At 41.5% G+C, this 72,089-nt stretch overlaps 3 protein-coding genes across 4 annotated transcripts; 2 read left to right on the top strand and 1 right to left on the bottom strand.

Annotated features, from left to right (window-relative positions):
- Positions 1-16,859: 16,859 nt before the first annotated feature.
- LOC137072094 (cathepsin Z-like) lies at positions 16,860-28,107 on the top strand. 2 transcript variants are annotated; one of them, XM_067440311.1, is made up of 7 exons: positions 16,860-16,978; positions 18,453-18,461; positions 18,627-18,790; positions 27,224-27,403; positions 27,508-27,658; positions 27,735-27,900; positions 27,982-28,107. In XM_067440311.1, the coding sequence occupies exons 1-7, from the start codon at positions 16,860-16,862 to the stop codon at positions 28,105-28,107; spliced, it is 915 nt and encodes a 304-aa protein (XP_067296412.1). The 2 variants fall into 2 exon arrangements, with proteins under 2 accessions (XP_067296412.1, XP_067296413.1); XM_067440312.1 differs by lacking the exon at positions 18,453-18,461.
- A 13,271-nt stretch (positions 28,108-41,378) lies between these two features.
- On the bottom strand, positions 41,379-42,730 carry LOC137071661 (uncharacterized protein C14orf93-like). The gene is made up of 5 exons (XM_067439843.1): positions 42,412-42,730; positions 42,206-42,267; positions 42,016-42,113; positions 41,810-41,928; positions 41,379-41,687 (listed from the first exon to the last, which is right to left on the bottom strand). The coding sequence occupies exons 1-5, from the start codon at positions 42,694-42,696 to the stop codon at positions 41,379-41,381; spliced, it is 873 nt and encodes a 290-aa protein (XP_067295944.1). The 5' UTR covers positions 42,697-42,730.
- A 518-nt stretch (positions 42,731-43,248) lies between these two features.
- LOC137071662 (uncharacterized) lies at positions 43,249-47,882 on the top strand. Its single transcript, XM_067439844.1, has 4 exons — positions 43,249-43,381; positions 43,580-43,671; positions 45,098-46,184; positions 46,366-47,882. The coding sequence occupies exons 1-4, from the start codon at positions 43,249-43,251 to the stop codon at positions 47,880-47,882; spliced, it is 2,829 nt and encodes a 942-aa protein (XP_067295945.1).
- The last annotated feature ends 24,207 nt before the right edge of the window (positions 47,883-72,089 follow it).

Below are 72,089 nucleotides of genomic sequence, written 5' to 3' on the forward strand. Positions count from 1 at the left end.
GACCGCGATGACTTCCCTCTGGAGCAGTCTCAAGACGAGACCCTAAAACATGCTTTCCAGCAGGTCCGCACTATCGACGGTCAGTCCCTTCAACCCGCATTGCCCGTCACGTATCCTTATTTTGCCATAATTAAGGACAGGTTGTATCGAGTGACCCAAGACGCTCAGACAAAAGTGGATACAACCCAGTTGTTAGTACCAAAGAGCCGCCGGGAAATGCTTTTCCAGGCGGCTCACTCTAACCCAATGGCGGGCCACCTGGGACAGGCGGCCACGCTGAATCGTTTAATGACCCGATTTTTTTGGCCAGGCATTCACGACAATGTGCGCAGGTGGTGCGCGTCTTGTCCTGAATGTCAGTTGGTGAATCCACTGGCCGCCCCAAAAGCGCCATTGCGCCCCCTTCCATTAATGCAGGTCCCCTTCGAGAGAATTGCGATGGACCTCATCGGGCCATTAGAACGATCCGCACGCGGACATCGTTTTGCGCTAGTTATCGTGGACTACGCAACACGATATCCGGAAGCAGTGGCTCTCCGCAACATCTCGGCGAAGAGTGTTGCGGACGCACTGTTTCGTTTAATCTCCCGAGTGGGGATTCCGAAAGAAATCCTCACTGATCAAGGCACGGCGTTTATGTCACGCACGTTAAGCGAATTATACGGATTATTGGGCATCAAATCTATTCGGACAAGCGTCTATCACCCACAAACAGACGGCTTGGTCGAACGATTTAATCGCACTCTTAAATCCATGATCCGTAAATTCGTACAGGAAGACGCCAAAAATTGGGATCGGTGGTTAGAACCCCTCTTATTCGCTGTGCGAGAGGTCCCGCAAGCCTCCACGGGGTTTTCCCCCTTCGAGCTTCTCTACGGACGGCAGCCCCGGGGGGTGCTGGACGTCCTACGAGAAACTTGGGAGGAGGGGCCTTCTTTGGCCAAGAACGAAATTCAATATGTGCTGGACTTGCGAACAAAACTCCACACCTTGGGGCGGCTATCTAGGGAGAATTTGTTGCAAGCCCAGGACCGCCAAAGCCGGTCGTATAACAGGGGTACAAGACTACGCAAATTTACACCGGGAGAGAAAGTGCTCGTATTACTCCCTACATCGAGCTCTAAATTAATGTCGAAGTGGCAGGGGCCGTTTGAGGTCGCACGACAGGTTGGAGACCTCGATTATGAAGTGATACGGTCCGATAGGAACGGGGCACGTCAAATATACCACCTCAATCTCCTTAAGAAATGGAATGAGGTGGAATCAGTGTTGTTGGCGACGGTGATCGGGGGAGAGGATGATCTCGGGCCAGAGGCGAGCATCAAAGCACAATCGGTCGCGCTGGCCCCTGGGGGAGATCACCTCTCACTGTCCCAAATCACTGATCTCTCTAAACTACAGGCGGAATTCGCCGACGTGTTTTCGCCCCTACCGGGACGTACCAACTTAATTCAGCACCATATCGAGACCGAGTCGGGCGTGGTAGTTCGCAGCCGGCCGTATCGCTTACCTGAACACAAGAAAAAAGTAGTTCAGGAAGAATTAGGGGCAATGCTCGATATGGGAGTAATAGAGGAGTCCAACAGTGACTGGGCGAGCCCGATCGTTTTGGTTCCTAAAACTGACGGCTCGGTCAGGTTCTGTGTGGACTACCGCAAGGTGAACGCAGTGTCGAAATTCGACGCGTATCCAATGCCGCGGGTTGACGAGTTGCTTGATCGGCTGGGCACGGCTCGATTTTATTCGACATTGGACTTAACGAAGGGCTATTGGCAGATCCCCTTGTCTCCATTGTCCAAAGAAAAGACAGCCTTCACCACGCCGTTCGGATTGCACCAATTCGTCACGCTTCCCTTCGGCTTGTTCGGGGCACCCGCTACCTTTCAGCGCCTCATGGACAGGATTTTGCGTCCCCATGCCGCATATGCTGCTGCCTACCTGGACGATAGCGTGATTTACAGTCACGATTGGCAGCAGAATGTCCGGGCGGTCTTGAGGTCGTTGAGGGGAGCGGGGCTCACGGCCAATCTGAAGAAGTGTGCAATTGGGCGGGTGGAGGTAAGGTATCTGGGCTTCCACTTGGGTCATGGGCAGGTGCGTCCCCAAATTGATAAGACCGCCGCAATTGCAACCTGTCCGAGACCCAAGACCAAAAAGGAGGTAAGGCAGTTCTTGGGGCTGGCGGGATATTATAGACGGTTTATACCAAATTATTCGGACCTCACCAGCCCTCTGACTGACCTTACTAAAAAGGGGCTACCAGACGGAGCCGTGCCAGCAGGCCTTCACCCGAGTTAAGGCTGCTCTATGTGGCGGGCCGCTTTTACACTCCCCTGACTTTTCTCTCCCTTTTCTGTTGCAGACTGACGCGTCGGACAGGGGGCTGGGCGCAGTCCTGGCCCAGGAGGTGGAGGGGGGAGAGCGGCCGGTGCTGTACATTAGCCGTAAGCTCTCGAAGAGAGAGGCTAAGTACAGCACCATCGAAAAGGAGTGCCTTGCCATCAGGTGGGCCGTTCTCACCCTCCGCTACTACCTTCTGGGGCGGGAGTTCACCCTCTGTTTATTCATTTCATTTCATTTCATTTATTTATTTATAAAGCACAAATAAACACAACAAAAGTTGACCACTGTGCTGTACAAAGAACAGTAATAAAAATAAGAATAATAAATAATAATATAAACACAACAATAAAAGAGAAATTAAAAAAAATAATAATAATAATAATTTAAAAAAAAAATAATAATAATAACAATACATCACTAAATTTAAGCTTAAAAGGAAACCATGAGTTATAATGAATGGAATGCTTGATTTAAAAAGTAAGACTGTAACTTCGATTTAAATTCATATATCGACGATGCAGACCTCAGAGATAATGGAAGACTGTTCCATAACCTAGGACCAGCCACTGAAAACGCACGGTCACCTCGCAACTTCAATCTTGTTCTAGGATATGCCAATGTAATACTGTCTGAGGATCGCAAACATCTAACTGACTTATTTACGATCAAAATATCTGACAGATATGCAGGTGCCAAACCATTTAACGACTTATAAACAAACAACAAAATTTTAAATTCAACTCTATAATGCACTGGCAACCAATTAAGAGACGCTAATACTGGAGTAATGTGTTCGCGTTTACGAACCTTAGTTAAAAACCTAGCCGCGGCATTTTGGACCATCTGAAGCCTTGCAATCGAAGATTGAGGTAATCCGATATACAAAGAGTTACAATAGTCCAAGCGAGATAAAACAAAGGCATGTATAACTCTTTCGAGGTCTTTTAAAGATAAAAAAGATCTGACTTTAGACAGTAGTTTAAGATGGAAAAAACATGATTTTACAACCGAATTTATATGTTTGTCAAATTTAAGGGACAGATCAAGAACAACTCCCAAATTTTTAACCGTTGGTTTGATATAAGAGTTTAGTTTACCACAGTTAAGATTTAGATTTCCTTTTTTAACTGAAGGCCCAAAGACAATTGCTTCAGTCTTGCACTCATTTAGATGCAAAAAATTCAAAGACATCCAAGATTGTACATCCGCTAAGCATGCAAGCAATGTTTCTAAGCCATGCTTGTCATTATGTTTTAGGGGTAAATAGATTTGGGTGTCGTCTGCATACAAATGAAAAGACACTCCATGCTTCCTAAAAATTGAACCTAGTGGAAGCATGTAAAGGGAAAATAAAAAGGGAGCCAAAATAGACCCTTGAGGAACACCACAGGTAAGAGATGCTACAGATGAAGTAGCATGACCAATACCTACTGAAAAGGTTCGATTACTAAGATAAGATCTGAACCAGCTCAGGGCAGTTCCTTGGATTCCCACACACTTTTCAAGGCGTGATAAAAGAATGCTATGGTCCACTGTATCGAAAGCTGCACTCAAATCTAAGAGTACTAAAATTACTGAGTTCCCAGAATCAACTAGTAATAAAATATCATTCAGTACTCTTAGAAGTGCAGACTCAGTACTATGATTTTTCATAAAACCAGACTGGAATTTTTCTAGAATACTGTTAGTGGCCAAAAAACTATTTAATTGCAAAAACACAGCTTTCTCTAAAATTTTTGCAATAAACGGTAAGTTAGAAATTGGCCTAAAATGTGATAGGATAGTTGTGTCCAGGTTTGGCTTTTTCAACAGAGGTTTAACCAAAGCATGTTTACAAAAAGCAGGAACAGACCCAGAAAGAAGGCTCTTATTTATAATTTCTAGAATCCAGACCCCAACACTATCAAATACCTGTTTAAAAAATTGGGTAGGAACAATATCGAGAGCAGAGGTAGAAGGCCACGAAGGCCACAGAGGTGTTCGGACCACGCTCCTCTCCAATGGCTCCACCGCATGAAGGATACCAACGCGCGGATCACCCGTTGGTATCTAGCTCTTCAGCCTTTTAAGTTCCAGGTGGTCCACAGGCCGGGTGCTCAGATGGCTGTGGCCGACTTCCTCTCCAGAAATGGGGGGGGGGGGGGGGGGGGGGGGGCTGCAGGCCGGACGGCCCCCGGCCTGAGTCGGGCGGTGGGGGTATGTGGCAAGGGGGGCGTGGTTCAGCGAGGTCTGCAGCGGGAGAGAGAGCCGCGGGACAAGCGGTAAGTGAGTGGGTTGGAAGCAGATTAATAACACCTGTCTCTCGTTCTAGTAATGAGCGCGGAGAGGGTATAAAACATCGGTGGAACCGGAGATCGAGGAGAGAGAGAGATCGGACGGTTGATGCCAAACCCCCACAGAGACTGAGTAACCGGAAGCCGGAAGTGCCGACCCGGAAGTGATCGTGTGATCGTGTTTATGTGAATCCACACCTGAGTGTGTGTTTATGAGTTATAGAGAAAATAAAGAGACAAGCATCAACCGTCCAGCCGACCCCGTGTCCTCTTCCTTCCTCATTATATCGAACTTTGTTACAGATACATTACAACTTACTAAAATGTATCACATTGTGTAATCGTTCAGTGTTTCAACAGCAGAAAGATGTCGATAAAACACGAGAGAGATGAACTCTTTCACTAAATGTATGCATTATATTAGCCTATATATTCATCATATTCTACTTAACCTGAAAACCTGAAAAAAATCTAACCTATAATTAGATTTATAAGTTAATGCATGAGAAGTTTACACGTTTGCATAAAATGCAAGTGCAAGTAAGGCCTCCCTATATAGTCTACACTATACAGCATTCTTTGTCGTTTGATTAAACAGAAACAACAAGGCAATTATATATTACATTCTGAATCAAATTATAATCTTTGTGTGCCCTTTGTTAGAGTTAAGCTTGGTAAAACGTCCTTCAAAAATGTCGCAGCCTCAGATTGGAATTTGCTCCAGACTGAGTTGAAGTTAAAAGATCTGGTGACATTTAGTCATTTTAAAATTTTACTACATAATTTTGAGAGTAAATTAATGGTGTGTAATTGGTTTTGACTGGTTGTATGTTTTATGTTTTTTATGTGACTTTTTATGTATAACTGTACATGCAAACACAGCTGCCTATCTTGGCCAGGACAGGACATTTTAATCTCAGTGAGTTTTTCTCCTGGTTCAATAAAGGTAATAATAATAATAATTAGTAGAGATATTTTTTATATTATATTTTTAATTCTTTAAGAAACCTTTAGTTTAGGACAATTACAATTTGTTCAGTAAACCAATAATTAAAAAAAGCATTTTTATATTTAGTGTTCCTCCCCGAACTGTCAGCTTTGTGTACTGTTACACCCCTATTATTAATGCAATCTTAAAATCAAAAGGTGTATATGTTAATTATTTAATGCATTGTTAACTTGCATGAACAATGACTATAAATTTAATTAACTAGCTTTGAACTATAATTTATTAAGCAAGGTCAACAACTATTAATAAACACTGTAAAATTTAATAAATTTAATAAATAAATTTAATAAAATAAATAAATAAAAAGAAATCACTTTTAGATCACAATTAGATCATGTTGGTCAATACATTAAATAACGTTAACAAATTAGATCTTATTGTAAAGTGTTACTGAACTTATAAGCTCTTAAACCTTTACTAGCACCAAAATTAGGACCAAAAGGTTTATTCTAAAATCTTATTCCAGCATTACAGTGAATGAAAAAAAACAAAAAACAAAAAAACTGAAGAACTCCAAAGGCACACAAAATTGTTTGTCACCAACTCTTTTCAAGTTGTTTGGAAAGTGCTGTTTATGTCAATGTCCCAGAAGCTCTCCAACAGTAGGAAACTGGCGCACCATCTCTCCACAGTAGATGTGAATGGACATGTTCCAAAGAGGCAGGAAAGAAAAAAAGATATACCTTGAGGAAAGAAAAAGAAAACGCAAAGAAAAAACTTCTTTATAAAACAGATCTATCCATTATTATAATTGGCTCAATTAAATTAAAACGATAGATGTACAGTTTATATTCACACAGCAGTATCTGTATGAAAAAAAAATAAGAAAAAAAAGAAATAGCCATAAGAGGGATCATAAAAATGAGCATGTTGTCTCTTTTTTTATTTAGTACTGCCCTGATGAAGCAGTTTATTCTGCATGGTGTGTGTACGCTTTTGACCACAACTGCATCCCCTATGTGATGAATTACCTCAGTCGTCAGGGTAGAATGATTGGAGAGGTTCCTTCACGTATCCCACTGAGCACATCATCTTCACTGACACTGGACTTTAAAAATAGAGAACATTTTAATAATGGTTTTTATTCCTACTTTACAGGGAATTAAACATAACTTAAATATAGATAAATAACCCAAGACCAATGTAAATTGAGAAAAGTATTCTTGCATTTTTCCTCATCTTGCCTTGCAAGTTTCAGCTTACCTCGCACCATCTTCATGAAGGATGTTCCTGTATTTACCACGCCTGGCACAGCAATGCTGCGGCTCCATTCCTTTGGGTGTGTGGCCTGTAAAATATATAATGATTAGGGGATCTGTAAATGCACAAGTGGGAATGTATTACTTACAAATGGACAAGATGCAAAGCATTTAAAAGCTAAAGACTTGATAGCAATGTTTTAGCTTGTGTCATGGCTGGGCATAAATTCATAATTAACATTAACTTGACCTCATCAAGATGGCTCTGTGATTCAACACAGCTTGCACTGGATCTCCAATAACACATCTGTATTGATCCTACAAAATAAAAAATAAAATAAAATAAAATAAAATAAGCACAAAATATTAAAAACACTTTAACATCTTACTCTCCAAATGCAAAAAGAAAAGAACATATTAAAATCATTATTTCATTACTGGTTGTTGTTATACGTTAAGTTAATATATGGAATAAATGTATATAACGTTAAATGTCTTCTGTCCATTTAAAAAGTAGGAGTTCGATTAAAATATTGTATTTACAGCAGACAAATTCATTGAACATGCCCACACCGGCGATCACATTCCGATTTAAGAAATTATTATAATGCAATCTTAGATACATGAATATGAATAATACAATAAATACATAGCAAACATGATTAATGTTAAGCACCTCCCGAGTCCATAGTGCGTCTATCCTATCTGCGATTAAACTAAATAACTAACGTTACACCGTAATAGAGAGCTACCATGTTACGGTGAAAATGTAAAATCAAGAGAGCTTATATCAAGATATACTTACTTGACTCGTTATTTGTAGCATATAACGTCTCATCTGTAATGATCCAAACGGTTCACTCCTCTGTTGTCTGTTCTCTTCAGCTTAATTTTCCTCACGCATCGCGATGACGCAATCATGGCGGACCGCGCATTTTTCAAAATCATGACGTAGTATTTTTGGCGCATGCGCATTGAAATATTAAGTATAAATATAAAATAAGATATTTCGTGCATTAAATGTTGATTATAAATCACTTATTAATTATCCATTTCTGTTCAGGTTGTTCTAACACACTGTGTAGTTGGACTGTATTTCAGAGAACTTGACTCATTCACCTAACTAAAAGTCAATCATGTTTAGAGTCTGATTAAAATGAAATGTAGCCTATTTTAACTGAATTTGAATGCAAATTAATTTGGTTTAGATTTGTTCAACTTTTTCTTGCAATTAATGCAATTAAATGTGTGTTCCCTTTCGGGGAACTCGAGCTGCGTCGAAACGCTGTGAGAACGCCTCTGCGTTAATGCGTCGTGAAGCGCCTGTAGAACCATTCCATCGGAAAAAAGATTGATCGTCGGCGTGATGACGTCATCGACCGGAAGCTATAAAGCGTCCGTGAAAACAAACAGGAACTAGCTTCTGAGCCTTCAGCAAGCGATCTGTGTGAACCTGTCTGTCTATTTGGTGTTTTTGTCTGTCTATTATCAGAGATTTTCCACCCTTTTTGTTAAATATTCCTATATTAACAAAGAAAAGAGAAAATAAATAGATAGAAATGGCGAGTGAAAGCAGCAATTTCAGGAAGTGTGTTCCTCCCTGCCCACGCTACATCACGGGTGGGGATACACACTCTCTCTGTGTTGCATGCTTGGGAGCGCAGCATGCCCAGGCAGCCCTCGAGGGGGCTGCTTGCGAGCATTGCGAAAGACTACCGCTGAGAACGCTGCGCTCCCGCCGGGCAATCTTCGAGGAGGGTGCCTCGGCTCGTATTCCCCGCGGCTCTGGTCCCGCTGCCGCCGAGGCGGAGCGGAGGCTGCAGTCGTGGGGATCACAATTGGACGTTGCAGAGGGGTTAGAGACGGGCACTGCCTTATCTCTGCCCTCACCTGCACCATCCAGCAGCAGCTGACATCAAGCAGCCCAAACCGAGTACGAGCGTCTCGCACAGGGCAAAATCACCCCCCGTAGGGAAACGGTGTTTACCCCTGCCAACGGTACCCGTTTCCCTGCGGCACCCTCTGGGGGCCGCGCTGCCAACCCCGCCGCAATGCCGGGGCGCAGTCGGTTGCTGGTTCGCCGCTTCAGGGCACTGTGCTTGTTGCTCAAAGTACACCAGAGGCCAGCCTCGAGAGGCTGGTTCCCTTAGTAGATTTTCTAGACGAGTGGAAACGTCTATCAAATATATCTCATTGGGTCCTGCAGATAACAGAAAAGGGGTACGCCATTCAATTCAAAAGTCGGCCACCTCCTTTCAGCGGTGTCCTACCTACAGAGGTGGGCCCGGAGCAGGCTCTGGTAATGGCACAGGAAGTAGAGACACTCCTGCAAAAAGGGGCTATAGAGAGGGTTCCCCCTCCCAGCAGGGAGTCTGGGTTTTACAGCCGTTACTTCATCGTGCCGAAGAAGGATGGGGGCTTACGCCCGATATTAGATCTGCGTCTACTAAATCGCTCGGTGGCCAAGCTCAAGTTCAAGATGCACACACTCAGACAGATTGTGTCGCAGATCAAACTAGAGGATTGGTTTGTCACCATAGACCTCAAAGATGAGTATTTTCATGTCTCCATCCTTCCACATCACAGGGAGTTTCTCAGGTTTGCCTTCGGGGGAGAGGCATACCAATATCGAGTACTTCCTTTCGGTCTAGCACTGTCCCCCCGCACATTCACCAAGTGTGTGGATGCAGCTCTGGCGCCGTTGCGTCTGCAGGGCATCCGCATACTGAATTATATCGACGACTGGCTGATTCTAGCGAATACAGAGCAGATGGCGGTTCAGCATCGAGATGCTGTTCTCGCACATATGTCAAAGTTGGGGTTGAGGCTGAACGCCAAGAAGAGTGTGCTTTCTCCGGCTCAGAGAACCACTTTTCTAGGTGTGAGCTGGGACACGGTAATAATGCGGGCGCAATTATCGCCAACACGCATAGCATCGATCCTGGCAGCAGTCAAAGAACAGAAGCTAGGCCGGGCCGTCACTGTGAAACAGTTCCAGAAACTGTTAGGTCTCATGGCAGCAGCGTCCAATGTTATACCTCTTGGCCTACTGTACATGAGGCCACTGCAGTGGTGGCTCAAGACAAAAGGATTCTCCCTGAGGGGAAATCCGCTCCGCACGATCACAGTAACGCGGCGATGCCTACGTGCTCTGGTCATGTGGAAAAACCCGGGGTTTTTATCTCAGGGTCCCGTGTTAGGGGCTCATGTTCGTCGCGTAACGCTAACGACAGATGCCTCTCTCACGGGCTGGGGGGCGACCATGAGTGGTCGCTCATCCCAGGGTCTATGGCAGGAACATCAGCGGCACTGGCACATAAATCGGCTAGAGATGCTCGCAGTGTTTCTTGCATTGAAACTGCCCGACCTCAGGGGCCACCATGTGCTAGTCAGGTCAGACAACACATCGGTGGTCGCCTATATAAATCATCAGGGGGGTCTGAGGTCCCGTCCATTGGACAAATTGGCACATCGGATCCTCCTGTGGGCCCAGGGGAAATTACTGTCGATCAGAGCAGTATATATCCCGGGGGTCCTGAATCAGGAAGCGGACAGCCTGTCGAGGCAGGGGCCGAGGCCCGGGGAATGGAGACTCCACCCAGAGGTGGTGGAGCTCCTATGGAATGTATATGGGAGAGCAGAAATAGACCTATTTGCTTCGGCGGAGAATTCTCACTGCCCGCAGTGGTTTTCTCTGACCCATCCAGCCCCGCTGGGGTTGGATGCCATGGTACAGGAGTGGCCGAGGCTACCTCTGTACGCCTTCCCCCCGATTGTCTTGCTTCCAGGAGTTCTGGAGAGGGTACGCCGGGACGGGGCCCAGGTACGTCTAGTGGCTCCGTACTGGCCGACCCGAGTATGGTTTTCGGACCTGATATCTCTCCTGGAAGGCTCTCCGATGGAGATTCCGACCAGGAGGGATCTACTCTCTCAGGCGGGCAGGAGATTCCTGCACCCACGCCCAGAGATGTGGAAACTGTGGGCCTGGCCTCTGAGGGGGCTAGGCTCATAGAGGAAGGTCTCTCGGCCGAGGTCGTGGAGACCATCCTCCACTCCAGAGCTCCGTCCACGAGGAAACTGTACGCTCTGAAATGGAAACTTTTCTCAGCATGGTGCAGAGAACGCCAGTGGGACCCAGTTAACTGCCCGGTTGGTACAGTGCTGGAGTTTCTGCAGGCAAGGTTCTCGGCAGGGTTGACCCCCTCCACAATAAAGGTGTACGTGGCGGCCTTGGGTGCCTTCCACGTCCCTTTGGGTGGAGTGTCTTTGGGAAGACACCCTCTGATTACACGTTTCCTCCGTGGCACTTTAAGGTTGAGGCCTGTTATGCACTCGAGGGTCCCAGCATGGGACTTAGCCATTGTTTTGCGGGGCTTGTCCGAGCCTCCGTTTGAACCCTTGGAGGAGGTTTCAGACAAGTTCCTCACGCTCAAGACTATATTCCTTTTGGCTATTTCATCTCTCAAAAGAATAGGAGATATTCAGTCCCTGTCTGTAGGCCCCTCATGTCTAGAGTTTGCGCCGGGGATGGTGAAAGCCTTTCTACATCCCAGGCCGGGTTATGTCCCCAAGGTTCCTACGAGCCCACGGGGCCCCATTACTCTTCAAGCGTTCTGTCCTCCTCCTTTCACGACGTCAGACCAGGAAAGATTAAATCTGCTGTGCCATGTTAGAGCACTAGATACTTATGTCCACAGAGCTGCCCTGTGGAGGAAAACCGATCAGCTGTTTGTCTGTTTCGGGCCCCCTAAGAAAGGGGCCCCAGTATCTAAGCAGAGGATGAGCAAGTGGGTGGTCGAGGCCATTTCACTTGCTTACGAGGCGGCCGGGCAGCCGTCTCCACTGGCTGTCCGGGCGCATTCTACCAGGGGTATGGCTGCTTCGAAAGCACTTTTGTCGGGGGCTTCCCTCCATGATATTTGCAACGCGGCCGGATGGTCGTCTCCATTAACCTTCGTCAGGTTCTACAAACTAGACCTGGCATCTACTGTTGGGGTGCAGGTACTCTCGTAACCGTGTGCGCTTCGGCTTCACACATACGAGACACTTGGGCCTATGGCGTTGTGGGTATAAGCGTTCTCACAGCCTTTCGACGCAGCTCGAGTTCCCCGAAAGGGAACGTCTCAGGTTACGTATGTAACCCTAGTTCCCTGAGGGAACGAGATGCTGCGTCGCTTTGCCATACTCCCGGCGTGTCCGTGATCACTTACTTCAGGCTTTATCAGAAGTTAGTTCCTGTTTGTTTTCACGGACGCTTTATAGCTTCCGGTCGATGACGTCATCACGCCGACGATCGATCTTTTTTCCGATGGAATGGTTCTACAGGCGCTTCACGACGCATTAACGCAGAGGCGTTCTCACAGCGTTTCGACGCAGCGTCTCGTTCCCTCAGGGAACTAGGGTTACATACGTAACCTGAGACGTTTAATCGCCATACAACAACATAATATTGAAAGTAGGTTATTCTGTACACAGATGTAAAGTAGCCTACAGTACATTAGGCAACTCCTCTCAAAGATTGACAATGTCAAATTATGTAGAAAACTGACACTTGTAGTTGAGTTCATAGGAGCTAGTTATAACATTTCAACAGTATGTTGTACTGGAGTGTAAGCGAGTGAAATTTTGAAGAAAAATACATTAATCAATGTAAATTTGGACAACTAATAAAAAAAAAAAATCATTTATTTTCCATGTGCTTTGTCATTAGTAAAATAAGTGTACTTTATGAAACAAACTCATAATTAAAATGGTTTAAGTAAATTTAGGTGTAGACATTATTACAAGGTGCATTTTTAAAAAGCGCACTTAAGTGTGTTTATAAATATTGTCATACAAGTGTACTTTAAGTGAAAATTAACTAGATATTATTACAAAGCGCACTTATTAAAAGTGCACTAAAGTGGGTTTATAAATATTGTCATGAAAGTGTACTTTTTAAAAGTACAAATTAATTATATATTATTACAAAGTGCACTTATTATAAGTGTACTAAAGTGTGTTTATAAATATTGTCATGAAAGTGTACTTTTTTAAAGTACAAATTAATTATATATTATTACAAAGTACACTTATTATAAGTGTACTAAAGTGTGTTTATAAATATTGTCATGAAAGTGTACTTTTTAAAAATACAAATTAATTAGATATTATCATAAAGTACACTAAAGTGTGTTTATAAATATCGTCATGAAAGTGTACTTTTTAAAGTACAAATTAATTAGATATTATTATAAAGTGCACTGATTAAAAGTGCACTAAAGTGTGTTTATAAATATCGTCATGAAAGTGTACTTTTTTAAAGTACAAATTAATTATATATTATTACAAAGTACACTTATTATAAGTGTACTAAAGTGTGTTTATAAATATTGTCATGAAAGTGTACTTTTTAAAAATACAAATTAATTAGATATTATTACAAAGTGAATTTTAAAAAAGTGTACTTAAGTGTGTTTAGAAATATTGTCATTAAAGTGTATTCTCTTTAAGTACACTTAAGTGGCACTTAATTTTAATTATATCATATTATCTACAAGTGCAGTTTTTAAAAAATATACTTTAAATATATTAAGTGCACAAAAAATACACTTTCAATAAAATTAAGCACACTACTTTTTCACAAGGGCACAGTTGCTGTGGTAAAAACATGGTAAGCTTTGTGGTCACCTGGCTTTTACTAACAGGATTGAGCAACAGTTAACGTTACTATGCACTGTAAAAAGTAATAAGTTGACTTTACTTGGAAAAGCTGTGGAAACTGATTGCCTCAAAATTTTCAAGCAAATTAGGTCATCATTTTTGACTTGATAATACTTACTACTACTTTGTAGAGTTATCTTGTGTATTTGTAGAGGTAACTCAATTTCAAAAGTTCAGCCAACTTACATATATAAGTTGGAGTTTGTAAGCAGAACTCAAACAAAATAGTTATTGTAACTAGTTCTTTTAATGTCTGCTTGTTCATTTTACTAGAAGAATGTGTGGAAACTGATTGCCTTAAAATTCTCAAGTAAGCTGAACTTAACACTCAGTTAAGTTAGCTTAATTGCATCAAGTTGATCTTACTTAAACCCTTCAAGTTGACATAATTCTATCTGTGAGCTGAGGAAGTGTACTCCCAGAATGCATTGCAGCATGAATAAATTAATCACAGGGCAATCGTAACTCCGTTTTATTATTTTTGGCTTTATTTTACCATTTTATTTGCTGTCTTTTGTCAGTATAACCCCAATAATGACAGCAAATGAACTTGTAATGGTCTTATTAAGTGTAAAAAAAAAAAAAAATGTTACCATTGTTGTGTTTTGCACGCTGAATGTTGAAGTCTGTGTGTGACTCAAGCATGGTAAATTGTTGGATATTGTTACAAATATAGAGTCATTATATCAACACAATTAAAAATTTGTCAGAAGTGTTAGCAATAAAATGTTAAAATATCATTAATTGGTATTACATTTATATATGTGTGTGTGTGTGTGTGTGTATATATATATATATATATATATATATATATATATATATACTTATTACTTCCCTTCCTTTGAAATCTGTGATTTCGTATTGCATTGCTGCATCAATAGGAAGAGATTTATAGTAATATAAATTAAGTTCCAAGTGCCCAACCAAAGGGAACACTTATCACCGTAATGGTGAGAAATTTTAGGAAATCAACATAAATTTATGAAGTCAGCTTATGTGATGCTTTCCCAAAGTATTTAGTTGTATTTTTAATAACATTCAAGATGACTGTAAAATGAGTGAATGCAACTAAGAAGAACGATGACTGCAGAAGTGGAGGAAATTAGTGAAAAGTCTATTAAGAATTGCCCCGCCTCAATCTTTTGCCCGCCCACCTGTTTTTTGTGTGTGTTTTTTTCCTTTGGCAAAATGGTACTCAAACCAGTCAAGTAATGTTTACTTGGATTTTCTAAGTAACAAAGGCATAGCATGCAAACAGTTCAGATTACTAAATAGTTTTAAGTAAATTCTAATTATTGTACATTAAGTAAGTTTACTAAAAAGTCTTAGTAAGAACAGCTGTTGGATTTAACAGTGTGAACATGCATTTAGTACAACACACTCAACATTCTTAAGTACAATGTACTAAACTTGCATAGTTTAGCTATCGCATCCACCTAAAAGTTCACAATACTCAGTGTATTCAAGTTAAATCAACAAATTTTCCAAAATCAGTTAATTTTACAAGTTTTTCTTTAGTAGATTCAACAATTACTTTTTACAGTGTGGTAAAATCGCGTTCGTTCGGTGGCATTTGCAACTGATTTGTAAACATCATATTGCACTTACACATGAATTGCAGACAATCAGAATGATAATTTAAAAAGAACAAAATAAAACCCACCTGGATTACAAAGTTCAGGGTGACTCCTTCCTGTCATCTCATTTTTTTTATTGACAACTACGGTCAAAGTTCATTTGAGGACGACACACCCGAAAAACGAGACTGTCATTATTAATCAGACAGCTAGAGGGCGCTTCATTTTTAAAACGTGACTATAGGTCGTAATACGCTGCATGCACAAACGACCTATATGGACCTATATCGTGTTTCGGAGGAGGACAGGCTGGACTATCTTTAAGGTGGACACCCAACTTAATATGATATATTAATCATCTGACTCATAACCATGTCATGTCAACAAATGTTAAAGTCAGTCAGCTGTTTATTATCATGCTAAATATGCCTTTTACCCCACCATACTTTTACATATTCTGTTATTGTAAATCTGTTGCATATGATTTACAAAAATCATAAACAAGACCTTTGTCTCAAAATATATTAAATAATTTTAGTGATTCTCATTTGCTACTTAAATCTCCAATAGAACAAAAAAAAAAAAGAAATCAAATTAGCACAGAATCAACTTTTTGGAAGCATAATTACATCAACATACACTGAATGAGCATTAAAGCCTAACAGTTGTATTTACAGTATTGGAAAAGGTTTGTTATTCATTCTCTATATTAAGTTTATACTCAACCCCCTTAGTGCCACTTTTTTTGGTTTTGGCCACTGCCCCTCAAAATGTCTGTGCACGGCCCTGACTGTAACTGTATATTTTATCCCCTTATGCTAACCGTACCGCTAAATCTACCCATCATAGAAAACGTGGCGAATTTTACTTCCGATTGAAATACATTAGATTAAAAATGTTGTCGTTAAATATTCCATCGTTACATTATCTGTTGAGTTGTCTTCTTTAGAAATCACCATTGACACAAGATAAGAATTTGACATAAAGAATGAAGAAAAACCAGCATGGACTGAATTTTGTTTCTAAAGAAATTTTAGAGTCAAAAGAGTAATTCATTCTTCATTGAAGTGTGTGACACTGGCACTATTCATGTGTTTAACCTTTAAATAATCAGTAAGGGTACGAACACACACACCACTCAAAAGAAAAAAACTGGAGCACAGCAACAATAAAATCATGGACATTTATTGTCACTAAATCAAAGTCATTTAATTCTCTCATTATTTATGGTGATGCATTTAGTATTTTTTTCCGCTTTGTATTATTTTAATTAGGTTTCAAAAACGCAATAAACTCTAAAGAGAACATAGAATGATGTATGTTTAAACACGTTATTTTAAGTTAACACATTACAATCAAACATTAATGTGGGTAATTTAGTGCATTTTGAAAGTATTTTATGGGCTTGAAAGTAACCGCCTCTCCATATTCAGTCCATGAGGAGATGTATTAAAATAAATGAGAATAGAAGCAAATTAAATGTAGCAAATGTGTGTGTGTGTGTGTGTGTGTGTGTGTGTGTGTGTGTGTGTGTGTGTGTGTGTGTGTGTGTGTGTGTGTGTGTGTGTGTGTGTGTGTGAGAGAGAGAGAGCATCTGACAAATATACAATATTTATAAACCTTTTTTTTTCGTTAGGAGATATCCAATAAAAGAGTTAGTTTCGATAATTTCTCCACCCCTCCTCCTGGCAGACCCGAAGGATCAAACCGCAGCTCAGATTCAGTGATGGTCATGATCGACCGCCTGAGATTCAACATGGGTCGCGTGCTGCTCTTTTCTCTGTTTACTCTGTCGGGTGTTTTCGCCGGACAGTATTTTAATGAGGATGACCCCTGCTACAGACCCCAGCCGCGGACAACCCTACAAGAAGTGAAGTATGACAGATCATCACCTTTCTAAACTTTATACGATTTAGGATGTGATTTATATTCCCGAGTAGCCTACTGCAAGAAATCTGAAACTCTGTCTCAAAATCCAGTGCGCTGCCTAACTAGAGTTTTAGGGATCGAGTCAGGCGACTTGCTATGCTGCTTTCACGTGAAATAATATCACAAATAAAATTTGACAAATAATTTACGATAATTCCGATAGCTCGTGAAGGCAGCAATAATGTTACTGAGATGTCTTTTAAAAAAGATTAAAAAAAAAAAAAAAAAATCTGTTCTGGGTCTGTAAGCAAAAAAAGAAACTTTCTCCGTAATCTCATGCTGTGAAAAATGCAAACATTTTTAATTATTTCCTGTGATTGTTTTTTCATGCTAATGTATTTTCCTGTTGTGCTTAACACGGTTAATTTGGGTTAGTTCACCCCAAAATGAAACTCCTGTCACCAATTTGCTCACCCGTGTGTTGTTCCAAATCTGTATGGGATTCTTTCTTCTGTTAAATATGTTGAAGAATATAGGTAACTGGAAACCAGTAGCCTATTTTTTTCTATTGAAGTCAATGGTTACGCTCAACTGTATTGTCAGCAACATTCTTCAAAATATCATCTTTTGTGCTCAGGAAAATAAAGAAAGAAATTCAAACAGGTTTGTGAGATCTTGAGGGTGAGTAAATCATGACAGAATAAAACCTTTTAATATTGTGCTCTGGCATCTGATAGATATTAGCCAAGCTGGGCGTTTGGTACATTATGATATTATTATTTTTTTAATCCTGGCTCAAATGGGCTAGCTATGTTCAGAAAAACTACTACTTTTACTATTTTTGTCGTATAAAATGTGTATCTTATAAGAATTTTCTGCTTGGAACAGATTTGTTAATACACTGTAAAAAAAATTGGTTGTTTTTTGTTGGTTTAACTTAAAAAAAGTAAGTAACCTGGTTGCCTTAAAATTGAGTTTATTGAAATTAAAAATTTGAGTTGATACAATGAAGGAAATTTGTTTAATAAATAGAAACTCAAAATATTATGGTATCTGAACCACATAAAAATTGATAAATCATGAAAATAACACTATTTGGCATGTTTCACTGCTTCATCAGAAATAAAACACACACAATTACCCAATATGCTTACAAAATCTTTTAATAATATTTTAATTAAGGTTGTCGAATCTCAAAAAATTGTCATTGTATTAACTCAATTTTAATTTCAATGAACTCAAAATTTTAAGGCAACCAGGTAACTTTTATTCTAAATATTTTGTTACAGTGTAGGTGCAGTATTAACCATAGCGCTGTATCCCACAATGCAATGCACTCAAATTTCCTTTTGATTTCCAGCGTAGTGCGTGAATCAGATTTCCCATTTTTTGATCAGCACTTTTTATGCCATGGCAATTCATCACATGAAATTATGATGAGAAAAACACAGCAAAGAGGCGAACAGGTAGCCATCATGAGAGGTTTAAGGTTCATTTCAGATTTTTGGTTGTGAACACAGAACAGATGGCCTGCATGAGGTTTTTTCCTGAATTTTCCTCCCTTGATACTATGTATGATGAATGTACTTTCGGTGGTTTTATGAAGAATCTACTGTATGTAGGTGACTGAACAACTTTTTCTTGTATTCTTAAGGACTGGACCACGTCCTTATGAATATATGAATCTAAAAGATCCCCCCAAAGAATGGGACTGGAGAAACATAGACGGCATCAACTACGTCAGCACCACACGCAACCAACACATACCCCAGTACTGCGGCTCGTGCTGGGCACATGGAAGTACTAGTGCTTTGGCAGGTGAGAGAAAATGTTGTTAAAATGTTAAAGGTGGGGTAAGTGTTATTTCAAAACCGTTTTAGAAAAAGGACTCGGGCTGAGTGGAATAACAAACTTGTAGCCAATCAGCAGATAAGGGGCGTGTCTACTTTTGATGGTGAGAAGAGAGGCTCAACGTCATTATTTAAAACACAAGACACACATAACGGACATTAGCTGAGAACTAATATATGCTGTTTTTTGCTTGAATATGATTGTGTGTCATGTTCACTTGTTTGTCCATTTGCGATCGTATTGTGGCTCACTTCAGCAATGATAAAGACCTGTTCATTTCCACACTGTATGGAGCATCTAACTATCTCCTCACTGTTTGTTTCAAGCGTCAGCTCACAAAGTACAAGTCACAATCCTACAAGTAAGATACTATGCTCCTAATATATGTTTGTTTCCTCTTTTCATAATCTATATAATCCTAATCCTGTCATAATTGTAATATGACGTTAGTTGGACTAGCTTGTGTACTATCGAGTTGTTCATGAGAACTAGTTTGTGTTTTTGTGATCGCTAACTCTAATCTGGTCATAATTGTAATATGTCGTTAGCTGGACTGTCGGCTCGTGTACTATCGAGTTGTTCATGAGAACAGTTTGTGTTTTTGTGATCGCTATAACTCTAATCTGGTCATAATTGTAATATGTCGTCAGTTGGACTGTCGAGGCTTGTGTACTATCGAGTTGTTCATGAGAACAAGTTTGTGTTTTTGTGATGGAAGGGGTAACTTTTTCATTGAATTTTCGACCTGGATTAGGGTGGAGCTATCAAAATAGGGGTGGGACCCTTTTTGGGGGTAGGGGCGTGTTTGTTTTGGTGATTTAAAATATAAACAATGGTTACCAGATAGCACTTACCCAAGGGCTGGGCGATATTTTGCTATATCTCAATATACGATATATATCTCTATCTTTACAGGAAAATAACCCCCTAAAAACTACAGCAAAAACAATATGACAAATATCATAAAGTCATAATATTTTTATTGAAGTGCAAAGAGGTAGTCAGTTAATATTGGAACAATGTGCTTTTGACATAAAAAAACTCCCTGATTACATAATAATAATAATTTAACTGTAAAATGAAAGTAATAATACATATAGCCTTAATTCTTTTCATTCATTTCATGCCTTCAAAACAAGAATCAAAGAATCCCTTTTTTACAGTTAAAGTAAACAGTAAGCATTTTGCAGAAAGATGGGGGCATGACTGAGATATAAATAAACTGATTTTGTCATAACACCACTTCCTGTTAAATTTGTATCAATATTCAAACAGTAGGCTAGATGTCGCGCTCTTTACTAAAGCGTGAGCGCCTCATAATGCGGATCATGTAGGCTACACGTGAAGCGAGCTTCCCTTATTTTCCAGTTACAGAACAAAATATGAACGTCAGAAGGTAGGCTATATGATACAGTACACCTTACAGAAGAGCACTGTACTGTGTCTCAGGACACCCGGGATGTCGCGTTTTTCCCTCTTGGTTAAAACATGCATAGACCTATTCATCATAATCCCGTGATAAAGCTGACAAAATAATAATAATTATGATATTGCAATAATTTTTAAATGTTTTTCAAATAATATGCAATCATTTTGACATTTTAACCGAAAACCATGCGATCAGTTAGACACAAATCATAAACTGACATGATTGCGACTGCGAGTGCGTCTCGCACCAATAGTGTCAATCACCTGACTGTGGGTGAAACTTGCAATTTGAACTATGATGAACATTAATATTTCTTTATGAATTTTAGCAAGCAGTTCTCTAATCGTGGTCTCTAAACTAAGTCTTAAACAACACACGCGCTTGTCAACATAATAACTAATCCTAACCTGGGGCCTGTACCATGATGGTAGCTTAACAAACTCAGGGTTACAGGATTAGTTTTGATTTGACAAAACCAAACCAATCTATTCAGGCTTTGTTGCTACCATGATGTAGCCTGGATGCCAGCCAAACTTAGCCCCGCCCACAATATTTTTAGGTCGGGCAGTTCGGTCTGGCATCGCTCCATAGAGGAGTAATTATCCCCGAACAGAAACGTTGAGTTATGCATATAACTACTGTTCCCAGAAGGAGGGAAACGAGGTACAACACATGACTATGGGATATCGCGCTCTAGCGCCATCTGCTGAAGACACCTTTATTCACGCCTGAAAGGCCAATGACGCATGACGACGTGGGCGGGGTCACCTGCCCACAGCATATAAATGCGGTCGTATGCGTCATCCCCTTTGTTCAGTTCAGCTCTTCACCGGGCCTCCGACTGCGCGGGGCCCAGAGGTGTTGTACCTCGTTTCCCTCCTTCTGGGAACAGTAGTTATATGCATAACTCAACGTTCCCATTCAGTCGGTTCACTCGGTACAACACATGACTATGGGACATATATACACGCCCCGCGAAGTCGCTGAACTAAACGTAAGGGACCAGCACCGCCACATATCCCATTTCCCAGGGAAAAAACGGCCTGCAGTTAACGCCGGGTAAACCGGACAAAACGTGCGCAGTAATGCCTAGCTGGCATACGCGCAAAATCTCAAACCAAGCCCCTAAAATGTTCATGTCCTCGTAGAGTGCTCACACCCTTCCAGGCAGAACCAACTCCATACATGCTATAGAAATAGCTTGTATAATCCCATGTGAAAGACATCGCTTAGATAGCGGCTCCCTATGTGCTGAGTTGGAAATCATGACAAAAAGGCTGGTCAGGCAAGTGCATAGCCTACAACTGCCCAATGCACCTGCGTACAACTTGCAAATGGCACAAGCACAAAGCAAGTCTCCTGTCTTCCTCTGAGTCAGAGATAGTGCATGAGGATCACCAAACGTGCTTCACTGATACCAGTACCAATGAAAAGGCAGCATCCTTATATTCAAAGATTTCTAAAGGCTCAAACAGAGGTTTACAACTAGCCTCCAGAGTCCAGACCAACCATCAGGTCATGACGGCACCATTACAGTTTGTAACGAGCCTAAAAATGCAGACCCAAGCTCCAGGTATACTTTGGATGTCTGCGTTCTGCGTACCATCCGCGTGACATAATTATTGTCAACAGGAGGGTCTACAGTGCGCATACCACAGCTTACGAGTGACTTGCACAAAGTTCACTTAGAAACACACAATCTGTACTCAAGCCGAAAACATCCGTCGACATGCAACCTTAGACGGACCCTGCGCATACCACAGCGCATGTGCAAGAACAACAGAGGTGACAGAAGAGTCACAAATATTATACTGCACGCGTATTGAACTCGGCCATCCGTGTTCATTCGATTGTGCCAGAGACACGTCTGGATGTGGAAAATGAATTATACCCGGGCCTTTATGGCCAAAAAAGTATATATTTGAAAAGCTCACACTCTCAAATGTGTGCGAGATGGAGTGGAATGCGAGAGCTCCTCGGCAGTCCATGAACTGTCTGTGTGAAGTAATTATCAACATCAGAAGAGGTGCACACACAACCACACACATGTGAGTGACATGAATTATGTAGCACGTTTCCCACGTACTACACTCAAAGCGCTTTACGCTTATTTCCGGGATCTCTCCTCAACCACCAGCAGTGTACAGCATCCTCGTGGATGATGCGACGGCAGCCACAGTACAATGGCGCCATTGTGTGCTCATCTCGCACCAGCTAGAGGTGGAGAGGAGGGCCAAAAGCATCTTTCCACTAATGTGGCCAATAAAGTATACTTTGAAAGCTCACGCTCTCGACTGTACTCGAAACAGAGTGAAATATGTAGTATGCCCGGAACCTTTTGAGGAACCAAATATGCACGCTTAAGCGCAGCACCATTAATGCCCTCGTGAACACTGAATCACCCAATAAACTTCCAGTATGGAATGGGGGTGATTTCTTTCGGAGAAGAAACCAGTAACCCCTCAATCAGGCACTGATACGGTGATACAGATCTTCACCTGCACCAAACTTCAAACAAGCACTAATTTGACATAACATGGTGTGCTTCAAAAAATGCAAGTGCCCTGTTTTGTCGCTATAATCAGATTCTCCTTCTCTCAACATGTAGGTCCTGGAGACCACAGTTCTTGTTAAAGGGTAAAGAATCTGCGTCCTGCCTGGGACAGCAGGTCCCTGCGTAGGGGAAGACACCATGGTGTCCAGCAGTGACATGGTACTCGCGTTTGTCGCGTACCCTGTCTTTGCCGGCCAGCGAGGGGCCACAATCAGTGCCAGACTCTCCTGAACCACTCTGTCTAGAGTAGGCTGTCGGTATGTCTTGGTTAGAACTGGAGCTTAATCAGCTCCAAGCTTGGAGAGACTGTGTATGGTAAATGGACTGCATTTAGCACTTTCAACAGACCCTATGGCCATCCAAAGCACTTTACATGTTGCCTCACATTCAACCATTCATACACCAACGGTGATGTCAGCCATGTAAGGTGCCATCCAGCCCGTCGGGAGCAGGGATTAGGTGTTTTGCTCATGGACACCTCGACACTTCGTCAGGTGGACCCAAGGATTAAACTGCCAACCTTCCGGTTTGTAGACAACCTACATGAACCACTGAGCCCCTGCTGCCCGAGAGAAACATGTACAGTATAGTCTTGGGCCATGCGACAGGGCATCCACCCCCAGGGGGTGCTCCTGTCTATTGAGAATAACAGCTCGCAACGCGTGTTATTCGTGGACGCAAACAAAAATCTACCTCGGCACTGCTGAACCGAGCCCAGATCTGTGCCACTATTCGAGGGTGCAGGCGCCACTCTCTGACTCGTGGTCCCCCTCTGGACATTAGGTCCGTTCCAATATTCATACGGCACGGGACCTACATTGCCCGGAGTCCCGTTAAATGCTCGCTGGGGCGAGTCCTCAACCCCTGCCTCGACGCTGCAGACATCCACCTCCTCGGAGGAAGACAGCTGCAGCATCGCGGCCGCTCCCCGGGCGGGAGAAAACCGCAGTGCGGGCTCCCAAACCCAGAGAAGCGGCACTGGATCTGACAGGTGAAGGCTGAGAAAGGGCTGGCCCGTCTCGCACCCCTCCATCAGATCCATATACGAACCCCGCGATCTGAGCTGCCGCTGTGCCTCAGCAGCAGCGGAGCCCGTGCCGCGGGGAACGCGAGCCGGTTTGCCCTCCTCAAAGATCGCCCGGCGGGATCGCAGCATCCGGAGAGGCAGAGCCTCACAATGCTCGCAGCCGGCTCCCTCGAGTGCCAACTGTGCGCCCATATCAGGAGCGGCCGTGTCAGTTGCAACAGAGGAAGAGAGCGAGTACCTCCCTGTCTTTTTTTTTTTTTTTTTTTATACGACATTACTGTCGTGTTGTCCATTCCGACAAACACATGTCTGCCTTTTAAGTGCTGAGCAAAGTGTTTTAGTGCCAGAAGAACCACCTGCAACATCATTTGTGTGACACTCTTTCCGGCTGCCGGCCACTCTCCTTACAGAGTTGCCCTGGCACAGAGCTCCCCATCCCTGTAGTGATGCATCCGTCATCACCACTATACGTGATGTAGCTCTCCCTAGAGGAACCCCATCTGCCGACAGACCCGGGGATGCCCAGGGGATCAGAGCTCGAACGCACAACGGGATTATTGTCGGTCTGTTCTAATGCCATGCGGCATTCAGACCAGTGCTCGGCGCCCATCTCTGGAACGCATGGATAAAGAGGAGACAAAGCCGGATGACTGCTATCATCAAGGCCATGAGCCCCAGCAGTCTCAACCTTGTACGAAAACACACTTGCATGCCCCACTGAAACCGATTCAGGCAGCTGTGAACATTTTCGACTTTTCGTACTGACAGCCTAGCTGTCTTCTGTACTTAATCCATCTCTAACCCGAGATATGAACTCCGTTGACACGGAACCAAGGGCTCTTTATTTGTTTATTTATTTTTATTTTTATTTTTTTTTGACATTTATTAAAAAACCCAGAGATCGTTGATGGAAAACAAGCTCCTGTGTTTGTAACAATGCTTGTTCCCTGCTGTCTGCGGCCAGGAACAGGTCGTCCAAAATAGGCGAACACTCATGCCCTGATGACACAGTGGAGCCAACGCCGCTTCTGTATGCGAGGTACAGGTCGAACGGCGAGTGATATACTGCAAGCACTTTTGAGCTTGACACAATAACCACTCTAAGTTGTGTACTCAACTGCTGCAGAGGTTTTTTTTTTTTTTTTCAATTAATTTTGAAATACCTCTTCCTCCATCTTTCCTTGTGGCAAAAACTGAAATAGCCATTTTGCTGAGGAAAGCACGGATTTCCCCTCAATAGTGGGGAAAAACCCTCTCGACCAACGAAGTTGCGATTGCTCCGCCGAAACAGAGGGGGCGCGAGAGAACCCGTGGAACTGCCCCACCTGTGGAACCCCGCTGCAAAATGCATGACCTTGCATTTTCCTCCTCTGTTAGTACAGAATATGAGGTTAGCTGCTTCAGTGCATTCTGATTGTTTTGACAAATCAACACATGAGGTTTTGTTATACACAACATGCTTAAAACTGAACCCGCTATTTTGCAGGGTTAACTTACTTCTACAAAAGATCGGCAGGCGAGTTTGCACCGCTGATTTTACTGGAGTCAAACAAGCTTCTCTTTATCATGGCAGGTTACTGCCGACAAACCTTGTTGTCGCTCTAATACAGGCCATGCAAGGACCATCACTTCGCTTCCACCCACTTTGGGGGGACCGCGATCTGCCCTGCTTGAATATTTATAGCGTCAGAGCATTTCTCGCCCGCATCCAGCGAGACCGAATCACCCTGTGAACACTACACTCGATCGCCGAAACCGGTGATCACCACCTGAAGACAGGAGCGGCCTTGTTTGGCCACTGCCCCGCTAAGCGGAACGATAGAGCTGCCGGTAGAGCGCTGCATGCACTGCGGTTGGCGAGCCCTAGCCGATCCGCCCAGCGCGGACAATTCCAAACACACTAGACAGTGTGATGTATACTTGAGTATACCCTAAACACCCACATGTCATAGTACAGGGGCGGGTATCCAGATATTTCTTCTGAAAAGGAGTATTAGCCATTTGTTAGTTGTACTAAACTCAAGCTAAACACTTGTATGCCTTTCCTTCAACAAGAATCACCACTGAGGGTTATCGTGTGAATGTGGCTTAAGTTTGAACGTTTTGTTTTGAGAAAAACTTATTAGCCTTAGTTAGCATAGCTAAACTTGTTGCTAAGAAGCTTTCTCTTAGACCTTCATTTCGACAAGAATCACCACTGTGGGCTTCCCTTGCGAAAATGTGGCGTGATGGTGTTCTAGCAGCACGGTGAAGAGCTGAAGAACAAAGGGGATGACGCATACGACCGCATTTATATGCTGTGGGCAGGTGACCCCGCCCACGTCGTCATGCGTCATTGGCCTTTCAGGCGTGAATAAAGGTGTCTTCAGCAGATGGCGCTAGAGCGCGATATCCCATAGTCATGTGTTGTACCGAGTGAACCGACTGAATGGGAACTGTTCTGACCAATGAAATCATCAGGGCGGGCTTTAGACGATGACGGACAGATGATTAACAGTAACGTAATCATCACGTCATCAAAGGGGGTTGGATTATATTTAATTGAATCCTAAACGGAGAGCTTGTTTGTATCGTCACTCACCTTCACAATTTCTCTCAAAGATGATGATCATGTTGGGTAAGTACTCTGTTTATCATTAAATTATTTTATTTTTTTACAACACCGGCAAAGATCGTTTTTTTCAGCGTGCGTGCAGACAGGGTTGCCAAGGGTAGCCCTAAACAATAGCTTCTCGGAGGGTTCTCCGGGGGAAAAATGGTGTTTGGGGGGTAAAATGTGTTATTTTTGCAAGGATGCCTGCTAAAATTCGCACTCATGGGTCTATATATCACATAATAGTTGCTTCAACCCCAGTTTCAGAATTGAGTATGACCACGTCAGGCTAACCATGATGCTGATCATCAGCTTTCTCTGTCAACTCAGGCTTTGATCCTGAGTTCAGACGTTTAGCTGTGACATCAGTAGTGAACAGCCAATCACAAGCTGTGGATCAGTATAACTGAGATTCACTTCTCACAAGAGAAGCAGTGAGAATAATTTCTCTCTTCTGCAGAGCATTACATGATTGAAAGATATCAATCATCATATTCCCCATAATAACCCATCAGAATATGTTCAATAAAAGCTGCCACCTTTTTTGTTCTTTCTACGCCAAGGCTTGCGTTCTTGTTCTTGCATAAAATCCTCTCAGGAACGCATTTGCTCATAGCTATTCAATGTCATTCCACTTATAAAGGCAACCTTTTTTCTCATTAGTAGCTAAAACCCTGTTTAAAATAGGGCTACTCCTTAATGTGTTATTAATTAATACTGTTGGTGTTGTGTCGGGTTGCGTCAGATCAATGAACAAGTCATAATTTCGAAGTCATTGATTTATTTCTCTATGTCAGATCGTATCAACATCAAGCGGAAAGCAGCATGGCCTCCTGCATATCTCTCTGTCCAGAACGTGATTGACTGTGGCGGTGCGGGTTCCTGCCATGGTGGAGATCATTCTGGAGTGTGGAAATATGCGAAGACTAACGGCATTCCTGATGAAACCTGCAACAACTACCAGGCCAAGGATCAGGGTAAAAAATGTTGTCTGGTTTAAGCATCTTGCTAGATTGGATATGCAATCAATATGATTGGCCTGCAGTAATAATTTAATGTGCTATTCTGTTTTTTCTTCCAGAATGTAAACCCTTTAATCAGTGTGGAACCTGCACAACCTTTGGCGTGTGCAAAAATATCACGAACTACACCCTCTGGAAAGTTGGAGACTATGGCAGAGTCAATGGGCTGGACCAGATGAAAGCTGAGATCTATTCTGGAGGACCCATCAGGTATACAGACTGGATTTGTATTATTAGGTCTTATATTTGAACCAACGTTTGGAGATTTTACATTTTGCCTTTGTAGTTGTGGTATTAGGGCAACAGAGAAGCTTGATGCGTACACTGGTGGCTTGTATTGGGAATACGTACAGGATCCCGAAATAAACCACATCGTATCTGTAGCTGGTTGGGGCGTTGATGAGAGTGGAGTGGAGTACTGGATTGTTCGTAACTCTTGGGGAGAGCCATGGGTACGCAAATCCTGAAAAGATATGGTGAATCGCTATACACAAATCAAGATGTTGAATCTATGTCCTGCTCTTGTTATTTAGGGAGAGAAAGGCTGGCTCAGAATAGTCACCAGTGCATTCGAGGGCGGTAGTGGGAGTCACTACAATCTCGCCATTGAAGAGGACTGCATGTACGGAGACCCCATCATACCCAAGAATTACCTGTAGATGTTGTTCATAGAGAAAGTGCAGTCTTCAAACTTGACAAATTCTAGAAGGCATTTATATCCAGGGCAAGAATGATTTTCTAATGCTGCCCAAGATCAGATGCAGAGGATTGGTTTTTAATGGTTTTTAATAGAGATCTCCGGAATGATTTTTGTTCTTTTTTAAAAAAATGCATCACTTAATGAACACAAAGGGAAAAGCAATCAATTGTTTTTATACTGGTGTATTTCACATTTTAGGATGTTTCAAATGGCCAATGATCCTCTAATGATTTGTGTGCCGATACATGCCTATAGGTTTTGGGGTTTTCTTTGGTGTAGTATAGAGTTTGATTTTATCCGTTTTCTTTTTTTATGGGGATTTTGCTTTAATATATCTGTCAAACCATGTCAACATGTGTAGCCATGGCTAGGTTTAATCACTGCACTGTTTTCAATTACACTCAGTAAAAGTCTTATCAGGTTTTATTTTATTGTTTCTTTAAATTAACTGAGTGGTGCATCAGGTCAAATTACTAACATCTAAACTGTGTCTATATTCATTGCTACAGCAGTCAAGTACCACAACTTTAATTTTAACAAATGGTTTGGACCTTTGATTCAAGATTGGGTAACACTTTATAATAATGTTCAGTTGTAAGTCATTTATAAGTTGCCCAAGTAGAGCTGAAGTGGTTTTTAAGATCAAGTTGTGTTTTTTTTAAGTGGTTTAATTAGGCCTATAGCCAACTTAAAAGTTTACGGTAGGCTACATATCCTAATGTCAAGGATGAATTAATGATATTAAGCAGAGGATTTATGACCTCTGCTCTGAATCGACAAGCTGCTCTTCGCTCCATTGTCCACATGAAATTTCTGACATTGCTGCAGTGCTGATGATCAAAGTCTGGCTGAAATAAACTGTATTTTCAGGCAGTCTGTCTCTCAGATTGATTCTGATCCTCTATTTATGCTGCCAGAATCACATGACGTGAGTCCTCACTGTTATTCCAGGTGATGTCATCAAAGGGGCACTATATGGATGAAGGAATGAATGAATGAATGGGCGGAGTTTCACTTTGGGGTTGCGTAATATTCAGTTACAGGGAAAACCTGTTCCAGTGGGGGTATTCATGAGAAGTCCTTTATTATGGGCATGTCCTTGAAGTTAAATATTAGTTTACGCTCCTCAAATCGCAACTTGTTTAATGGATTATTTACTAAATGTAATGAAGTTTCAAGTTTCCTTCCACCCTTTCCCGTTTTTTTCTTGGCAGGCTAGAAAAAACATTTTTAAAATGTCCTGTTTTTCTCCCACCGATTCTGTGTAATGATGTCATCCGTGTCGCCGTATAGGCCTACCCACTAGGAAAGGACAAGGATTTCCGTATACCCACTTAAAAAGTGTGAGGATATGTATCGTTTTGTGACAGAACTATCACGGACGTTACAGAAAATGCAGTGCGACTCGCAATTTTGACCAATCACCGCAACTTTTCTCCGCACTTTGATCAATTATTCACTGCGTCCTGATTTTTACACAAGCACATCTCTGCAGTCTGAGCGCGATGCACTGAAGCTCACTCGCTCATATCTGAGGTAAATCATTAACTAAAACCATAACCGCTTACATTACAGGTTTTATTGAACTAAATACATTGCAATCGGCCAAAACGAATACGCAGTTTACTTTTCTATACAAAAGCGCTTCAAGTCCGTGTTTCTCACACTGTTCGTGTGAATCGTGGCACAGTTCTGCACACACACAAAATACCGGCAGTTCAATAGACCTTTCTCACAAAAACCGGAAATACGTAACCGTTGTGGAAGCGGAGTTCCTGTCAAGCGTCAACAAAGTAATACATCACCCGGCAAAATCGGCAAAATGGACCAGAGACTAGTTTACACAACTGCACTAACTAACCTGCCAAATATAACATTTGCGGATGTTTCAAGACTCGTGGAGGAAAACTCCATCACCAAAAATAAAAAAATTAATAAAGGATACAAATTTTTCCACGAGGAATTTGTTCATAATTATCAAGGTAAGTAGAGAGCGATCTGGCTAACGTTAACTTTTACTGAGTGACAAATTATTTGCGTGTCCACTTAGACATTATGTATGTATAGTAGGACATAGACTATATTACTAAAACATTAAAGTCTGCTTTTAATTAGGCATTATGGTATCAATTTGTTCTGTCTATGGTTGTCCAAGTGAACGTCTTGTGTGTATGTTAGCGACAATAATGTTACCCGAATGGCATCATCATCAGTTAACATTTTTCTCTGACAATGTCTGTGTTTATGTCCGTGTGTTTGCGTGTCAGTATCAAATGTAGTAAACGGGCAGATTTTTGTGAGGGCTAGATGCTACCCATCACAGAGGAAAAACGAGGAGCCTCACAAACTAGGCTAGGAGGGAAATCTCCCTCAATTATGTGCAGGAGCTGTGACTGAACTATTTCTCTTCCATCTCATCTATAAGTTATAACTCTCTACTGCTATTTCAATTCTTTCCATAAAAAGTTATTTCCATTTACTCCTGACAGTGATGTACTGTCATGAACATTGATGTACACAATTCTTATTAGCATTTCCCTATGTGTGTGTGTGTGTGTGTGTGTGTGTGTGTGTGTGTGTGTGTGTGTGTGTGTGTGTGTGTGTGTGTGTGTGTGTGTGAGTAGATATCACTTGCTGCTGACAGTTGATGGCCTATTCCTGCAGCTGCGTAGCTGGAAAAGGTTTCTGCAACCACATTGTGGCCCTCCTATTTCAGACTGCACATTATTTGCAGCTTGGCGAGAAGACTGTTCCTCCACCTCTGGCCTGCACAAGTGATTTACAGCGATGGCATAGGCCGAGAACACAGGTGGGTTTAAGATAAGGTTGTTTATTTAGCCAACTCTTTTTCACATGACTTAAAGGGATAGTTCACCCAAAAATGAAAATTGTGTCATAATTTATTCACCCTCAAGTTGTTCCGAACCTTTATGAGTTTCTTTGTTCTGCTGAACACAAAATAAGATATTTGGAAGAATGTTTGTTACCAAGCAAATAGAACAACCATTCACTAACATAGTAGGGGAAAAATATTAATAAACAAAATAAAAATAATATATAATAATAAATAATGTTAGTCAATGGTTGCTCTATTTGCTTTGTTACAAACATTCTTCCAAATATATTTTTATGTTCAACAGAACAAAGAAACTCATACTATGGAGCCAGAATGGTGACTTTAAAATTTGGCATCACAAATTAAAATTGTCATTGAAAACAAAAGCAGAATTGAAAAAGGAAACATTGGCATTGAAACATTTGCATTGAAAACAGTTGTACTGGCATTGAAACAAGTATTGGCAATGAAAAAAATAAAATAATTAAAATCTTACAATCTTATTATTTTATTATATTGGGATTTATTTATTTTTAGCCTGCAAGTAAGTCTGTTTTTTTTTTTAAAATCTGCCAATAAACATGTAAATGGCAGATTAAAAAAACAGACTTACTTGCGGCTTGGAAGTTCCCGGTAAACTGGACATTTGTCATGCCAGAAGCTTCAGAGCTGACGACGGGTTCCAGTAAAGTGACGCTCGGCCTACTGCTTCAGTATACCTATATGCAAATGATATGCAAACTACGCTCTACTTACCCCTCCCCTCAGACCCCGCCCCTCTCCACGCCAAAACCGTGACAGAAAGTTGAAACTGAAAATCAGTGACATTGAAAAAAAACTGACATTGTAAAAAAAATCTGTCACTGAAAAAGAGTGACATGAAGAAAAAATCTGAAGATTGTCATTGAAAAATACAAATAAATCCCAATACAATAAAAGAATAAGATTGTAAGATTTTAATTATTTTATTTTTTCATTGCCAATACTTGTTTCAATGCCAATACAACTGTTTTCAATGCAAATGTTTCAATGCCAATGTTTCCTTTTTCAGTTCTGCTTTTGTTTTCAATGACAATTTTAATTTGTGATGCCAAATTTTAAAGTCACCATTCTGGCTCCATATTATACAGGTTTGGAACAACATGAGGGTGAGTAAATTATGACTATTTTCATTTTTGGGAGAACTATCCCTTTAAGGATGGATGATTGAAATACTGCTACACACACACACCTCTGCCTGGTCCTAATTAGACCCCTTCACTTCATTTCATTTGTGCATTTCATTCATAGTACTGAAGGAAAATAAAAATTAAGTGGAAGTACGTAGGCGGGTGGAGCCAGGCTACACACAGCAATCATATTTTATTCTGAATTTTAGGGAATCCATCTAGAACCTGTGAGTGATGTGGTGGTGCGAAAGCCAACAACAGTGGGCAAGAGTGGTCTTAGGTCCACATTGTACCAGGCATACTCAGGTCTCAGAAGACAACTTATGTCTATTTTAAATTGACTAGAAAATCAAAATGTTGAATTAAATGTTGACTTACTGTATCTTTTCTTTCTTTAGGACCATTTCCTAATCCTGAATTGATGTCTGCTGGAGCCAAAATGCATGATGTGCAACCCCAGCCTCTCATTGCTCTTGTGTTAGATGGCTTGTCTGAGATAGAGCTGACGCCATCCAAATTTGGCCCTGTTCCACGTGGATCCCCCCTATCATACCATTGTCCACCTACACTAGAAACATCCAGTGACCTTATCCTGCACCATTTGGCTCCTGAATTCCCGGCTCTTCCTTTAGATCAGCATCATTTCTATAACCTGGACTTTGTTCCAACATTGCACCAACAGCTGCACCTACAGTCATTGCAAGTGTCACCACAAATGGCAAGTGAAATTGAGAAGGGGACCAGGCAGCAGTCCAAATGTCCTGCGTGGGCGCAGTTACATCAACCACGGTTAACTGCCAGTCGTTTTCGAGAGGCCTGCTCTTCCTGGGAGGGAAATGCAGATCCAGATTTTTGTCATTCCCCCAGAAGCACCACATCTTGGGGCTAGTCCAGACGGTAGGGTCTATGACCCTTCAGAGTCACCGCCGTTTGGACTTGTAGAAGTGAAGAGCACTACAAAACATGATGCTTCACAGGTTGCGCACCTGTAACCCCCTAGAATTTAACACAGTTCTATGTAGTACCATAGTTTGCCTGAAGGGGTCGCTATATGAGTTGGTTGGCTTACACCCAGAGACTAAGAGAAGAAGACCGTTCTTTGCTGGTACGCACGAGGTGATCAAGCGCTGAATTTCAAATGTATAAATATAAAATCATTACTGCATAAATATTACGTTCTAATATGAGATCTTTGAACTTTCCATATAAATCGTTGCAGTGTGTTTGTGGTTCAAAAGGATTTCCGACTGATGTTAACTGAGAGACTTTATTTCTGCGAACTGGTGAGTTTCTGTGTTAAAGGAAATGTTACTGAATGCGCTGATTAATGTTCAGAAATTTGTATATGTCATGATAAATGAAAAAAACAGTCAGAGTTCAAAGATGATGTTCATTGAAAGAAATTTTGTTTTACAAATGGAGATTTATTGAGTCATTTCATGTAAAATTAATTTTGAGTATGTTTTTGTATATATATATGGAGAAAAAAAAACGATTTACACATGAAAGTGAGTTTTTGAAATGCAGATAGTTAAACAGTGTGTTGGACACACATTTATTGGTGAGTTTTGTATGCTCACGTGTATTGATGGTAATATGCTTAGCTGCACGTGTGAGTGAAGCATGTGAGTGATGCTTTTGCGACTTAAATTTACTCATAAGGAGTTTATTGTTGACGACACTGTGAACATTAAGAGATGTTAACCGAGTTGTTTTGTTCTGTGTAGACTGTTTTTTTTTTTGTTGCCCGATTCCATCCTGTGACAACTGTGTGAGTTATGCGATCTATGGCGAGCCAGACCCTGTGATTCGGTGAAGGACCTGCGGACATTCAACTCGGACCCGTTTCCATCGAGGGATTCATTTGATTTCAGCTAAGCTGTTACTTTATACACACACTACCCGGGTAGTAGGAAAAAAAAGGCCTTATAGATACATTTTTACACTACACACTGACTTTGAGAAGAACCCAGGAGAACTTTCGGACATTTTCTTTTAATCTTCTTATTTCTTCTATTTTGTTTCATTTGTTTCTTGGACCAGTTACGCACAACCCAGACTGAATAATGGAATTTTCCCATTTCTGATTATTGTACTGGGACTATACAACAAAGTATTATTCTGGTCACTGGCACTTGTTTTTTTTGTGTTTTCTGTGCAATAAATGTGCTGGCTGCTAGCTGTTCCACACCTTTTGGCCTAAAATTCATTTTTATCCTCCTGAGAGTCGAACCTAGCCCTATTCTAAAGCATATTCTGAGTATTGTAACACTTAATTTTGTGCTGACAACTGTTGCCGTGTTACATCAACCCTTTTTGTGGCGAGCCAGCCAGGAGGATAATTACAGCCTGAGCACAAGTTATTTGATTGAACAGAGTTTTATTTTATAATCATTTCCTGTACACATTTTGCAAAGTGTTTTGAAAGAAAAAAATTAGTTATTCGGATATTGAGAAATGCTACAATGTCAAAGCAGAATGTACCGTGTGTGTTTTAGGCATTACCGATACAGACACTGATGATGAAATTGCCGAAACTCTTGAAAAATATGGAGTTGTGGTGAAAGTAGTGAGAGTGGCCCCCAGTACAGTACAGTCAGGGCAGTCTACTGCAGTAGTAGAGTTCGATACACACACTCCTGTTGCACTCATGGAGCCTGATTTCCCTCTGGAGATTAAAAATGTGCGAGACCCCACAGTTATCTGGCATGTAGATAGTGTCAAAGTGTTAGCCCCACTTAAGCAGTCACATGCCCAAGCTGAACATCCTTCACTAGATGCAAGTGCGACCAGTAGTGATGAGAGTGGTTCAGATGCGACATCTTCTGACCAGAGCACATCCATCCTGCAAAGACACAAAACGAAATTGCAGTCTAAAAGATCAAATATGAAGGCTATCATGCCTAATTCAGAGAGAAAATCTGACCCAGTAGGGAGGAGAAAGACTCCAAAGTCTGCATTGAATTCACTTACTTCCGATGAATTAAACCCACCTGAGGTGCAACGCAAAGTCGTTGAACATGTCATTAAAAATGAGGCTTCTGCAGTACAAGCGCATTCAAAATGGCTGCGTTCCTTCTCTGGCAAAGTTCCCAAACCCCCAGGTGAAACCGATTTTGACACATGGTGCCTCCATGTTGACCTGTTGCTACAAGATTCTCTCCCTCCAGATGTTCAGCGGAGGAGGATCCTTGAAAGTCTCTTACCACCGGCCTCAGATGTGGTCAAGCAACTTGGTTCCACTGCCCCTCCACGTGATTATGTGAAACTTCTTGATTCTGCTTATGGGCTGGTGGAGGATGGCGATGAAATCTTTGCCAGGTTCTTAAACACTCACCAGGACACTGGTGAAAAGGCTTCTGACTACTTGCAGAGACTGCAGACCATCCTTAGCACTGCTGTCAGGCGGGAGGGAGTAAAACAGTCCTCCGCAAATCGCCACTTACTGAAACAATTCCAGCGTGGGTGTTGGGATCATTCCCTGATACTTACTCTTCAGCTTGAGTCTAAAACAAAGACACCACCTGACTTTGCTGAGTTGCTGTTATTGCTCAGAACTGAAGAAGACAGAAGAGCTGCAAAACTTGATAGGATCCAGCGACACATAGGTGGTTCAAAGCATAAGGTTATGAGTCATGCACAGTTTGCTACTGATGTCTCTGCTTATGGCGACCCTGGTGTGTTGCAAGCTTGCCTGTCTGAGACTGAGGCATTGAGAAAGCAAGTGGCCGACCTGCAAATGCAGTTGACATCCAAGTCTAAAAAGAAAGAAGGACGTGAGCCTAAGTTAGCAGAAAGCCCAAAAGTCATGCCAGCTAAAGGAGAGCTAAATGTCCAGCAAGTAACAAGTAAACCTCCAAAGCCATGGTTCTGCTTTAGATGTGGAGAAGATGGCCATGTAGCCAGACTATGTGAAGGCTCCATTAACAAAGCCCTAGTAGACCAAACTGGACAAAGAGAAACGGAATGCCGTTAAACCGAGTCGGGTTTCAGTAATGGGACATACTGGGGCCCTTTGCAGAAAGAATTGTCCCAATGGATTAACTGAAGAAAGAATCAAGAGTCAAGCCCATTCCCGTGTTTCATCAAATGACAATGATCTAAGTCCTAGTATTATAGGTCCCAGATGCACTGCTGAAATTGTCATTGAAGGGAACCCCTGCGTCTCCCTTCTCGATTCAGGGTCACAGGTGACAACTGTGTCCAAGTCATTCTATGATGCTCACTTGTCATCCCATTCAATTCTCTCCCTGGACAATCTCATTGAATTCGAAGGAGCTGGAGGTCAGACTGTGCCCTATTTGGGCTATATTGAAGTGAGCATGCGTTTCCCTGAATATATCACTGGAAAAGCTGAAGCGGTCACCACTCTAGCACTGGTCATTCCCGACTTCAAGTTCAATCTTGAAATCCCAGTACTTATTGGCACTAACACCCTAGATAGTTTGTTCAAGTCTTGTGTCACAAACAGTAATGGTCGTGCTTTTCTCAACAGTCGATGTCCACACTCACCTCTAGTCCAGAACCTGTTGCGCAGATACACCATTGAGCAACAAAATGGCAAAGTGGGCCAGGTCAAGTTGAAAGGGAAAAAGAATGTCAGAATACCTGCTGGTCAGAAGATAGTCCTGGATGGATATGTAAGAGGTGTGTCTACAGCTGGAAATTCTCCCCTTGTGGTGGAGCCATGCGCTCACTCCAGTCTTCCTGGTGGTTTGCTTCTTTGTAGTTATGTCCTCACAAGCCCCAGAAGAACATCATTCAAAGTTCCTATCCTTCTTCAGAATGGAACCGCTCATGAAATCACCCTTCCAAAGAAATGTTGCTTAGCTGAGCTTTACGTTCCATCTGCTCTGTCTTTGCTAAAGGATACCTCTATTGAGGAGAATGAGCCCCAAATGCTTCCTCCCTCCGCCGTAGTTCACTGCAACACCATGTGTTCTACCTGTCATGATAACAAGATCACTTTTGATTTCACCGGCTCACCTCTCTCTGAAGAATGGAGAGACAGAATTGCAAAAAAACTAAATTCCATTCCTGAAGTTTTTGCTATAAATGATCTCGATTACGGACATACCACGGCAGTTAAGCACAGAATTCGCCTCTCTGACCCAAGCCCTTTTAAACAAAGGGTAAGGCCTATCCACCCTTCTGATCATGAGGCTGTTAGACTTCACCTTCAGGAACTCAAGGATGCAAAGATCATTCGGGAGTCCGAAAGTCCATTCGCTTCACCCATAGTTGTTGTAAAAAAGAAGAATGGTTCCATTCGACTCTGCATAGATTACAGGAAGTTGAACAATCAAACAATAAAGGACGCCTATGCACTGCCCAACATTGAAGAGACGTTCTCCGCCTTAACAGGATCTAAATGGTTTTCTGTTATGGACTTGAAATCGGGGTACTATCAAGTTGAGGTTGAAGAGGAGGACAAATACAAAACAGCGTTTGTGACACCGATGGGATTCTGGGAGTTTAACAGGATGCCACAGGGGGTGACGAATGCACCTAGCACCTTCCAGCGTGTTATGGAGAAATGTGTGGGCAGCCTGCATCTAAAAGAAGTACTTGTTTTCCTTGATGACTTAATCGTCTTTTCAAGTAGTCTAGAGGAACACGAGGAACGCCTCATGAAGGTCTTAAACAGATTGAAAGAGTTTGGCCTAAAGTTGTCCCCAGACAAATGTCGGTTCTTCATGAAGTCCGTAAAGTACCTTGGACACATTGTTTCAGAGAATGGTGTGGAGACTGACCCCGATAAAATCTCGGCACTTACCACCTGGCCGAAACCCACCAACATCAGTGAGCTAAAATCCTTCCTAGGATTCACTGGGTATTATCGGAGGTTTGTCAGGGACTACTCGAAGATCGCAAAGCCCTTAAATGCCCTTACCGCTGGTTACTGTCCACCCCGGAAGAAGAAGGGGTTTAAACTTCTATCCAATGCTGACTTTAGGAAGCCTTTTGGCAGTAGATGGACACCCGAGTGTGATGTTTCCTTTCAGACATTAATTAAAAAACTCACCACAGCCCCAGTGTTGGGTTTTGCAAACCCAAAGTTGCAGTATATCCTCCACACAGATGCCAGCCTGCATGGCCTGGGTGCTGCCTTATACCAAGAGCAAGACGGCCATCTCAGGGTTATTGCATTTGCCAGCAAAGGGTTATCAAATTGTGAGAAACGTTATCCCACACACAAGCTGGAATTTTTAGCATTGAAGTGGGCGATAACAGATAAATTATATGACTATCTGTATGGAGCAGAGTTCGTCGTCATGACAGACAATAACCCGCTGACGTATATTTTAACATCCGCAAAGCTTGACGCTGCTGGACACCGTTGGCTAGCATCCTTATCAAATTTCAATTTCAGCCTTCAGTACCGGGCCGGGAAGAAAAATCAAGACGCCGATGCTCTGTCCCGGCGGCCGCACGCCCAACCAGACATGGATTTCAGTTCTAAAATGGAGGATGACCGTATCCATCAATTTATTTCCCAGTTCATGAAAGAAGGAAATGTAACCTCGTTTAATAATGAAGCAGTAAAAGCCATTTGCCAGAAGCATCAATTGTGTGAGCTTGAGGCAGGAGGAGATGAATTTTATTCACCTGCTGCTTTGGAATGTTTGGCCATGAATGCTGATGCCATTCCAGCAGAGTTCTTGCAGGCAGATTTAATTCCTGGGTCAAGCACTCTCCCCAGAATGTCACCGCAAGAGTGGATTGCAGAACAGTCCAGGGATCCCACAATAAGTAGAGATTGAACTCCTGAATACTGGTAAGCGACTCTCATACCGTGTCAGATGTCATGAGACCCGAGAAGTTCAGCTGATGCTCAGAGTGATGGACCAATTTATGTTCATAGATGGAGTACTATACAGAAAGCGTATGAACCAAGGGAATTTGTCCTATCAACTTGTGCTTCCTCAGAAGTTCCAGGAAGTTGCGCTGGAAGCCCTGCATGACTCAGTAGGTCACATGGGAGGGGAGCGGACTTTAGATCTGGTCCGCACACGCTTTTACTGGCCGAGGATGCTCTTAGATGTTGAACGCAAAGTCAATACTTGCGAGAGGTGCATCAGGAGGAAGGCTAAGGCCGAAAGAGCATTTCCTTTGGTCAATATAGAAACCAGCAGGCCTCTAGAATTAGTCTGTATGGACTATCTCTCTCTAGAACCAGATGGCAGAGGTACCAAGAACATCCTAGTTATCACGGACCATTTTACTAAATACGCAGTGGCAGTCCCTACAGCTGATCAGAGGGCAAAGACAGTTGCCAAAACTCTGTGGAATAGCTTCTTTGTGCATTACGGGATTCCAGAACGGTTACACAGCGACCAAGGTCGTGACTTTGAGTCTGCGGTGATTAAGGATCTTTGTCTCCTGCTAGGGATAAAGAAGACTCGAACAACTCCTTATCACCCGCGCGGGAATCCCGTAGAAAGATTTAACCGCACACTTCTTCAAATGCTTGGTACTCTCCAAGAAGAAGAGAAAGTGAGATGGCGTGACCATGTTCAACCTCTGGTACATGCCTACAACTGTACCAAAAATGATACAACTGGTTTCTCTCCTTATCAGTTAATGTTTGGAAGACAGCCAAGTCTTCCCATAGACGTGGCTTTTGGTATCAAACCAGAAGGAGGGAAGAAAGTCACTCACACGGAGTATGTCAAAAAGCTGCAAGAGTGTTTACAAGAGAGTTACCAAATTGCCGTTGAACACAGCAGGAAGACAGCTCTTCGTAACAAACAAAGGTATAATCTGAGGGTGAGAGAGTCTACCTTGCACGTTGGGGACCGTGTTCTTGTCAAAAACGTGGGAATAAGAGGTAAACATAAGATTGCTGATCGATGGAGCAACACGATTTATCAAGTGGTCAAACAGATAAACGAGTCTCCTGTTTTTGTAGTAAAACCTCTTACGACAAATGGTCCAGAAAAAACACTTCATCGAGATTTGCTTTTGCCCTGTGGATTCTTGACTTCCACCAATCCCACTGATGAAAGTGACAAAGAGGAGAGAGAGGAAATCTCTTGCCCAAAAGAAACATTGTTGGAGAATGAGTTTCATTATCCTAATGAAGAATCAGTCCAGGACCCTGATGCTGAGGTGGATTATTATTTCCCTCAAACCACACAAGACACATCATGTCCTACCATAACCATTATTCGAGAAGTACCTTACGACAAAGTCAGGAATGTGAAAGAATCCAAAATAATCAAAGATATTTTGATATTCCTCTTTGAACAAAGACATTTGTTTTACTGTGTTCCACCCCCCTCTCTCTTATCAGTGAGACTGTTTGGGATTCCTAAAGACAAAGAGATGTTGAGGGCCTGTAGGCCAAATGGTGCCACACCTGTAGTACAGTGGGGGAAGTCTGGTCTGACTGGTCAGTTTGAATGTCTCAGGGTTTCAGTCACATGGTCAAGGGATGTATAAAAGAAGATTGCAACTGTTGCTCGAGGTCTTTTCTCTGGGTCTTCTTGCTCTGACGGTCTTCTCTCTTTTTCTCTGGGGGTCTCTTTCCTCTCACTGCATGAAAAGTGGGATTTTCGTCCCCGTAAACGGCCGGAAATCTCCCTGATTAACGACAATTAACGACAATTTACAGCCTGTGAACGCCGCGTTCGTCTGTGCCACATATTGACGGAAACGAACCATGACGTATGTGGAGCTCGCGGAGGCAGCTGGCGCCGGCGCTAATGGCTCTAATTAGCATATGAATAGCAGCTCTGGGCGGCGCCTTGCCAGAATGGCTTGAATTTCCTCACTCAGTATTGGTTGAAACTACTACATTGAAACAAGAAAAATCACTCATGATTGGTTGGTAGATCAGTTACTATTGGTCAACCTGGGTCATCAATAAATTTAAACCCCAAAATTATAATAATTTTACATATATTATATATATAATTATTTGCATGTTTTATATTTAATTATATATATAAATAATTATTTGCATATTATTATTTAATTTTATATATTCATATTCATGTGATATGATATTATGTTGTGTAGTCTTGTCATTATCCTATGGACTACACTTATTACCACCAAGGACATTCATGTATTGAGGAAAGGAAAATTTGCCAGGGACATGCAGTTTATTCAAAGAAAGAGCTTTATTAGAACAAACAAACAAACACAAACACACAACCAAATACAAAACATGAGATCTGCCCACACAACAAATGGGAAGCTCACAAGAAGCCCAAAATCCTACAGCTCCGTGAAGTCTCTGTTTTCCGCTTCAGAGCTGTAGGCAAGTAGTGGCATTCTGTCTGAACTCAGTCCACTTTTCAGACGTCTGTGGTGCGTTGCCCTGTACTTAGGAATCGCCTCGAGTCTTGACTGCAGCGTGGCACAGAGCTCGGTGAGCTCCTGGCTGCGAAAGGATGGAGGTCGCACAATCCATCCAGACACCCCGCCAACGATGCCGTCTTCCTCATCCGACATCAGGTCTATGGTAGCGCACTTCCAAAGGCCCACCTCATCCTCAGCTAGCACGCTCTGTCTTGCTTCTAGCAGCTGTAAAAACAACCAATACAGACAATCAGCAATGCGCAATCACATATGGGCTCAACACATCTCTAATGTACCAGAAAAATAGTCACATTGATCAAAAACTGATCTAATCTAATAAATCTTACCCTTTTTCTTCTCGATCGACTCCGAGCTAAACTCTTCACAGCTTCTGCCTGCGATGCAAGATCTGCATGTTTGTACCTGAAGCTCCTTCGTACTGTCTCGTAATATGTCTTACATGCAGCTGGAAAACAAATGAGAGTGATATGAATTTAAAAAAATGTGTAAAAGAACTTAAACAATAAAGGAGAAAATAGTAAAAGTTACTTACACACAATGTCATCATTATCAGCATCATGTAAATCTGGACTTGCAGACATAGCGCCGAGCAAATATGAGGTCACGGCCTCGTTATGAGGCGAGGTTAGTCTGTGAAAACAAAGTGTACGGTTAAAATCGGTATCTTTTAACGGATCTATTTCCTTATGCGGGAGAATGAAAGCATATGATTTGAATCTTACCCTTGCTCCGGTTCGTAGCGCCTACAATTTGTCTCCGAGTTGTGAAGACGGCGTACTGCTTCCTGTAAATTACATGACCAAAAAAAGAAACAAAAAAAAACTGTTATAAAGCAACTTACAATTGGTCTTTTACAATGCTAATTTTAGCTTGTGCTACTTAAAAAGCTTTGGTTTTAGGCTACTTTTAGCTTAGATAGCAGTCTTACCGCAATCTTAGGATTGTGCACCCGTCTTCTCTTCTTAGAGTTAGTTTCTTCCGCACAGTTTTTCAAATCCAAAGCAAGCAACCTCTCTTCTATGGCCAGCAACCTGGAGTTTACTAAAGCGAACTGCTCGTTTACAACGGCAGCAAACTGCGTAAGCTGACGAGACATCCCACTGATAGCATTCAGCAGTTTCTTCTCGCTGGTCTGAGGACTGGATGAAAGGGGTTCATCGCGTCCATGCAGAGGAGTTGAAGGAGAGTTGAAGGGGAGACGCCGTCCAGCCATAGTAGATCACAAAGCAGCAAAAACACAGGAAATGGAGGAAAAGGTCTGAGCACGCGAGTAAAAACGTCTGTTTATACTTGCGAGTTATGCCCATGACCTCGCACGTGATTGGACGGGGGCTAGAAGGCACGTCGGGCTCCTCCAATCAAATGTGAGTTCTTTACCTCACATTTGAACTCACGTGTGATTGGAGGAGCCCGACGCGCCTTCTAGCCCTCGTCCAATCACGTGCGAGGTCATGGGCATGACGGAATAACTCGCGAGACGAGCTCGCATGTATGATATAAAGCACGCTGTGCAAGCTCTGTGATGTAAACAAAGTGTGCTGTCAGTTGAAAGATGGATGTCCCAAGATTGAAGAAAAGACCTCGGCGCCTCTGTGAGCATTGCGACACTGAACTCTCTCATACACAGTATTTTGACCACAGAAAGCGCTATTTCAAAAATGGAGTTTGGGAGAAAAAAATCAAAAGGGCTAACGCTAGACCAGATAACATTCAGCGACTGCTGCTATCCAGTCATGACCCAAACGGCGGGAGTTATGTACCGTCTATGTGTAAAGACCTCGAAGATAACTTGGCTGAAGTTGGAGAGATTGGTGAAAGTGAAATGCAGGTGGACCCAGAAAAAGAAGTGATGGAAGAATCTGAAGAAATGCACCCAGCGACTGAAAGTTCAGACAACGGTGAGCATCACAATTTAACTGTTATACCTGTACAACTGTTGGCTACAAATATTGTAACTGTACCTGGTTTCCCATTTAAATTGTATAGTTAAAATGTGGTTGTTTTTCACTGTTGTTGTTTTTGTAATAACAAATAATACTTAAATACATATGTTGCATTATAATGCATAACTGTCTTCTGCATGGGTTGTTTTCCAGACGAAACAGCAGATGACCAAAGCATTCATCTTTTCCTGGACTCCAGCGATTCAGAGTCAGTACAAGATGATGAAGACATCTCATGTTATATGGTAAGCATGGATTTACTTTTGAATATACAAGTATAAAGTTCCATGCATGCTAATCCAGAGCTCAAACGGGAAAAACCAACATGTTTCAACTACATTGTTGTTTTACATGCTTAGTACTACTACTGTAACACTCAGTGTGCATTTTAAATTTCTGTTCAGGAACTATGAAAGCAACAAAAATAAGTCATAATTTACTCACCCTCAAGTTTCTCCAAACCTTTATATGTTTCTTTGTTCTGCTTTACACAGAGGAAGATATTTAATATATTTGTGTAACCAAGCAGATCTCACCAGTCATTGACTACCATTGTAGGAAAAAATTACTATGATACTATGACAATGGCTGGTGAGATCTGCTTGGTTACAAACATTCTTCCAAATATCTTCCTCTGTGTACAGAAGAAAAAAGAAATGTATACAGGTTTGCAACAACTTGAGGTTCAATACATGATGACAGAATTTAAAATTTTGGGTGAAACTTTCCTTCTAGACTTCTAAACTTCGACAAACTCTCAAGTCTCAGTTAAGCTAAAGTGCACAGAAAGGCCATAAGTAAACAAATATCCTTCTATATTATATATCAATATCCTAATATTACATTTGCTCAAATACTTTACACCTCTGAATAAACAATTGAATTACAAACAATTTCAAAAATCCCCTGAATGAAGTTTTAACATAATACTTTTAACAGGTTCATTGCACTAAAGCTAGCTGTTTGAGAAGCACATGATCTTTTCAAACTACAGTTTTAAAATCTTTTCATACTTAAATGGCCATCTTAATGGTCTTTTCATACTCAGATGGCCATATTAATGATGTTCTTTTCATAGTCAAATTGCCATATATATGATGGTCTTTTCATACTCAGATGGCCATATGATGGTCTTTTCATACTCAAATGGTCATAATGATGGTCTTTTCATACTCAAATGGCCATAATGATGGTCTTTTCATACTCAAATTGCCATATTAATGGTGATATTTTCACTCTCACATGGCCATAATAATGATAATCTTTAAACCCTCAAATGGCCATATTAATGATATTTTTCACTCTCAAATGGCCATAATAATGATGGTCTTTTCACTCTTATACTCATGAGAGCTTTGAACTGTGGAAGCTTTTAAAAAACACCTTAAGACACATCTTTTTAGACAAGCATTTAATTAGCAATTATGGTTTTGTATGTTTGTGTGTATTTATGTATATTTGTATGTTATGTTTATGTGTATATCTTTTATGTGTATATTTTAATTTTGTAAAGCACTCTGTGACCTTTTGTCTGTGAAAAGTGCTATAGAAATAAAGCTTACTTACTTACTTCACTCTCAACTGGACATATTCATGCGCTAAGTATGGCCGTTTGAGCTGATGAGTATGGGCATTGCGTGAGTTTTAAATGTGTACTTTATATTTCCATAGGATGAGTATGTGACTGAAGAGGAGGAAAACCTTGCTGAGGAGCAGAGTGAAGCCTATCCTCACATACAAGATGGGGAGGGGCATGGAAGTGATCAGTCCAGAAGTGAAAAACCAGAAGACTTGTTGATAAAACTTCTGGCCATGATGCTTTTGTCATGGCAATCAACCTTCAAGATTTCTGACAATGCCATCACATCACTTCTTCTGTGCATCAAACAGTTCATGTGGATAATGGGGAATGTTCTCTGTGCTAATTCCCTCACTGCCTTTGCAAGCATTATTCCAAAGACTTTATTCTCCTTGAGGAAATTGACTGGTATCCTCCGTGACAACTTCTTACAGTATGTGGTTTGTCCAAAATGTATGGCAGTATACATGCTTACTGAAACCTACGAGATCAGACGGGATGGCACAAAGGTTTGCAAGACTTGTGGTCACATTCCATTCTACAATCACCCACAGCAGAGGTCTGCATTAAGGAAGAAATGTGGCTCTGCCTTGCTAAGAAAGGCAAAATATTCCAACGGTAAAGAGTATGTAGATCCAATACGCTCTTACTGTTACAAGAGTGTTGTGCAGTCTCTGGAAGAATTTGTTAAAAGACCTGGATTTGAAGAAAAATGTGAAGAATGGCGAAAGCGGAAAATACCTGAGGGTGTGTTAGGAGACGTATATGATGGACAAATATGGCAGGATTACCAGTATGTGAATGGAGAGCCTTTTTTAGCAGAGCCAAATAATTTTGCCTTGATGCTGAATGTGGACTGGTTCCAACCTTTCAAAGATGCACCTTATTCAGTTGGAGCCATCTACTTGGTCATTTTGAATCTACCTCGTGAAGACCGTTTTAAAGAAGAAAATATGATTCTCGTTGGGCTAATACCTGGACCAAAAGAGCCATCACTAAACATAAATGCTTTCTTAGATCCCTTAGTTGATGAGCTTCAAGAACTTTGGCATGGCATGATTCTGGAAGACAGCTCTTTCTTAGGACATCAGGTTTACAGAGCAGCTCTGCTTTGTCTTTCATCAGATATCCCCGCAACTCGAAAATGTGGAGGCTTTGTTGGACATGGAGCATACAGAGGTAATTGAAATATTCAAACGTTATTTACTATGTTTATTAATTATTGATATTGATCATTGAATCAGTAAAATCAATATGTAAATGTTTACAATGTTTATTTTTTTAATGGATAACAGTTGGTCTGTTTCATTGAATGCTCAAATATAAATGTGTGTGTAACACATTTAACTTACATTTGCAGGATGCCACAAGTGTTTGAAGACGTTCAGTAAGAAAGAATTTGTTGAAAAAATGGACTACTCAGGATTTGAGCGGTCTTCGTGGGAGCCACGCACATCAAAGGATCACACACACTATGCTGGATTATCCAAACGGGCAAAGACGAAGGCAGAACAGAAAAGAATTGAACGCAAGTATGGAGCTAGATGGTCAGAACTTTTCCGCTTGAGTTACTATGATGCCATCAGATTTGTCGTCATAGATCCAATGCACAACCTTCTCCTTGGTACGGCAAGACATGTATTCAGATTGTGGACAGAATTAGGAATTTTAACAACTAAAAGCCTTGATGAACTTCAAGCTAGAGTGGAAAACATCAAAGTACCTTATGAGGTTGGAAGAATTCCCTTACGTATTTCATCTGGCTTTACAGGATTTACAGCAGATCAGTGGAAAAACTGGACAACCATTTACTCACTGTTTTGTCTGAAGGGGCTTATCGACAACAGACACTATGACATGTGGTTTGACTTTGTGCAGGCTTGTATCATACTCTGCTCCAGAGTCATATCCATCAATAGATTGGAAGTAGCAGATGGATACCTGCAGACATTTCTCTCAAAATTTGTCGAACTGTTTGGCCCATTGCACTGCACCCCCAACATGCATCTACATCTTCATTTGAAACAGTGCATGTTGGATTACGGACCAGTTTATTCTTTTTGGTGTTTTTCATTTGAGCGTTTTAATGGAATACTGGGAAAGTTTAATAACAACAATAGGAGAATTGAAGTCCAGATTATGAGGCAATTTCAGCAGAGCCAACAGCTTCAAATGCCATGGACATGTGAATATGGTGCTGAATTTGCCAGTATTTTAGGAAGACAAATGGTTGGGACTTTGTCATGCAATGACACAGCTGATATGCTTTATGTGAAGCACAATATTTTGCTGTCCGCAGAAAGACTTCTCTTGGAAAACTGTACAGTGGTGCCTCTCTCTCCATTCCACCAGACAATATTGGATGAGCCTGACAGACATGCAATGTTAACAATGTATCATCAGATGTACCCTTGTGTCACTGACGTTGACTGTTTTGCCATGACATGCAAACGGGTAACATATCTGAATGTAACTTATTCAATTGATGGATCTAGAGCTGAAAGGTCAGCATATGTATATGCTAAGTGGTGTGGAAACACTAACAGTTTTGAGGAACCCATCCTTGACCCTCTAGCAGAACTACGACCAGCCATTATAAAGCAGTTTATAATTGTTAATGTTGTGTCAAAAGGTACTGCATTTAAACATGTTATTGCACAAGTTTCCTGGCTTCATCCCCATCCGGACAGACATTTTTATGGAAAGCCAATAGAAGTTTGGAGCTTGCAGGGAACAGACATGTCATACCCAGCATCATTTCTGCCTGTTGAGCGCATTGCTGGGAGATGTGTGGTTAATACATCCACTGTGCATTTAAGCAAGACCAAAGAAAAGGTCACTGTAGTCATGCCACTATGCACAGTGGTTGAGCTCTAGGAGTCTGTGATGTTGTTTGCATGGAATGTAAAAAAATTTACCTTTGTGGCAAAGCCTGATTAAAACTAATTACTTAAATAAATTGTTTTGTGTATCTTTTTTTACATAACATTGGCCATTGCTAATGACACACAATAAATAATCTAGCATACTTTCATCAAATATATAAATTCAAGCTAAAGTTTAAGATTTTATAATTAGGCTATACTGAGCCTGCTATTTATACCAGAGATTTTCTTAGAATGAAGTTAAAACCTTTAAGAAAAATGTCACATGGGTTAAAACTCCTGCTACCCTGATTTGCATTTGTATAGCCCACAGCATGTTCATTTACATGTTAAAGCCTCCCCTGGAGTTAAGGGAAGGGGGGTCATGGGGGGGACAACTGCCAAGCAAGGCCCACGTCAATTTCTGACAATTCACGGCAGTTTTCGGTGTTGCCTGCAAATTGCCGTCTGCAGTCGTAAACCTGAACTTCCACGACAATCTACAGTGCCGCTTACTGACGAAAATCCCACTTTTCATGCAGTGTCTGACGCTGTCTTTTGCTCTGACTGTCTCTTCTAGGGCCTTCTTTGGCTCTTCTCTTTGCTCTCTCTTTTTCTCTCTCTTTCTATCTTTCTATCTCTCTCTATCTCTCCCTATCTCTCAGGTAACATTCTATATATGCTGGGTACGATTAATGGTATAAGTTTTATCATCTCATTCATCTATTTTGTAACTATTTTAAGTGTAACCATAACCGGATTTTGTCATTAAATTCTTTCAATTATAAATGATTTGCTAACTAGTTTTGGTTTGGTATTGACTTTTGTATTGCAATACAATATAGTCACATTAAAGCAACGCTCTCCCACATATTTTGCTATTGTAACTGCGCTTATTTCCGTCGTTGGTATAAGTTGCAGTGGGTGGTTATAGACAAGAAATGTACAGTTTTCTACCATCACGCTGATAACATTTCTTTAGTCGTTCGGCAACCCTGCAGTCAGAAACACTGTAGGCGATCCACCCTTACAGATGGTGCCAAAACCCGGGATCCCTTGCAGTGAATTTTCTGAAATTCGTCAGAATGAGGACATTTTTCCACAATTGATCTTGTGTATGGATTAAAGCTGGCCTTCTGACTAAGGATTGGGTAAGTCTGTTTTCATTGTTTATGAATTGCATGAAACAGAACTTCATCCAAGAAGAAGGTTTTAAACAGCTTCAATAGTCTCATTACTGTACAATCCGAGAATATTCAGAATATCACCTCGGGATGGAAGGGAACATTTTTGATAAAAGTGAGATATTGTTTGCTTTATGGAGCGAAAAAGTTGAGCCTATCTTGTCCAAACTTAAGAAAGAGGATATTGGAATCAACAGTTCAGATGATAAAATGCTTAAATGGTGGGACATAATTGGCAAACACCAAAAGAAATCAAAACATGGTGAAATAATTGAGGCTTTAAACTTCATAAGTTGTAAAAGGCTACATAATGTTGTGACACCATTTCTACTATCAAGCCTAGAGGCTAAATGTAAAGCAATTGATTCTAAAAATGCTGAAGCAGAAAAGTCTGAGGCAAAGATTCAATATCTTCAAGCACAGCTAGATAAATTACTAGCTGATCAGTTAGCCCTGACTGAGAAGTGTAAAAATCACAAGGAGACCATTGCAGATCTCAAGGCTAAGCTAATAGCTAAAAAGTCCATGCATCCCAAAACGCTTAACAGCGATGGTACTAAAAAGCATGTTCACTTCTTAGATGAGGTGACTTGCTCTAATGAATCTGAAACATTTAGTTCAGAAAATGCATGTGCAACTCAAGGAAATGTGCCTATTTCAGTTCTTAAGGTGATGCAGCACCGCAATAGCGCAGAGTCATGTACCAGTACGCTTCGTGTTCAAGCATTAGAGAGTCATAAAAATCCTCCAACTCCAGGAGAACATAGCAGACAAACCTATGGCAAAGAGAACAGGTTTTGCAGTTCCTGTCAGAAAATAGGCCATTTAGAGGTAAAATGCTGGTCACTGGGCCAAGGTCGACCTCCACCTTATTTTCAGAAAGATAGGAAATTCCTTTCTAAGGGCAAAGATTATCGTTCATTTGCAGGTAAACTCTCAGTGAGTTAACTGCATTGTTCATGCAAGGCCTTCAACTATTAACCTCACTGGCTAGTGGGCTAGCAGCCTAACAGCAGTGAGTTTAATAGTTAAACATCCAAATTGCAATGATCCTGTTTGTATTTTCAAATTTGTAATTGTATTAACGCATTGTGCGCATTGAAAACACATTATAGTTGTTTGTGTTAATAAATACACATAGACTAGTTAAGTTTATTCTTTAAAACACATGATTGCTTTACTGTAAGTGTTGTATGAAACACTTAGGATAAAGGTTGTAGATGCTATGCATTCTAGACCATGTGTGGCATCATAAGAGGGCGTGTGGTAGAAGACAGATACATTGCTCTAAGATGGCTGGAGCAAGAGGGCGTCTTGTAAAAACTACCCTTCCCAGGGTACCCCACGTGGACACGAGGGGGCAAGATGGCGGCCTGTTAAGGACTACAAAACCCAGGCTGCCTGAGAGAACAGGTGCAGCTAATGAGATGAGGAACAGGATATAAGGGAGGGTGTGTGGCTGTGGAAGGAGAGGGATCGGGAGCCACAGAAGGATTAAGTTGTCTTGTCGTGAACAGATGTTGAACTTGACTTCTCTTTTTGTTTGATCATTAAAAAATTGCACGCCTGCATACTAAAGAAACTGTTGAAGTGGTGTTTGTCCAGGGAACCTGCACAATGCTAAGATCCTGAACCTCTCATGGTGCCACATATGGTGGAGAATGCGGGCACTTGGATGACTGCTGATGTTCCAGAGTGAAGTGGAGGACCTCACAGGCCTGTTTTCTAAGCTAAGTACCCAGTCAATTGATAGTAAAATGGAAGACTTACTGAAAGCAATGATAGAAAGTAGTAAAATCCAGCACCAAATCCAAGCAGCATTACTGGAAGAACAAAAGAGGGCTAATAACCTTAAAGTTCAAGAATTGAAACTAAAACAAACTCAAGATGGTAGCAAGATACGGGCTGGTGACTTTATTCCGAAAATGGGAGAGAATGATGATGTTGAAGCTTACCTGCACGCTTTTGAGAGTACTGCGGTCAGCGAAAAATGGCCAACAGAGCAATGGGCCAAGCTATTGGCACCATTTTTATCGGGAGAGGCACAGAAGGCATTCCTAGATCTAAACCCTACACTAGCCAATAGTTATGACTCCCTAAAGAAAGAAATACTAAGTCGTAGTGGCCTTACAGAGTTTGGGAGGGCCCAACGGTTCCATGCATGGTGCTTCAAGAAAGAACAGCCACCCCGTACCCAGATGCATGAGTTGATGCGCTTGGCTAAGAAGTGGTTAGAGCCCGATAGGCACTCAGCGACCGAGGTTATTGATTCCTTGGTGATGGACAGGTTTGTGAGAGCCCTACCCCTTGAAGCCAAACGATTTGTCTGTCAGAATAACCCAAGTTCCCCCCAAGACATGATAGAAGCCATTGAACGATTTCAAGCCAGTGCAGATATGCTGAACACACGGTTCCCATTCAGTGGACCGCCCCAACAAAAGTCCCCTAGAGCTCCTAACCCCAGGTGGGCTAGTCCACAGACGGGAAGGCCCAGCCAGCAAGAGTCTCCAGCTGAAAGCAACTTGTACAAACTAAGGACGTGTTACAAGTGTGGGGAAGTAGGACACATTTCGTGGCAGTGTAATCAGGCAGACGAGCCGATGCCTACAGCAGAGAGTTCAAGTGGCTTGAAGAATAACCTCTTTGCGGCTTTATTGGGGACCTCTGCATTCCAAGCCATGACATGCCCTGTAACAGTCAATAGCCAAGATGTAGAGGCCTTATTAGACTCTGGAAGCATGATTACCCTGATTCACAAATCGTTGGTCAACCCAAAGCAAGTCTCACAAGAAAACCCAGTTCCAGTTTCATGTGTACATGGGGACACCTGTAACTACCCCACATCTGCAGTAACACTTGTCACCACTAGAGGAATGTATGAAATTCAAGCTGGGGTGGTGGCTTCCCTGCCAGTACAGGTATTGATTGGTCGAGATTGCCCTGTGTTTCACATGTTATGGCAGGATGTACAAGCAAGGAGAACAAGAGAACCACAGCGGCTCCAGGGTAAAAGCAGAAAAAAGGTAAAAAATCATGTAAATCAAAATGATCAAAGTGTAATACACCATTGCCTTCCAGTGCAAACATGGACGGATGGGGGAGACAACCCGGAAGAGACAGAGTCTACCTCTGAACCAGCAGAGGAGCCAGGGTCAACCGAAGGAAGTGAGAGTGGTCCAGAAGTGCCAGGGGGTAAGAGGTTAACAGGCCAGTATGGAACCGCCCAATTAAATGACCCTACGTTCATTAACGCTTTAAAGAACGTGAGAGTAGTGGATGAGGTAGATATCAGTGGTGTCCCAATAGCCTACCCGTATTTTGCAATCAAGAAAGGATTGCTCTACCAAATAAAGAAAGAAGGGGAGGAGACGATCAGTGGCGCCACCAGGGGGTGGCCAGGGCTGGCCATGGCATAGGTTTGGGGGGGACGCTAGGTACTAGTCCCAATCAATATTTAGAATAAGCAAAATGACGCGTCCCGTATCAAACCAATACGGACGCGATGCACAAGATTGCGTTTTAGCGGCGCTTTGCTGCCATAGCGACGGAGTCTCGAGAACATGCGCTGGAAACTTGCGCGTTTTTTTAAAAACATGTCGAGCTCGCGTCCACAGTTTGAACGCAAGAGGATTTCCAGATATAAGGCTGAATAGAAAAAAAAGGTATCATGAGTGGGTCTGTCCAGTAACTTAAGATGAACCTAAGACAAACTGCACCCTTTGCAGAGAAGCATTTCAGTATCTCAGACTGTCGGACTGAAAGCATGCGATGACAGACACATCCGTGAACTAAAGGTAGGCCTATTGTTTTTTTAATGGATAATATAATATTTCATACATTATCAGAGCTTGGCAGACTTCTTTTTCTAGATATTAGAACGGTTAAATAATAGATTATAGCATATTAATGTTATCAATTTATCATTTAGCAGTTTGATATTTAAAAAATATTTAGATTAAAATGGGACAAATAATTACATAATAATATAGTCATAATAGTAAATTAATAAAGATGATTAAACATTTTTGAATTTCAGAATTGTCAGTAAAGTGGTTACTGGTTCAGAATGACTGCTTAAAGAGACAGTGCACCCAAAAATGAAAAATCTGTCATAATTTCCTCACCCTCAAGTTGTTCCAAACCTGTATACATTTCTTTATGTAGAATACATATGAAGACACATTCCTACCATGGAAGTCAATGTTGCCCCCAAAGTAAACATTTGGTCACAAACGTTCTTCAAAATATATTCTTTTATGTTCAACAGAACGAAGAAACTCATACAGGTTTGGAACATCATGAGGGAGAGTAAATGACAGAAATTTCATTTTTGGGTGAACTATCCCTTTAAAGTACACCAATACAGGCTACTAAAGAGATCTTTAGAAATAAATAAAATAATCAAAAGTAAAATACTTTAAAATGTGTTCTGTTGCAAGTTTACATACTTGATTCCATGTTTATTGTTGAGCTGCTGTCATTGTTTCATTGTCACTCTTATCACTCTTTAACTCTTTAACTAAGTTCATAAATTATTTTCAAAAACGGATTCAAAACTGATTTGGAAAAAAACATACACACAAAATAACTTATTTTCAATATAAAAAGTAATTGTGGACTGGATATTTTTTGACCTTTTATCACAGTCTTGGACATGTCAAAGATTAGTAACAACACTGGCTCTGATGCATTGTTAGTTGCAGCATCAGATTTACATTTTTTTTAATCCCTCATTTATATGCAGTTATTATACTCTATACAAATGCCAGAAACTAAGCTTCTTTTTTTTCAGCACAGGCCTATCTTAAGGGTTAATGGTGCCACCTGGTTATCAACTGTAAAAATTACACATTTTACCTCTTCCCAACTGGGAAAACCACCAACAATCAAGAATGCATGATTATATGGTGTCATGGCTTTCCAATAATTTTTTTGTGGCTATAATGGAAGTCAATGGGGCAAAAACAGCCACGAACAGTAAATGAGGGAGAAAAAAATCTGATGCTGCACAAAAACTAACAATGCATCAAAGCTAAAGTTGTTACAAATCTTTGACATGCCCAAGACTTTTATATATGTATTTTATATTTAAAATAAGTCATTTTGTGTGTAAAGAAGTTAACGTTAGAAGACGAAGACTACTGGTAAGTAAATAAGTCAAAAATATTTTTTAGTAAAAGACGACGCAGAATTATGTGTCGTGACGTGCTACAGGCCGGTTTACTACACCAGAAGAATACAATTCTGAAATTATGGTTTCTAGTTTTGGTGTGCCACCCCAAGATTTTAAGTGGCCCCATCTGGCCACCCCTATGAAAAATTTCTGGAGGCGCCACTGGAGACGATAGAGCAGTTGCTTGTTCCTCAAACCCATAGGGCCACAGTACTGCAGTTAGCCCACACTCATCTGCTTGGGGCACATTTAGGGGTGGAAAAAACCAAAGAAAGAGTGTTAAATCGGTTCTTTTGGCCTGGGGTGCACAAGGAGGTAGAGAATTACTGTCGTAGTTGTCCGGAGTGTCAGCGCTCCGCTCCAAAGCCTCATTTTCGTAGTCCCTTGGTTCCTCTACCCATCATTGAAACCCCTTTTGAGAGGATTGGGATGGATATTATAGGGCCACTCCCAAAGAGCGGCCGAGGTCACCAATATATTTTGGTAGTGGTAGACTATGCAACTCGCTACCCGGAAGCGGTGCCATTAAGGAAAGCCACAACATATCAGATTGCCAAGGAACTATTCATGATTAGTAGTAGAGTGGGCATCCCAAAAGAAATCCTTACAGACCAGGGGACCCTGTTCATGTCTCGGGTAATGAAAGAGCTTTGCACCCTCCTAAAGATAAAGCAGATAAGAACATCAGTGTACCACCCACAGACAGATGGACTTGTGGAACGTTTTAATAAGACCCTTAAGCAAATGCTTCGTAAGACCATTGACAAAGATGGCAGAAACTGGGATCAACTCTTACCCTATCTGTTGTTCTCAATTAGAGAAGTGCCGCAAGCCTCCACAGGGTTCTCCCCTTTTGAACTTTTGTACCCATACAAGCCAAGAGGACTGCTGGATATAGCAAAGGAAGCATGGGAGGAACAACCTTGCCCCCATAGGTCTTTTGTTGAGCATGTGGGGGAAATGAGAGACAGAATGGCCGCCATTTACCCCATTGTTAGGGAACACATGGAGAAAGCACAACGCGAGCAGCAGGCTATTTATAACCGTCCAGCCCAGCCAAGGGAATTTCAACCGGGAGACCGGGTGTTAGTACTTGTGCCCACAGTAGAGTGTAAATTCTTAGCCTCCTGGCAGGGACCCTTTGAGGTCATGGAAAGGGTAGGAGAGGTAAACTACAGGGTTAGGCAACCAGGCAAGAGGAAGCCTGACCAAATATACCATGTCAACCTCTTGAAGCGCTGGCACCCTAGCACGAGAAGAAGTCAGGGTGAGCCCAGATCTAAACCCACAACAAAGACAAGAGGTGATGGAGCTAGTTGATCGTAACAAAAATGTGTTTTCCCCAGTTCCAGGCCATACTAAAATCATCCAGCATGAGATTCATACTGTTCCAGGGAAAACTGTACAGCAGCGCCCTTACAGAATCCCAGAGGCTAGGCGAGAAGCTATCAAGGAAGAGGGGAAGAAAATGCTGGAGTTGGGGGTCATAGAGGAGTCGCAGAGTGCATGGTCAAGCCCTATAGTGAAGGTCCCCAAGCCAGATGGTACTGTAAGGTTCTGCAATGACTTTAGGAAATTAAATGAGATATCAAAGTTTGATGCATACCCTATGCCCCACATTGATGAGTTGATTGACAGGCTAGGTAAAGCCCGCTTCATTACAACATTAGACCTAACAAAAGGCTACTGGCAAGTTCCCTTGGCTCCGGATGCCAAAGAGAAGACTGCTTTTGCAACCCCAGAGGGGCTATACCATTATACGCATTTACCCTTTGGCCTTCACGGGGCACCAGCCACATTCCAAAGGCTCATGAACCGTGTTCTTCAACCCCATCAGCAGTATGCCGCTGCTTATTTTGATGATGTGGTTATCCATAGTTCAGACTGGGAAAGCCATCTTGGATTGGTACAGAAGGTACTGGATTCCCTTAGAGAGGCAGGCTTGACTGCAAACCCCAAAAAATGTACGATTGCCTACAGCGAAACAGAGTATCTAGGCTACACAATAGGCAGGGGCTCAGTACAACCTCAAGAAGCCAAAGTTGGGGCAATTAAAAACTGGCCTAGACCACAAACCAAGAAACAAGTAAAGTCCTTCCTAGGCCTGGCCAATTACTACAGGAGGTTTGTGCCCAACTTCTCCAGTCTGGTTGCACCCATTACAGAACTAACATCTAACAGACACTCCAGAATGGTAAGATGGAGCAAAGAGGCAGAGGAGGCCTTCTCCAAATTAAAGATGATGCTGTGTTCCAGACCAATCTTGAAATCCCCAGACTTCACAAAAGAATTCATGGTGCAGACCGATGCCTCTGAGGTGGGTCTAGGAGCAGTCCTGTCTCAAACACATAAAGGTGAGGAACATCCTGTACTTTACATCAGTAGGAAACTGGCGAAGCACGAGAAAAATTATGCCACCATTGAGAAGGAGTGTCTGGCTGTTAAATGGGCACTAGAGACACTCAAGTACTACTTATTGGGGAGGAAATTTGTATTAATGGCAGACCATCAACCGCTGCAATGGATGGCCCGGAATAAGGAGAGCAATAGCAGAATAACTAGATGGTTTCTAAGTCTGCAAGCATTTAACTTCTCTGTTGTCCACAGGCCAGGACTGTACCATGGAAATGCTGATGCCCTCTCACGCAAAGATGTCCTCTTCACAATGGCCTGCCAACCAAGGGCCTCAGAGCAATGGAGGGGGGTATGTGGCATCATAAGAGGGCGTGTGGTAGAAGACAGATACATTGCTCTAAGATGGCTGGAGCAAGAGGGCGTCTTGTAAAAACTACCCTTCCCAGGGTACCCCACGTGGACACGAGGGGGCAAGATGGCGGCCTGTTAAGGACTACAAAACCCAGGCTGCCTGAGAGAACAGGTGCAGCTAATGAGATAAGGAACAGGATATAAGCGAGGGTGTGTGGCTGTGGAAGGAGAGGGATCGGGAGCCACAGAAGGATTAAGTTGTCTTGTCGTGAACAGATGTTGAACTTGACTTCTCTTTTTGTTTGATCATTAAAAAATTGCATGCCTGCATACTAAAGAAACTGTTGAAGTGGTTTTTGTCCAGGGAACCTGCACAATGCTAAGATCCTGAACCTCTCATGGTGCCACACATGTATCTTGTGAAAATTGGAATAACGTTAATACTTGAATTGTAAAGCAATTTTAAGTTTCATGTGTTTCTATGTGGAATTTGTTTGTCTCCTAAGTGGAAAACTCTGCTATTTTTCATATAGCTGAAGTAAAACCATGTACAGGAGCATAGAATTGCCATTTTGGCTACATTGTAATTTACAATTGCATTAACCATGAAAATGTTTTCATCACAGCAGGATTCAGTCACTCTGACTTTTGCACTTTATCATGCCCTCTAACTCAAACATTGGTGGGGGGAGATGTTGAGCCAACCACACCTCACTCACATTCTCAGCTGGCTGCCTGTTCAACAGGACCAAATTTACATCACAATTGTAAACCCTCCTCACCATGTTTGGGGCATGATTCACACATAGCCACAGCTAAATGCATTCACATAGATTTGATCTTCACACACAAAGTCAAATCTATATCTGCCTCATAAAAAATTATTTACATCTAGACTGTATTATAACTGTGAATTTCTTCCAGTTATTGTTTGTTTTGTTTTTCTTTGATTTACTAATTCAGTTAGTTATTATTTGTCTCACCAAGTTAAATATCAAAATTTACGTTAGTATTTCTCATTCTTACCTAAGTGCAAACATTTATTTTATCATTGTATTGTAACAATGAATTTGATTTGAAACATTTCTGAAACTTATATGATTATGTGTATTTTGTCCATTTGACTTGCAACAATGTTTTTGATTTTGAACTTTTTTGATTATTTGAATTTTGTCCACTTGATTTGGAACAATGTTTTAGGACATCCATTCAATTGAATCTCTGTATTTGGTTACACTGAATACTTTGTTGATACTCTTCATGAAAAAAAGGGTTTAAAACCAGCAATGATTGTTGTTTTGTTATAATGTAAATTATTTTTAATGTTTCCAGAAACAATGTAAGAGCTTGTGAGATCTTCTTTTATTCTCAACCTTGACCACTTTATTAAGTATATCGATTTAACGGCTTATTGCTAGAGACCATTTAAATCTGACCATATCAAACTTCTGACCAATGACAAATGCCATGTATGCTTTTGCTCTTTGTGGTGCTATATGTTCTTTTAATCACAGGATACCTGCTGGACAAGTTCACATCCTGTGTCCTCAGGAAGAGGGACAAGCGTTTGCTCTATACCTTCAGTGACTGTTCTCTCGAGGTGTGAGGTATTCAATGGACGTTTTGCATATCAAAGAAGGATGCAACACCATTTGATGGAGCCTTCCCATGCAGGACTGCAATGAGAACAAAGACCAAACTGGCAAACTGCTTTTGCAACATTTCTGGACGACAAGTCTGAAGATGACATCTACACACAACTGGAAGAATGTCTTTGTGTTCTGTGTCACTTCTGGACACTTTATGAGCGTGGCCAAAGATGCCATGGGAGGACTGAAAGAATCCAAAATAATCAAAGATATTTTGATATTTTTCTTTGAACAAAGACATTTGTTTTACTGTGTTCCACCCCCCTCTCTCTTATCAGTGGGGCTGTTTGGGATTCCTAAAGACAAAGAGATGTTGAGGGCCTGTAGGCCAAATGGTGCCACACCTGTAGTACAGTGGGGGAAATCTGGTCTGACTGGTCAGTTTGAATGTCTCAGGGTTTCAGTCACATGGTCAAGGGATGTATAAAAGAAGATTGCAACTGTTGCTCGAGGTCTTTTCTCTGGGACTTCTTGCTCTGACGGTCTTCTCTCTTTTTCTCTGGGGGTCTCTTTCCTCTGACGCTGTCTTTTGCTCTGACTGTCTCTTCTAGGGCCTTCTTTGGCTCTTCTCTTTGCTCTCTCTTTTTCTCTCTCTTTCTATCTTTCTATCTCTCTCTATCTCTCCCTATCTCTCAGGTAACATTCTATATATGCTGGGTACGATTAATGGTATAAGTTTTATCATCTCATTTATCTATTTTGTAACTATTTTAAGTGTAACCATAACCGGATTTTGTCATTAAATTCTTTCAATTATAAATGATTTGCTAACTAGTTTTGGTTTGGTATTGACTTTGAAGTGCTCCCTATTGCAATACAATATAGTCACATTAAAGCAACGCTCTCCCACATATTTTGCTATTGTAACTGCGCTTATTTCCGTCGTTGGTATAAGTTGCAGTGGGTGGTTATAGACAAGAAATGTACAGTTTTCTACCATCACGCTGATAACATTTCTTTAGTCGTTCGGCAACCCTGCAGTCAGAACCACTGTAGGCGATCCACCCTTACAAATGAGAATACAAGTGGGAGTACATTGAATCCTAATGCAAGGCCATTTGAACCTCCAGGAAGAAAGGAAAGGACTGTACCAAAGGTGCTACCTGGGAACATTCTGGAAGAGAACTGCTTACCTGGAGAGGTCTTGGCAGAGGATAACTTACCTGGGAAGTCCTTGGAAAAGTCCATTGATGGGAATGATGAGTCCAGTCAGGAGTTGATTCTTAATAATGCTGAACCTGCTGAGCAAAAAGAGAATGAAGCAAGAGAAGATGAACACAATAACAGTGAAACTGTGAGTGTCGAGCATGAACTAGGGAATAAAGACATACCTGCTCAAGAGATCCCAGAACTCAGACGTTCTACACGACATAGGGAACAACCTGATAGACTAAATTATAAGTCGTTAGGAAATCCTTTGGCATTAGTTATGCATTCCCTTTTAGAAGGTCTAAACCAAGCTTTCACCCAAGCCTTTCAAGCTGATGCTTTCCCTCAAGTTAGAGTACTAGCGCCTGATACATCTGAACTCTTATAAATATTCTACATGCAGAGACGCATGCAGGTTCAGGAGGGGAGGATGTAACCCCCTAGAATTTAACACAGTTCTATGTAGTACCATAGTTTGCCTGAAGGGGTCGCTATATGAGTTGGTTGGCTTACACCCAGAGACTAAGAGAAGAAGACCGTTCTTTGCTGGTACGCACGAGGTGATCAAGCGCTGAATTTCAAATGTATAAATATAAAATCATTACTGCATAAATATTACGTTCTAATATGAGATCTTTGAACTTTCCATATAAATCGTTGCAGTGTGTTTGTGGTTCAAAAGGATTTCCGACTGATGTTAACTGAGAGACTTTATTTCTGCGAACTGGTGAGTTTCTGTGTTAAAGGAAATGTTACTGAATGCGCTGATTAATGTTCAGAAAGTTGTATATGTCATGATAAATGAAAAAAACAGTCAGAGTTCAAAGATGTTCTTTGAAAGAAATTTTGTTTTACAAATGGAGATTTATTGAGTCATTTCATGTCAAATTAATTTTGAGTAGGTTTTTGTATATATATATATATGGAGAAAAAAAAAACGATTTACACATGAAAGTGAGTTTTTGAAATGCAGATAGTTAAACAGTGTGTTGGACACACATTTATTGGTGAGTTTTGTATGCTCACGTGTATTGATGGTAATATGCTTAGCTGCACGTGTGAGTGAAGCATGTGAGTGATGCTTTTGCGACTTAAATTTACTCATAAGGAGTTTATTGTTGACGACACTGTGAACATTAAGAGATGTTAACCGAGTTGTTTTGTTCTGTGTAGACTGTTTTTTTTTTGTTGCCCGATTCCATCCTGTGACATCTGTGTGAGTTATGCGATCTATGGCGAGCCAGACCCTGTGATTCGGTGAAGGACCTGCGGACATTCAACTCGGACCCGTTTCCATCGCGGGATTCATTTGATTTCAGCTAAGCTGTTACTTTATACACACACTACCCGGGTAGTAGGAAAAAAAGGCCTTATAGATACATTTTTACACTACACACTGACTTTGAGAAGAACCCAGGAGAACTTTCGCACATTTTCTTTTAATCTTCTTATTTCTTCTATTTTGTTTCATTTGTTTCTTGGACCAGTTACGCACAACCCAGACTGAATAATGGAATTTTCCCATTTCTGATTATTGTACTGGGACTATACAACAAAGTATTATTCTGGTCACTGGCACTTGTTTTTTTGTTGTGTTTTCTGTGAAATAAATGTGCTGGCTGCTAGCTGTTCCACACCTTTTGGCCTAAAATTCATTTTTATCCTCCTGAGAGTCGAACCTAGCCCTATTCTAAAGCATATTCTGAGTATTGTAACACTTAATTTTGTGCTGACAACTGTTGCCGTGTTACACACCTTAAGAGGGAAAATGGCTATGTCAGCCTGAGGCAGTCACACCGATACTACTGGCAGGTTCAGGGACAATTAGCCGTAACTGGCCTTGAGTGGTGTGACTTTGTCACGGACACTCAAACAAATGTATATGTTGAAAGAATTTGGGGAGATGATTCATTCATACACATAATGAAGGACAAATTAGACCTGTTTTACTACAACACATACATGGATGTGTACTTGAACTCGCACTGAAGACCGAACTGTCCTAAACTTTCATTAGATATTTACAGGTTTCATGTAAATGAATCAATCAATCAATCAATCAGTTTCTTGTTTCTCACTATCTTTTGACTCTCACATGTCTTTTAAAATATTTGCTGCAATGCTGTAATGGGAATGTTTTATTATTAATCAGTTGTGCTTACTTATTTAACATTTTTTAGGTTCCTGAATTAACCCGTATAGTTAATTTATTAATCAGTTAAATAAGTCAAATAAATTATCACATTACCTCACTAATGTTCCTTCTTGCCTTACTTACTGGTACTATAAAATGCAAAGTTATTATGTTAATGTAAAAAACTGTGACATTAGTTTTTTTTAAAACAAAAAGTTGTTTATTCAGTTAATGGCTTTAATGTCAAAATAATCAGTCGCTTCTGGTACACAAGAGCCCAAAATGATATTGTTCCACTTACAGCAGAATAAGAAGTGTGCTTGTTACAATATTTAAGATCCCTTCCCTTAAATGGTTAGTTCACCCAAAAACGAAAATTATCCATGATTTTACTCACCCTCAAGTCATCCTAGGTGTGTATGCCATTCTTCTTCTAGAGAAACAAAATCAAGAGTTATATTCCTGGCTAATCCAAGCTTTATAATGACACTTACTGTTGCTCTATTTTTGAAATACATAAAAGTGCATTGATCTATCCATCATTAAAGTGCTCCACATAGCTCAGAGAGTAAGCTAGATCATTTACTTTATAAAGTATTAAATATGAATATTTTTCTTACATATATGCATCAATTCACTTCAGAAGACATTTACTAACCTCCCGGAGCTGTGTGGAGCATTAATATATATATATATATATATATATATATATATATATAAAGAGAGAGAGAGATAGAGAGAGAGAGAGAGAGAGAGAGAGAGAGAGAGAGAGAGAGAGAGAGAGAGAGAGAGAGAGAGAGAGAGAGAGAGAGAGAGGGATGGATGGATAGATGGATGGATGGACTTATGCACTTTTATGTACTTCAAAAATAGAGCAACTGTCAGTGTAATTATAAAGCTTGGATAAGCCAGGACTTTATTAAATATAACTCAACTTTTATTCGTCTGAAAGAAGAATGGCATACACACCTAGGATGACTTGAGGGTGCGTAATGGATAATTTTCATTTTTGGGTGAACTAATCCTTTAACCTTCCCGAGTATGAGGTATATGGTATGTGTCTTACCCAGCAAAGGAAGTGACAGCGGCAGTTATTTACAGATATACATCAATGACAAAAAGAGAGCAAACCTAAAACCAGGATAAGTATGCAACATCACATGCAATATACTCTCCAGATCTCAATCTTCTTCAAAAGACAAAGGTCCTTGAAAATTCACCATAACACAACAGTTGTGCCAGATCTGGCTGACAGTGCCCATAAGAGTGAGAGGTACAGGTGAGTCCCAGATGTGATTGGACTTAATTCTGCCTATGACCCTTTCGACCACTATCTTGAGACGCGCTATGGCTTGTGTCTTCTCAGTATCCTCTCTTGTAAATTGGGCTGAACGCTTGAAGGGTGGAATGATAAGTTTTGCCCCAACACCAGAAAGGAGATCTTCGATGATAAATCCTTTGTCGGCCATCACTTCATCACCTGACTCAAGTAAGGGAAGGATTCCGCTGATCTTTGTTATCTCCTTGTCAGAGATGCTTCCAATGTACAGCGGTGAGAAGAATGTCACTAAACCGTTGGGAGCAACTCCGATCAGTCCCTTCAAGGTTGTCCTGTTTTTGTAGTGGGAGAAGGTTTCTGATTGCAGGGTCAGTGAAGAGGCCGTCGCCACAGCAATCTCAGTGCAGTCCAGTATGACACGGACATTGGGACAGTATTTCTTGAATTTTTCTGGCATGACTGACTTCACCTTCTCCCTACTCACCCAAAGAGGAAGCGTCCCCAGAATGAAGAAGAGGTAATTGGCCCAGGTGATGGTCACACGGCTCACAGTGGTTACACTTATCTGGAACATGTCAGCAATTACCTGCTCCTTCGTGCCAACAGCTACTCTCATACAGTAAATTAGAAATTCATCAATTAATGGCATGCTGCGAGGGGGACTGGGACTGGTGTTTTCACTGGTGCCTTCACTTATCCTCTTTGCTTTACTCCAGTAGACCAGTTGAGAGGCAGATGGGGCAATGGAATCCCAGAAGATCTTAAACACGCGCTCTGATGGAAATTTAGTGTAAAATCTCATCTGGTCATCTGATGTACAATACCGGCTGAAGAGGTCAGGGTGTGGTAAAGCTTTTTTAAGCTTGGCTTCCAGGTCTTGGATATAATCCACGGTCTCATCTAGAATACCTGTAGTGAATGAGAATTAACAAATTAATTCAGTCCTTCGTTAAATTTAGTGCAATTATAAAGCCCTGTGGATAACAGTATTTATTTGATCAACTTCAAAAGTTGATGGAAATGAATAATTATGCCAATTTACATAAATCTCAGATTACGTAGCTATAAAGAATCAGCATTACATGACACGTCTTCCTTGACCAAGATGATATCCTGTTTGTCCAGACTTTGGTTACAGATCAAAATAGTTTAAACATCACGCAGTGTGCACATTTCTATTTTTTTTGCATACAACAGAATACTTTTTTATAAAATTATAGATATATTTTTATTTTAAAAGCAATCTATAATAATCATAATTATTATTATTATAATATATATATATATATATATATATATATATATATATATATATATATATATATATATATATAATATATTGTTGGGGGTTACAGTTTTGACCCATAGACCAGATATGCGAAATGAAGACCAGGAGTCAGGATGTTCAATCATCGGAGAGAATTTTACTGAAGAATAGTTTGCAGTTTCATCAGTAGAGTCAGCTTTAGAGTCTCTCAGGGCGGTGTCAGGCCAGACTCTACTCTACACAAAATTACCACACCAGTTATACCAATTTCAAGGGCTTGATTTACATCATTACAAACACGTGGAATACTACTGATTGGCATAAAGTCTAAACAATGTGTCACACGAGAATAGATAGGAGATGTTGTTGTTGTTAATCAGGATGTATACATCAGACAACCCCAAGATTGGGGTAGTGTTGACTTCAGGGGAGTCCTAGAAAGACGCCAAGAGGTCTAGGGTGTGAGAAAAGCGGTCCAATCCAGTCCATAGACCTGCACATAACATGTAACACACACACACAAGACTCTAGGGCACATCTCTCCTCCAAGGTTAGCGCAGCAGTGAGCTTATCAACAGAACAAGATATCAACACCACATGACAAACACATCTCCAGAAAGAAAAGTATGACTAATGTCATCTACCTCATTCTATAAAGAAATATAAAGAAATATAAAGACAAAAATGTACTTCTATCAATGGGAAAAATCACACTATATAAATAGGAAGAAATCACAATTGGGAGACTCAAATCCTCCCACCCCTTCCTGTCCTGGGGTTACTAACAACAGGCAGGATTCACCTCTTGGAAGTTCTAACTTTCTCTCCAAGGCCCTGTTGGTCAGGACCCAGAGATAGAGGTCAGGCTATCTATGTCAGGGCACAGACTGTCTTTGTCAGACCGTCTCTGGAAAGCAAATTAGACACCATACAGCAGACATAGAGTCAAAATCATATTAAATAATAGTTAAATGTATTAATGATCAAATAAAATTGATTGTCAGTAATTCATTATTTTGAAAGAATAATAACTGATTATTTAATTCATGAGGTTATTCAAAATCATTCAAAAGGATAAGATGCATATGATGAAGATGCATATGATGAAGAGGCAAGGGTGTCGGCCCACTCCCCCCTTCAATCCCCCGTTTTAAGACCAATGTGGGGTCCAATACCGCCACGTCTGGTCTACAAGTGAGGTCTCTATGGAAGGTTGAGTGGTGACTCATGCTTCCCTGACGGGTCACACTTGTCTCTTCACCTCATCACGGACATGCTGGCCACTAAAAAGACCAGTCCCCATTCCGAGGCTCTCACACCTTCCACTCACATTAGGGGTACAATATGTTTCTTTGTCAGCTCGCTTCTCAGATTGTTCGTTAGTGTCAGCATCCTCCTGTCCTCCTCGGCAGGATTCAGCTTGCTCCTCAGCAAGAGGACCTGCACAGATAGAAAAGACTAGAACGAACACACACACATCCAAACAGTTATGTCAATGGTTAGTTTGAGCATGTGCAGATGCATCAAGGCAGTTGCATCTACAGTGCAGTTCTTCAACTGGAAAGCCTCTACCCATCTGGAGAACAAATCAACAATCATTAAGATGTATGAAAAGCCCCCACTAGGGGGTAGAGTGAAGTCAATCTGAAGATGGGTCCATGGACCCTGGGGACATGGGGCGTGACCTAAGGGGATATTTAGCTTAGCTGAAGAATTAACCTTAAAGCAAACTAAACATCTGCAAAAATCCCTGCAGGAAGCTCTCATCTCTGGCCACCACCATGTTTTAGAAATCATTGCATATAGTTTCTCAGGCCCAGCATGTGCCAACCCTTGATATAACGACATGAGCTGGGTTCGAGCAGAAACAGGGCAGACAAAATGTTCATTGAATTTCCAAAGTCCATCTGAGTTCATCAGTGCACAGAGTTTTGTCCATTGCTCTGTTACCTTAGGATCTTTATCCTGTGCATAAATGTCTCGGGGTGGCTCACTCTCCTGGGGAGAGATAGCCATTACACTCACGCATGTCTCTGTCTGTTGTGCAGCCAGCCTGGCAGCAGCATTAGCAGCTTGGTTGCCCTTGGATTCTGGGGCGTTATCAGTAGAGTGTCCTGTTCTTTTGATAACAGTTCCTTCTGCAGGAAAATCACAGGCAGACATGAGTTTCTGTACCTGCTTTTGATGAGAGATGGGTAGACCAGGGGTGGTAGGGAACCCCCGTTGTTTCCACACAGGTCCGAAATCATGAACCGTCCCGAAGGCCTTGCCATATTGAAGTTTACGCGTGAGAGTGACCAGATCTGCCACCTGAGCCCCTCCCCCTGAAAGAGAGTCACATTCAACAGCCTCATAATGTAAATGTAAATGGTAAATGTTCGTTTACCACAGCCCAGCCTGTGAAGCGTTGTCCTTGTTCATGAAAACTGGACCTGTCAACAAACAAGTTCATGGCATCAGATAATGGTTCGGCCTGGAGAGGGCTCTGGCTGTCGTTCTCGATCAGATGGACACAGTTGTGGGCAGTTCCTTCTTCTGGAAGCAAGGAGGCAGGGTTTACAGCATTTTCATTGTCAATTTGAATTTCCACATTCTTCCTCAGAAGAGTGATTTCCCCCTTTGCTCGTCTTTGATTTAAAATAGAGCTCAAGCAAGTGTTTGTCAGTAACTTCAAAATCTGATGTCTTGTGTGCAGTATCACCTTTTGATGTGTCACAATGTCCTCCGTGGTTTTCACAGCCCATTCTGCACAGTCACATGTCAGCAGGCAGGTGTGCTGACCTGCCATAGAAACAGGAATAGGAGCAGAATAATATCCTACCATTCCATAGGAATTTCGGCCTGGAACTCTCTGGCCAAGGGCAGCGGAGTATGATCGGGTTCCCACCCATGTCCACAGGTGAAAAGGTTGGCTGCTGTCAGCATGTCTCAATGCTAGGGAGGAAGTGAGAGTTTCATTGATACTCACGAAAACCTCCTCCATCTCCTCCGTCCAGTCGATCAGGTCGGATCCAGGTTTTCCCCCTTTAAGAGATTCTGTGAGGGGTTTAGAAAGTTCAGTATATTCAGGAACATACTGGCAGCAGTAATTCAGAAGATCCATTACCTGCCTTAGACCAGTAACCATGTTTGGCTTTGGAAGTTCGACGATGGCTTTGACTCTTTCTGGAGTGATTCGTCGGTCGTGCACCCCGACAATCTGCCCTAAATAAGTCACTTCGTGCAGTGCCAGCTGTGCCTTTTTCAAGTTGGCTTTGAATCCCCCGTCTTTCAGAGCATTCAAAACAGTTCGTACAGCAGTTAAATGTTTGAATTTGCTTGGGCTGGCAATCAGAATGTCATCCACATATTGTAGGACAAATGATCCATCATTTTCAACAGTCTTTCTTACCAGATCAATGAAGGATGCCAGTACCTGATGAAACAGGGTTGGAGAGTTGCAGAATCCTTGTGGCAAACGGCACCATGTCCATTGGCGACCCCTGCAGGTGAAAGCAAACTTTCCTGGGTCCTCCTTGGCTAGAGGGCAAGTCCAGAAAGTGTTAGACATATCCAATGCAGTGAAATAACAGTGTTCAGACCCTATTTCATAAAGGATCATGGCGGGGTTCATGACAAGGGGGTGCATCTTTTCAGAAGCTGCATGTAACGCGGTGAAGTCTATTGTGAGACCCCAAGAGTTGTCGCTCTTTTTCACGGACCATATCGGTGAATTTGTCGGAGAGGTGCATGGTATAATGATACCCCGTTTGCATAATTTGTCTACCACACTCTTCGCACCTTCTCGAGCCTCATTTCTTAAAGGGTATTGTCGTTTGGCTACATGCATGGGTCCTGGGATGCTCAGTGACTGAACTTGGGCAAGCTCACAATCAAATGTATCTTTTGCCCAAACATCAGGAAATTTAGAAATCAAAAACTTCCACTCAGGTTGAGTTTCAGTCTCTTTGTCAACATCAGTCACTGCGCATCTCTGTTTACAATGGTGGCCAGATTGAGATAAGGGAAGCACGTTCAGGCTGCCTGTGGCAGATTCAAGGACAATGGAGCAATCACAATCTTCAGGCTTACAGTTTACAGCACAGTAAGTTTCATAGGCTATGCGAAAACGGTCAGCATATTCTAAAGGGCTTTCCCCTACTCTCTGTTTGACCTGGGTTACACTGGTCCAGGGGTATGACCCCTGACCTAACATTTCTTCAACCTCATACTTGTAAGAGGAGTAGGCCTCGCAGTACTCAGTCCAATCTGATGGAACAACGGGGTGGGGTCTAATTGTTTGTACAGCTTTCAGTTTACTGGTAGGGATTAATCCTTCCACCAGTGCTTGTATGTCAGCAATGCCCAGATTTTGTTGTCTGGCAATGGCTTCTATCTTATCCCATAAAACTTTATTTGGGCTGTACAGTTTGAAAGGTTCTATCCCCACAAGCAAACTATTTTTCTCAGCTGGGGTTAGTCTGGTCAATGACCCATATTCATGCCCAGCCCCCATTTCAGTGTTCTGGTCGTCCCACTCCGAATGTCGGATTGGGGCGGCAAAGACTCTTTTTCGGGGTTTATTTGCCTCAACAGAGGACAGTCTGATATTCTTGACCTCTGTGGTTAATTTACTTTTTGCTTGTGCGGAAAGAACCTCTGGGTTGTACGGGGGAGGGATTTCAATCTGTGCATTCAATATTGGGCGTGACTTTTCATGCGGTCCCTCCTCTCTGTTATCAGGAAGTGGGGCGGATCCCTGAGTGGGGGCCACCTGCACTTCCTGGTAAGAGTCAGTAGGGATAGAGGGAGGAAGAGACTTGGCAGCATTTTCTACTTTGTCGCAAAACTTTCCCAGCCCCTTATTAAAACCTCCCTGATCATGGCCCACCTGCACTTCCTTTAATTTTGCTATTCTGTCACGTGCATCCAGGTCGTACCACTCATTAGCCCCATTAGGGATTGATTTCATTGGTACGCCTCCCATTTTACAGCGAGCACAAACGGCTATAAATTTGGGTTTATCTGACGCCTATTTGGTTTCTAAACAATCTTTTCTTGATCACAAAAAAGGTTTTTAGCAACGTAAGGCAATGAATCTTATTTTTGTCCTCAAATAAGTTTTTAATAGAATAGAAGTGAGTTCTACTCATGAAACCACAAAGTACCTTTTTACTCCTGGTCACATATACTGGTCCTTACCAATTTAGGTCTTATTTTATTCTACTTGGTATCGTTCCAGATGCACCCCTGGCAAACAACTCCTGAATCTATTTTACTTGTTTAAACAAGGGGATCCCTTTATCTGAATGGAAGAGACTGGCGCAGGTTTGCGATGCCTACTGGACTCACACACTGTTCCAGGGACGTACTCCTGTAGGGGTAGTGACTGCACTCAATGCCCACCGGGGACCCCTTTCTTAAGTACGCTTCAATGCACTGCCTTCTACCGTTAACCGTAACGATGCCATCAGCGACTTTGCTTTATACTATCACACAAGTATAATTAACTCCTCACTCCTATCGAAGTGAAGCTCTCTCGTTCCCCTTTACCAATCTTCCATTCAGATAACCTTATCCAAACAATAAAATAAATAAATACTACCTTATTTGTTGTTTTGCCAGGGGTGTCACCAAGGAATTATTGCCCGCGCATCCTCCACCAAAAACTGTTAGGGGTTACAGTTTTGACCCATAGACCAGATATGCGAAATGAAGACCAGGAGTCAGGATGTTCAATCATCGGAGAGAATTTTACTGAAGAATAGTTTGCAGTTTCATCAGTAGAGTCAGCTTTAGAGTCTCTCAGGGCGGTGTCAGGCCAGACTCTACTCTACACAAAATTACCACACCAGTTATACCAATTTCAAGGGCATGATTTACATCATTACAAACATGTGGAATATTACTGATTGGCATAAAGTCTAAACAATGTGTCACACGAGAATAGATAGGAGATGTTGTTGTTGTTAATCAGGATGTATACATCAGACAACCCCAAGATTGGGGTAGTGTTGACTTCAGGGGAGTCCTAGAAAGACGCCAAGAGGTCTAGGGTGTGAGAAAAGCGGTCCAATCCAGTCCATAGACCTGCACAGAACATGTAACACACACACACAAGACTCTAGGGCACATCTCTCCTCCAAGGTTAGCGCAGCAGTGAGCTTATCAACAGAACACGATATCAACACCACATGACAAACACATCTCCAGAAAGAAAAGTATGACTAATGTCATCTACCTCATTCTATAAAGAAATATAAAGAAATATAAAGAAATATAAAGACAAAAATGTACTTCTATCAATGGGAAAAATCACACTATATAAATAGGAAGAAATCACAATTGGGAGACTCAAATCCTCCCACCCCTTCCTGTCCTGGGGTTACTAACAACAGGCAGGATTCACCTCTTGGAAGTTCTAACTTTCTCTCCAAGGCCCTGTTGGTCAGGACCCAGAGATAGAGGTCAGGCTATCTATGTCAGGGCACAGACTGTCTTTGTCAGACCGTCTCTGGAAAGCAAATTAGACACCATACAGCAGACATAGAGTCAAAATCATATTAAATAATAGTTAAATGTATTAATGATCAAATAAAATTGATTGTCAGTAATTCATTATTTTTTCAAAAGGATAAGATGCATATGATGAAGATGCATATGATGAAGAGGCAAGGGTGTCGGCCCACTCCCCCCTTCAATATATATATATATATATATATATATATATATATATATATATATATATATATATATATATATATATATATATATATATATATATATATATATATATATATATATATATGTATATATATAATTATATATTTAGAGGAGGCATAGCACTGAATATGAATAAATTATAAATATGAATAGACATGAAACAAAATATAATAAAAAATAATGTAAATTAACATTATTAAACAAAATATATTTCACAGTATGGAGGCATTTTGCAAAAGTGAATTTGCCTTATTTAATCATGCCAGTTATGTAAACTGTATGTAAAACATAACATTACAGAAGGTGGAATTTCTTACCTGCAGGTGTTGGTGTTGCATAATCGTGGTCCAGTTTCAAAGCTTTATTTGCCATTTCATTAATCTCGACTCCTACCGACGATAATGGTTGCCGTTTTTGGCACCGCTCATACACAGAATCCCTTTTTCCTTTAGGGGTGAACTCATTCCAAAGAAAAAGGCTAGGGACAGTCTCTGGTTTCAAGCGGCAAACAGTGATCCCTAAAACGTAGTCATCTGTTGTGAAGTGTCTACTGCAGACAAAAGTGCTCCCTTTTCTAATAGTAAAATTTGGTCCTTCATTCCGCCAAATTGCATGAACCCATTTCCGCCGAACTTCACCATCAACAGGGAAGGAAAGAAACGACAGATATGGCTGCTTTTGGGAGTAATTAGAACAGCCTGGTACGCTACAATAACATTTGCTTGTCGCTTGCGCCATTTGTTTAGCTGTGGAAAGTGCGGGGCGGAAGTACGTTACCACAACTAACACGTATTTCCGGTCTCAAACGCGGAAGTTGTGATAAAGGTCTATGGGGGACCCGCATCTCTTAAAGGGGCCGCGCTATATTCCTCCTCCAGGTATGGTGTGGTTCTGGTGCACTCCCAGGTCCACATGACAGCTTTCACATTACCAATTTTTCATAAGAACTGTGCCCTGTTCTGAACTAAACTGCCAGT

This window comes from Pseudorasbora parva, chromosome 3, assembly GCF_024679245.1.
Source record: "Pseudorasbora parva isolate DD20220531a chromosome 3, ASM2467924v1, whole genome shotgun sequence".
NCBI classification, from domain to species: Eukaryota; Metazoa; Chordata; class Actinopteri; order Cypriniformes; family Gobionidae; genus Pseudorasbora; species Pseudorasbora parva.

What these genes read in the sequence shown, in the direction of transcription:
- LOC137072094 (XM_067440311.1), top strand. Translation starts at nt 16,860, where the DNA reads ATGGGTCGCGTGCTGCTCTTTTCTCTGTTTACTCTGTCGGGTGTTTTC. An exon ending in AAGTACTAGTGCTTTGGCAG is followed by an intron (nt 18,791 to 27,223) that starts GTGAGAGAAAAT and finishes TCTCTATGTCAG; the next exon opens with ATCGTATCAACATCAAGCGG. An exon ending in CTACCAGGCCAAGGATCAGG is followed by an intron (nt 27,404 to 27,507) that starts GTAAAAAATGTT and finishes TTTTTCTTCCAG; the next exon opens with AATGTAAACCCTTTAATCAG.
- LOC137071661 (XM_067439843.1), bottom strand. Translation starts at nt 42,696, where the DNA reads ATGGCTGGACGGCGTCTCCCCTTCAACTCTCCTTCAACTCCTCTGCAT. An exon ending in TGCACAATCCTAAGATTGCG is followed by an intron (nt 42,268 to 42,411) that starts GTAAGACTGCTA and finishes TGTAATTTACAG; the next exon opens with GAAGCAGTACGCCGTCTTCA. An exon ending in GTCGATCGAGAAGAAAAAGG is followed by an intron (nt 41,688 to 41,809) that starts GTAAGATTTATT and finishes TTGTTTTTACAG; the next exon opens with CTGCTAGAAGCAAGACAGAG.
- LOC137071662 (XM_067439844.1), top strand. Translation starts at nt 43,249, where the DNA reads ATGTGTAAAGACCTCGAAGATAACTTGGCTGAAGTTGGAGAGATTGGT. An exon ending in AAGACATCTCATGTTATATG is followed by an intron (nt 43,672 to 45,097) that starts GTAAGCATGGAT and finishes ATATTTCCATAG; the next exon opens with GATGAGTATGTGACTGAAGA. An exon ending in TGGACATGGAGCATACAGAG is followed by an intron (nt 46,185 to 46,365) that starts GTAATTGAAATA and finishes TTACATTTGCAG; the next exon opens with GATGCCACAAGTGTTTGAAG.